The following is a 72,089-nucleotide window of genomic DNA, read 5'->3' as shown; positions in this document are numbered from 1 at the left end:
TTTGTGTTTCGCTTAGAATCTCTCCACCTTTGTTTTGAAGAGATTATATTATGTGTTGAACTCTTTTGGAACTTGCCTATAGAGGCTTTTATGTTTTCCTTGGGAGAGATTAGGATATATTGTTGTCAGCTACTTTCATACTGTACCCTAGCCGACCTAAACTTCGCGGGTCGCGACTAGTGGCTATTTACTTATGTTATATATATATCTATCTGTTATCTATCTCTTAATCTCTTTTATGCCTTGCCCGTATATCGCTTTCGACTCCGCGGTTTAACTTTTCGTTGTCGAAACGTGAGTGATACGTCTTCGCGATTTTATTTCTACTCTTTTCAGGCTTCTCGATTAATACTCCTTTCAAAATTACCTATATTTATATATTAAAAATCCACCTGAGAGTCGTACCACCGTAATATCACTGACTTATGACTCGAGCATAAGGATTTGAATATTAGGGTGTTACACCGAGCATAAAAGTATACATACATATATAAAGTAAGAAACCCAAGATAATCCCAAAAGACAAGTTACCAAAACCTATTCTCCAAAACAACCTCTAAGAGGAGTCAAACAGTATATATTTATTTAGTGGAGATAATAAGTATCTAAGCAAGTTCATAAAACCAAAATAAAGTCCCGAGAACCAAGGATCTTTGCTAATCCAGAAGTCTCCAGTATACCTCAACAAGAAGCCTCACGACCTACATCTGAAAATCACAAAATCCACATGGGTGAGAACCGGAGGTTCTCAATATGGTAACAGTACCCACATATCTAACATGTAATGTCCCGGAAAATCCCAAGGCAATCCTAGAACTTCCAACAGATAATCAAAGCTTATAAACAGACTAAACCATAAATGGCAACTGACTAAAGATCTTCAGTCTAACTAATAGTCCCCTTTCTAAATCCTGCGAACCTCCCAACCGCCATCAGTAGTTTGATATTGCAAACACAATTATATCAACAAGGAAATGCACAAATAGGAAGCAGATACGACATTTACACAATTAGTAAGTATTATGCAGTCAATTAGACATTCCAAACAATTCACATATAATGCACATGATGTACGCCTATCCTAATGGCTGATGAGTCTCATCTATCGGTTATAAAGCCAACCCGACAAGTCCTGGTAGCTAACCATTGGACTGTCCCTTTGTCGTGCATTCCCAACTCGAGTTATACTCAATCATAATCAACAATACATATTCACATCACCCACACTGGTGTTTATCCACGGGGGCGAGCTCATCCAGAACTTTCACAGTGTCTGGCCACACTTACGACATAGGGTCAGCAGAGTATCGAGTCTCCACCTGGAATATGTGGTGGCTAGCCACTGTTTTCACCCAAGAAAACTCGTATCTCAGATAGTGGAAGTGCAACATTCACATTTTATTCAATAGGCATATATGCGATCATACTCAGCCATAATTCAATAATAGCTCTGCCATAATTTGGCAATAACTCAGCCATTCGACTCATAACACAATCCATAACCAGCCAATTTATTAACAATTACAGCCCTTCGGCTCATGGCATATAAAGCACTTCCACCACCATCCTCTGTATCTCATACAATCATCTATGATCATCATTAATCATTAATTCTCCCCTTACTTCATCCACAAGTTACCACATTTCCTAGCTCCTTTCCATTGCTAGGCATATCACAAGGATTTAGGACATAAGGGTGAGAACAGAGGATTAGAAGTCTGAAATTTGGCTTTGAAAACTCAAAAATTAGCTTTGGGGTGAAAACAATATCACGCGTGCGCGTCGCCCACGCGCACGCGTGGAAGGCAGAAAAGCTATAGTGACGCGTGTGCGTCACCCATGCGTACGCATGGGAAGCAGAGAGGTGGAGTGACGCGTACGCGTCAGCCATGCATACGCATGGGCGTGCTTTGTGCTCCTCGCACATCTCCAGCACAATACACGAGCAACTCTTGGGACTGTTGGCTGGGCACTTGAATCAGTACATCGACGCGTACGCGTCGTCAGCCAGACGCACGCGTTAGGGAGTGAAAATTTGAAAGTGACGCGTGCGCGTCGGCCACACGTATGCGTGGGAGTACAATCTGCCAAAAATTTTTCTAAGTTAAAAAGTTGTAGAATTATATTTTCAAACCCCAATCTTTCGACGGACATAACTTCTTAGTTTCAAATCATTTTTCATCCGTTCTTCAAACGGCATAAACATCCCAGATTCAATTTTATTTCTAAACAAGTTTAACTCAAATCGAGGATCCGGAGACCAAGTTATACCCTATCAAAGTAGACCAAAAAACCACATTTTCATACTAAACTACAAGGTTCCATTTTCAAAAAAAAAAAAAGACACAATTTTAACCCTTTCCAAAACCAACAAAAACATGCTAAAAATCAACCTCAAGCCTCCTCAACTCATATGTTAACATTTTTATCAAATTCACAAACCACCAATCCACCATTTTAACGAATCTCAATCAAATAACTCAATTTCAAACCCAATATCATATTATATATATTTCCTCATCCCAATTTCTAACAATACCACTTCCATCAACCATCAATACACACAATCAATATCATCCTCACCATCAACATGGTTCTACCCACAATTCAATCTCAACAAATCATTAAGCATATGTCAAGACATGCATATCAATCATATATCATACCATTAATCATCAAAATTCTCTATTCACATACATAACAACATAATTCATCTCAACCAATCCACAACACTAATAGTCCAAATCCTATCTTATGGGTTTCTATCCTAAGTTTTCACACCACATTACATTTTAGATACAGGAAACCGAGACAATACCTTAGCCGCTTTCCCGCTTAACCCGGAACACCTCCAAATCACTTTTTCACAAGCTCTCAAAGTTTCAACGCCTCCAAGAACATATTTTTAGCATACAAAAGTTTATTCCAAGCTCTCCAAAACCTCAATCAAGTTTCAATATTCACATACACACTACCTAAGCCACAATTATCACATCCAAACACAACAACTCAATACCCAAACATCATAAACCAACAAATTCTACTAGGGTTGAGAATCTTACCATACCCAAGGATCAAAGTGATAAGATTAAGCCTCTCCTTCAAGTTAGTTGGATCCTATAACATCAAAGAGTCCAAAATCTCAACACTTTTTATCCAAAAATTCGAATTTAAGGGCTGAAAAAACTGAACTAAAATCATGGCTTAACTCAAGAACAGAGTCATGGGTTTTGTAGAGCTTGTCGCGGTGAATACGTGACCACAAATGGTGCGAAAATCGGAACTCCGGATCAAAAGTTATGGTGATTTGAAGATCAAGTGAGAGTTAGAACTTTGGAAGAGTGTTCTTCCCCTATTTTCCTTGAATTTCAGCGTGTTTGGGGTTTAAGGGAGGAGATAGAGTGGTGTTTTAGGGTTTTAGATTGAGCTTGGTTAGGCTAAGGGCCCAATATGGGTCTGGTTGGCCCGGTTTGGCCTGTTGGGTCCAATCTTGGACCGATTTCTTTAAAATTTCTATCAAAATTCTTATTTTAATTCCCTCTATCATATTAAGCCATAAAAATCACATTTTTAACCCTCTAGATAAAATTCTAATTTATAGGTTAATTAGTCATTAATTAACCGAATTTTACAAGCTTCGCATGGAATTTTGTAAATCATTTACATTGATCATGTGGTTGACTAATACCTACAAATTTGACTTCATAAATGACTTAGTTCACATTGCATTCAAGTTTTAAAGTGTTGTATTCATAAGCATTTGCACAAACCTTTTAATCGTTATGTGAAAAAATTTATATTAAATGAGAGCTCTACTATCTCTTTAAACAACAATAGCTCATTCTGTAACACCTTTACTATCAGAATGTCACGCTTTCGGCTTCCCCACTCTGATAGTGAGAAGTATTACGACGACATAATATACTTAATAATAAAATAGGAGTTTTTGACTCGGAACAGTATCACTGTTTTCTTAAAAAATTGGAAATACTTTTTAAATTTTTACCAACAAGCATATACATACATGTCATTATAGTCATGACTCCTATCCATTTTACAAGAATATAATAATAAAGGTGAGAAAAATCTGTAACATATGTATACAAATAGAAATAGCATATCTAAGAACTTAACAAAAATTCTACAAGCTTCCTTGTCCATCTTGAAAAGAGAAGTCTGTAGGGAGGTGAGAACATCATCCTCGCTGGTTTTTAGTAGAGGGTTTTTAAGAATTTTCATAAAAGATATTTTAAATAAAACTATTTTCAATCACAGTGATTATCAGTTCATTATCCAACTCTAAAACTCATATTTTTCTTATAAAAATTTTACGCAAAATAATATTTCATATATTTCACTGCTTACTAAGGAACCATTTCAACCAAAACTTACCACCGATCCAACCAATCACGGCCTCCGTCCCAAACACAATCAATTCACGGCCTCCGACCTAGACACAAACATATTTAGGCCTCCAGTCCAACATATAAACAATTCTCAGTTTGGTCTCAAAACAGAATCAATCACAGGCACAAACAATACAAGGGAAACACAATCAGAAAACAGTTATAACAAGTACCACAATTAACAGTTAAACAAGATTCATCAGATAGGCAAACCAAAACACTTAAGTACACCTAAACAATATCAAACAAATGCAGTATGATGCATGCTTATCCTACTGGCCATGAGCTCACGTGTCAGTTACTTTGCCAGAACTCGACACATCTGGTAGCTAACTGATGGGTGGAAAAATGTCGGTTAAGAATTTCTGAAAAATATTTTCTAAAACAGCGTTGTAAGTACAGTCTTAACCGATAAAAAGTTCACTATCAATTTCAATTGTGTCACAATTAATAATAAATAACCGGGAGTAGAATCCTAGGTCGTTTCCCTAAGAGTTGACATGAGATGCAAATTATTGGTTAGGATTTTCTTGAATATTTTTTTGAAGCTTGAGAACAAAGGAAATAAATGACTAAAATTTAAAGCAGTGAATAATTAGCAAGAATTGTAAAATAATCAAAATAAAAAGACTTGGTTAGGGGTGAGAATTGGAAATTCTATCCTTGTTGTCTTTCCCAAGTGTAATGGTAAAGGCTTATTGCTCCCACTTAGTTATCGTCTAGCGATTGAAGGAAAGTCAAGTGAGCGTCACTAACTCTAGCTCACAAGTCCTAGTCACTTCCTGGGGAAGGACTATAGTTGGTGAGAATTAAGCTAGCCAGCAATTTCCAATTACAGATTAACACTTGGGTATAACAACTCAAGGGGTTCTAATTACTCAACCCCCAACCAAGTTGGGAGCTTTACTCCATTAACATGAATGCCATTTTCATAAATACATGGTAGATGTAAATAAAAGATATGATAATTATAAGAAATTAATTAAATCAAAATTGCACTAACAATAATTAACAAGGATCAAACAAGTACTAAAAATAAACATAAAAATAATTCAATGCATTAATAAATATCAAGAGTGACAAGATCCAAATTCAAAGCAATTAAATGGAAAAGAGTGATAGAGGTATTAGAGAAGAAAACTATAAGGACAATGACTTCAATTGAAGGTAGCAGCAGCTCTCTTAAGATCCAATTCAAAGCAAAACTAAGAACATCAAAAACCCTAGAGAGAAGTAGGTGTTTCTCTCCCTAGAACTCAAAACTAATCAAAAACTAAAAATGAAAGTCCCATCCCTCATCTCAGCTCCATCCCTGCCTCTAGTCTGTATTTTTGAGCTTGAAACTAGGTCCAAGTCAGCCCAGAAAGCGCCCTTAGCGAGTTCTGTTAAGTGTAGCACGTGATGCTCTGTCACGCGTACGCATCAGCTACGCGTACGCGTCATCTAAACTCTGCGCTGGTCACGTGTATGCGTCAGTCACGCGTACGCATTACTGAATGACGCTTTTGGTCACGTGCATGCGTCAGCCATGCGTGCGCGTCGCTCCTTACTTCTCAAGTCTTTAATTCCTTGTGTTCCTTCCACTTTAATATGCCTCATCTTCATCCTTTAAGCCATTCATGCCCTATAAACCTGAAAATACTTAACAAACACATCACGGCATCGAATGGTAATAAAGGAGAATTAAAAGTTAACATTTTTAAGGCCTAGGAGGCATGTTTTCAATCATAGCATAAAATTGGGAAAGAAACTCAAAAACATGCAATTTACATGAATAAGTATGAGAATAGTTGACAAAAACCACTCAATTTAGTCCAAAATATATCGTAAAACAATGGTATATCACAAACCCGGATACCGTTCTCTTGAAAACCAGTGGGTAGTAAACCACCACGATTCCCACTAGGTGAGCGGTACACCACCACGATCCTCACAAGATTTTCAATTGAAAAAATCCGTTGGCGATAAAAAATCATGATCCCCACCTCAACTACAACCCTGGACAAGAGGAACACCACTACGATTCTTGTCAGGTGCATAAATCACAATTTCACAACCCGTGGGTGGTAAACAACCACAATTCTCACGTCCATTGTGACACTGGATAAGCGGTACACCACCATAATCCTTGCCAGGTCATAGCTCACATTCAAAACCGCAAACTTTTAAAATCTTGATCAAGAGCAAGTGAGACTAAGGCACAACCCTTGTATATTGTCCAGGTATTTCAAATATCAAAATCTCTCTTTAAAAATAATTCAAATCCATTTTCCTCTCATAAAACTCCTTTTCACCAAAATAAAAGTCTCAAATCAACTTTATTTTCAAGTTCAATAATTTTTCAAAGATCCAAAATCATCTTTCTATAATAAATTGAAATCAAATAATATGATTCTTAAACCAAATTTTCTTTTAAATAACACTTCAAGCAAAGTCTTAAAGTTTTATAAAAATTTCAACAGTATCTCCTCTTAAAATTGGAACTTTGCCACCCTTCTCGGGTCCCAACCAAATCATTTATCAAACTCTTCTCAAACATTTCTAGTATCAAATTATTTCAAAATCAAACCAATTCTAATATTAAATATTTTTCCAAAATTAACCATCTCCAATAGCAAATCATTTACAAAATTGAACCAATTTCAATATTAAATCTTTTTCAGAATCAAACCAGCTCCAATATCAAATCATTTATAAAATCAAACCACACATCTTTCAACCATTCCAATCATTTCCAATAAATCATTATCACAACTACACTAACTAACCCCACTCAAGAAAATCAACAAAATGCTAAAATTCAAACAACCAATCCAATGAACTCACAATTTTAACCAACTTTCACATAATCAATTAAGAATCACAATTTTCAGCCACCTCAACCTATCAATAACTCAATTGAGCAAAAAATTTCATTTATCCAAAATAATTCAATTCAATCCATGAGACTAACATCATCATAAAAATATAATTTTTCGGATTAATATCGACTTGTAATAATTCTTGAAAGTAAAATAAGTTTAACAAAAGCGCCCTTACCTCAATCGTGACCTAACCACACGACAAAATTCCTTAAAACCCTTAATTCGCAATAGCAGAATCAACTCAGTCCATCCTAGCAGCAACAACAATTAATCAAACATAGCATGCAAGAACCGAAACTCAACCCTAAGATATTAACGTTGCGTAAAGCTCAATAACTTATTACCGATGACGTGCGTGGCGAGGACATCTTCTGTCGGCAACAGTGGCGACAGGAAGCTCGACAGTTCAGCGGTGGTGACCAAGGCCTGGCAGCAGCAGCGTCTCCTCGTGGCTCCATGGACGGCGATACGTGTGACGGTGATGACGGAAACAGACGCGACCAACGATGATGACAGATGCAACGAAGCTGACAGCAGCAAGGCGCGATAGCGGCAATGGCTCCTCCCCCCTTCTAGTGTGTCATGTCATCTCTCTCTTTCTCTCTCTCTTCGTGCTTGGTGTCTCGGCAGCGGCGGCATCCCTCTTCGTCGGTGCCATCCTCTCTTCTTCCCCTCCCTTCTCCTTCTTCGATAGCAGCTTCACCTCTCTTCTTTTCTATTTTCCGTGTGTGAGTGTAGGAAGGGGAGTGGGTGGCAGCTGAGATAGATTAAGGGGTGTGTGTGTGTGTGTGAGAGAGAGAGAGAGAGAGAGAGAGAGATTTTAGGGTTAGGGTTTTTGAATTAAAAGGGGATAAAGGTGTAGTAATTTTAATAAGGGTATAGTAATCAGTGTTGTCAGAACCGGACCGAACCGGCCGGTCGGACCGGAAAACCGACGAACCGGTGCTATAACCGGTCCGTGTGAGCTTTTTAACCGGACAAGAAATCGACCCGGATTGAACCGGCCGGATTTGATCAAAACTGATGAACCGGCGGGTTTCATTTAACCCGGACCGGTCGAACTCTTTTTTTTTTGTGACCTACGCTTGAAACGACGTCGTTTCATTAAAAATTAAAAAAAAAAACAAAAGCTACTTCCTGAAGGTGAAACGCTCAAACCCTAGCCTCCATTGTGCATCACTCTCATTCACTCCATCCCCTGTTTCCCTTCCCACGAGAGACCACCATGAGAGCTGAGAGATAGAGAGTCTGCTTCAGCTTCAGCCACCTCGTCGCCAGTGCGGAGACCCGTTCAGCTTCAGCCAGTGCGGCACTCACCACCGCAACCACACCAGTGCGCCACTCACCACCGCCAAGAAGCACATCCATCGAAGATTCAAGTCGCCTCCTCGTCGCCTACTGCCTCCTGCTCGTCAGTCGTCAGTCGTCACCTCTGGTCTCCCTCTTCTCTGCTCGTCCCTCCATCCCTCCATCCCTCCAGGGTCCAGGTATGTATTTGTAATTTTTTAATTTTTTGAAGTTATTCAGGATATTAAATTTTCAATAATTTGGTACTGATAGTTAGAATTAATTGATTATTGTAGATTGATTATGTATGTTGGTTTCTGTTTGATTTCTGTTAGAATTTAGATTGTTGAATGTTGATTGTTCACATATGTTTGATTTCTGTATGTTGGCAGATGAAAACATGAATACTTCCACATGTTTTTCAGTTTGATCTCTCTTGTTTGATTTCTGTATGTTGATTTATTTTTTATTTCTGTTCAGTTTGTTGATTATCTTTTGTTGTTACTTGTTAGATTGTTGATTGTTGATTATCTGTTATAGTGTTATATATGTTGGTTGCTGTTGTATATTATTCTTAGTAGTTAGTGGATTGTTGTTGTGCATTATTCTTGGATATTAGTGTTATATATGTTTGCACACATAGGACACTCCTTCATCCTGTTTTCTTAAGCACTTGTTTGGCTAAGCCTTTGATTGCAGTCACATATAGCTTGAGTAAGGTGTCAGAGTTCATAGCTCCAATTAGGACTGTTAGACTCACAAGGATATAAAACAAGATTGTGATTTGGTGTGTGGAAAACAGGTGACTTGGTAGTATGTCCATAAGGAACAACTTGTAGGGAGCCATACCTATTAAGATTCAGCTCATTGTTTGCTGTGTTGCTGATGAAATAGTTCCTGTGGCTATGAATGCTCATATCAGCATGTTCTATAGGACTACAGCGGCAGGCTTGAAGTGTTTGGATCCCATCTTTTTCTTCATGAATCCTCGGCTATGTTACCACATTCACATTATGTTTATTTTCGTATTACTACTTATTTTTAGAATTTGAGACTTAATGTTTATTAAAATGTTATTGGAGATATGTTTTTTAACTGTTAATTTTTAAGTTTTTAGCTATTTTATACGTTTTACTTATGTGGGACCGGGTTAACCGGTTCAACCAATGACCCACCGGTTGAACCAATGACCCAGTGACCCAATAACTTGACCGGTTCGGTTCTGACAACTATGATAGTAATAATTTAAAACCAAAATAAATATAAAATAATTATCTTTGAAATATGATTTTATTATCAACTTGCAAATTATTTTTTAATAATTACTAATTATTGAATAGAAAAGGGAGATAATCAAATTGATTTTTCCTTTAAAATCGTAAATAATTATCATAATTAAATTTCTGAAAATTTAGAGTCTTACACATTCTCTTCTTCATCATTAAAGAATGATCATAGAAGATGGCACTTATATATTTTATTAAATTAATATCTTACATGGTAAAAAATAAATATGAATTTATTTATTTAAAAATAATTTCTTTTTAAAAAAATTATATCTTCAAAATTAATTTATAATTTATTTTAAAAGTACATAGAAAAATTTTGTATATAAATAATTAAACTCGACATATATAGACCGAATACATTAGGAACTAAAATTTATTAATTTAAAAATGATTATATATAAATAATTCAAAAAGATTGTGTTGAAATTTTTAAAAACTTTTTAGGACTATTTTGAGATTTTTTAAATTTTGAAAAAAATTTTGTACTTCATCCTAGAGACTGATTGGTCTAAAACGCATACATACATACGTAGAAAAAAAAATAAATTTATGTAACTAAAGATATTTTTATTTATTTTAAAAATAAAAAATTATTTTAATTCAATTCAAAAAATTTTCCTATAGTTTACATAACAAGAGCATATTATTTTTAGCATGGAAAAATTCCAAGTCAATGGTATAAAGTTTAGGAATTCTTGAATTTCTTAATTCTAAGATCTTTTGTAAAGTGGCGTTAGCGGATCAATTTGTATTAGATACGGTCAAAATTTCAATCCGATCGACATTAAATTCATCAAATCAGATCGAATCGGATCCAATATCTATACTTTTTATATTTAAATCCAATCAATCCACACATTTACATATCAAATCGAATATTAAATATATCTACAAAATAAAAAATATATTAAAAATGTTATTTCTATAAAAGTCAATAAAATCTCTTTTTTTTTCTCTAATAAAATTTATTTTCACTCTTATGAACTACTAAAATATTATTAAACTAACTTTTCTTAAATAACAAAAAATAAAACAATACAACAAAAATTTCTTTTCACTCTTTTATTTATTATTTGGTGTAGATATATATATTACTATTTATTTATTTTTATCATAATGCATAGTTCTTTTATCTCTTTTAACCAAAATTTACTGAATCTTTATTGAGATTGAATAGCAACTTTTTAACCAACATGAATTGCAAAATAACTTTGATTTTTTTTTAAACCAAAACCATATATCTTTATTTATAGGAGTGTCAAAGCGAATTAAACCAACCGAATTGACCCGCTAAACCCATGTTGGATTAAAATTTTAAACCCACCAAATTAAAAAAAAAAATGTTCAAAGTATGCACCAAATTTGGCAAAAGAGGGTCCACCACCAGGCCAATGTTTTTTTTAGAAGGTGATGAGTACTACAAAAATTAAAATTATAACCTCTAACCACAATTCTTTCACTTTTTTATTTTTTATCTTTTTTGTTATTAATTTTGTTTATTTTGTTTTATTTTGGACTCTCATGTATATACTTAAATTACGTGACTTAACTTATTTCTTATAATAAAAATGATTTTTTGTTTTCTATCACAAAACTCTTCTATTTTTATTTTGTCTTGTATTCTATTGTAAATATTGTTATTGTTTAAAAAATTGGTTATTTGAAATTAAGTTGAAATTGTTTTTCAATCTTTGTAATGGTTTGAAAACGAATATCATTATCCACAACTATACTGGAGTTGAAAATTTATAAAAATATTGTGAAAAATTGTGTCTTGTACTATTTTTTATTTGTATTTAAATTTTTACTTATATTTTTTATTAACTTCAACTAATTTTATTTTTTTTTCACCGATGTACCAACTCACCATAAAATAGAGTAGGCTATCATTTTAAGTCTGTATTTCTCTTGCAGGATAGGATGGACTAATATTTCAAGTCTTTTTTTTTTTTTTTTTTTTGCGAGGCTTATTTTTGGGAGGACCTTAGTGAACAGGTAGGATTACCCTCTTTACCACTTTATCTATTTATAACTGGCTATTGATTGCCTTCAAATTTTGAAAGTCCATGTAAAATAGAACAATATCGATTTTATTCTTATTAAGACCTAAATCGATAAGTGGTCTTAGTTTTTTATTATTTAAACCAATAGTCAAATCACTTTATGTAAGGCAAAAAATAAAATAGCTAATATAATTATAACATAATATTAATTATATATATATTACCCACAAAATAGAAAAAGAAAAATAAATTTTCCAAAACATAAAGGTAATCTTAATTTCTTAATTGATTAATATGCAATAATTTCATCATTTTTTACCTTTTTATGATAGAATGAATGTTTATTACTATTAGTATATCATATTCCAAAATTTTCCAGTCATTTCAAAAAGATTCGTAAGATTTAGTTGTTCATTTGTTGCTTGAGAAGGTAGGTCCCTCTATAAATTCCTGTCGGGCAAAACTTAAAGCAATTATGAATAATTTTACGTCAATTTATTGCGACGAAATTTTAGATACAGCTATTTTATTGTACACACTACAAGCTACTATATACGAGTACAAAATTTCAGAATATCGGATATTGGTTATTTATGTTTCATGAATCAGTTGGCAATTTTTGCGCAAAACAACGAGAATTGTTTTTTAGAACCACTCACAGTAGTTCATTCTGAAGTTTAGCATACTTTACAATTATATCCAAGACTTGTATTGGAATTGAAGTATAGAAAATTTGCTGAAAACCGATAAAAAAAATTGTCGTCGGATACCATTCCTTCGAAAAAAAATCTCTACAAAAAAATAATACTATCCAATTTTAGATATCAGGTGCTAATAAATAAACCATTTTGGAAATGAGGAGAGAGAACTCGAATTAATCTACAATAAATAATCTACGTTTGTGCCATTTTTTTGCGACAATAAATTCGACAATAATTTTTTATGTTAACTAACTACATTTGCGCTGCTTTTTTCCGACAGATTTATCGTCAGATTTATGTATTCGATGGTAATAAATTGCGAAAGCGCTAATTTTAGAATTTTCGTTGATTAATCTGCCAGTAAATCTGATAGAAATTACCGTCGAAAAACTCCAATAGTAATTTTGCTGGTAATAAACGCATTTCTAGTAGCGTCACTACGATAGAATCACTAAATAACAATAGTTTATTTTGCGATTTTCGGCAGTAGTAAACCGCCACAAAATCGATCCCTAGCAGCTCCCCAATCGGCGTCCTTCACCGCGCATGGATTAATTTTTGCAATGGTTCCAAAAGCCGCTGGTATAACCGTCGTTGATCAAATATTTCGCGTTGGATTGTTTGACAACTGTTTTAAACAGCTGCGATATGCCCAAATAGAAATTATTTGTTGTTTTGCGACAGACACAAACGGCCTCTATTTAATGCTGCTATTTATTTTAAAATTTTTTTTGGTGATTATGAACCGCCACTCTATGAAAACCGCGCAATTTTTTAATTTATTTTCGTTGGTTTATAACCGCCGCTAGATCCCGGTTTAAACTGCCGGAAAAAATGTTATATTTTGTAACATAACTCGTCGCTATTTTTCTTTAAGTATTTTACGTATATTTTTTTGTGCTTTTAGGAGTTATTTTTTAATATTAAAAATCTTATTATTTTTTCTCTAAAATCTAAATTGATGACGAAAACTCATGAAAATATAACTACGAAACAAATTAATATATTTATATCAATATCAATAAAGTATATCTCTAAGTAAGAACTGCACAGTCAACTTAAAAAAATGTATACTTCAAATAAAATAATATCAAATCCAAATATCTATTTCCCGTTATGTCCCACCAAGGAATTCATCCTTGCAGTGATGTCTGGTGGCAGTTCCCCACCTTGCCATTGAATTAGATATCTTAGAACACTCTCCATTATCTACCTCTTTATCTTCTATGCTGCTACTTCATCCTCTACTGCCTTCTTTTTCAATTTCTCAGCTACCACCTTTGCCTATAGTTCAAATAATACCCTTTGGGCCTCCTTAGTTTAAGCTCCATCCCCAGGCTAATGCGAATTCGGATTGAAGAGTTGACTAGGAGTCGGTCCAAAACTTACACCGCGCATTCTAACCGAGTGCTCTTTTCTGAGAGTTTGGGTAAGCGAATCATTTTGAGACAACACTCTAAAGGATTCATCATGCTGCTTAATCTCCACAATTTTTTTCTATAGATATAAATAAGCAAACATAAGCAGTTAATAACTAGAGCATATTCAACAAAATTTTATAATTAAAATCAATGAGAAACAACATAAAGAATCTCAACGTAGTAGTTACACCATTGCCCCAAGCTTCTTCATGGATATAGGAGCCATCACTTCGTTTGTGCACTAGGTTCCATAACTCTTTTCTATTGACTTTCCTCCCTTGTAGTTCCGACTGTAACCATATAGTTTATACCATCACCATATTCCATCCAAATAAATAAAACATAGTCAAAAAGAAAATTCAAAGTGAATTTAAACGTAAATTATCTCTTCTTCTCTTCGCCTCGCCAAGCCTTTTGAATCGCTTGTGTGAATGTATAGTTGTTTCGATCAATACACAACATTTTTCCTACACTTCTCCTATCATGCCATCAAAAATAAGAGTGATTAGACATCGATTTTGTCCAAATCAATGTAACATAAATAGTATTATTATTTTACAAATTCAAAATATGTTACCTGTGTGTCAAGTTTATTGCGATAAACAAGGAGCCATCTTCAATGCTTTTTATTAATTTTCGGCAGATATTCCTCAATATTTTGTTCATTGAGTTGTAATACTCATGATACAACCTGCTCCTTGTATCCTTCCAGGACTTCCCTATATTTTTTAAAATTGTACTCTTGATACTTCCAATACTATCTTCATCAAAGTGAAAATTTTGATACAATGATAAATTCAAAATTGTTAAATGAAATTGATTTAACTTAACAATACTATAAATTTTTACCTTTATACAATCGTTATAAACTTTGTCTTTGGTGCTAATATTTTTTCAACTTTTTTCACAGATGGAAAAATTATTATAATCAGTACCTAGCAATCCAAGAACAGCACGCAATAGACCAGCCCATCTCCAATTGGTTGCAATTCCTTGTTGAACTTCAGTATGATCTTTCTACCATTATGCTGCTCCATAGCTTTCCTCACACTTAAAAGAGCTTACTTGCTTACGCCATTAGAAACTATAAAGAATAGAATCTTATTTATATAACTGTTGTGGCCAAGATGCAAGAAAAATAAAAAAATAGAGTCTACATAATTTTGAATATAAAGGATTCAAGATTTGTTATCGATTATATCACCATTTCAAAATTCGGTATTCTTGTGTCCTTTGCGCCTTTGAACATCAGATGCAGCAAAAAGGTTGTCAATATGTTATTCAAATGAATCTATCTCATTTACCTCTGGGTCCAAGTCTTCATCACCTGACTCTAAGTTTTGAACACCGTTTATGCAGGTATGTGGATCAAGTCTTGGTTCACTACGGGGTGGACGGAATGGGCAAAAAGATGTAGCTGTGGGGACACCACCATCATTTGGTAGGAGAATTAGGTAGTCATCGTGATGGGCTGATGAAGCTGTAGGAGCTCTTGTTTGAGGCTGCTGACATGTTGTTTCTAATTTTGATATTTTTGTGAAGTGATCATTCCTGGGCATCTTAAATTCGTAGAATAAAAATGCAACCATAAATTACAAAATAGAGGAAAGCAAGAAACATATATCAATATTTTCAACAAGAAACTAAACATGGATAGAATTTTGCACAACAATAATAATAATCAAATCTAAGGAAAAACAGACAATTTATCACCAAAAACAAAAAAAAAAATTCTCTCACAAAATACAAAATATAGTTAGAGAAAATATGATCAAAAGCAAAAATGGAAATAAATAGATAACAACATCAGAAAGTAGCACTCAAATCTATTCATCATCACTCAACTTGGAAAAAGCAAGATCTATATGTGCAATTTGTAACTTTATTTTCAAATTTGAATGTGCATCCATCAGAAAGTTCCAGTGGTACCCCTAACACAATTAGAACGAATAATACCTTGCAAAATTCTTATTCTAATCACAATGGTACCAACCTATTTAGATCAATGCTTATCAAAGACATGTATGCACACTATAATAAAAGGATAAACTTCTCTTTACTGAATTAAATTGAAGTTTATTCTCACATACTAGATTCTTTCATTCTCTATCATTATATAGGGTTAGCATGTCTCTAAACTCATCATGTACTTATAGGGATTATTTTGCATATGTATTATTATTTCACCTTTGCAATATATATAGACATATACATCACAATAAAGGTAGCATACTAACATGAATAAAATAATTTTATAGTTGCAAGTGGAATGATAGAAAGGTAAAGTTATTTTTTATCCTTTAACTCTATTAGACTTTCTTCAATTTTACTTAATACACATAGCACAATAACACACAATAATACACAGAGCAAATGCATTGCCAATAAAACACAGAGCACACATAATCCATAAAATCCAATAAAACACTTCATATTTGCTTTTTTAATAACCAATTGAAAAATTGAAACCCACAACATAAAATCAAGGTCACCATTGAAGATGAATTCCTAATTTTGCACTTGAATATAGAATATATTTCACTATATCAATTTAGAAACAATAATTAAAAAAAATCTAGAATAAACAGAATCAAATTAAATTCGAAAACATTAATCAAAATCACTAACTAGTTGTAGGGGACTTCGCAAACAAAAATGATGGGGCTAGATTGTGCTGGAGGGAAGACGCGGCCAACAAAAGGCGTTGAAACGACTGCTAGAGCTGCGAACGAAAAGCACTGCAATGACTGCGAGAGCTGCAAATGGAAGGCAAAATGCTTACTGCGACAGAAGATGCTATGACGATGGCTGGGGGGATTGAGGTTGGCAATGTGGTGACTTAGCATCGAGAGTTTACAATGATGGAGAAGGGTTGAGGAAGCGCGACGTTGGAGTGTTTTTAATAATGGGGTGTGCAATGTGTAGTAGTGTTAGTGTTTAAATAATAATAATAATAATAATAATAATAATAATAATAATAATAATAATATGAGTAAACCACCCATTCTTAGTTCCCAAATTATAATCACGCTAACAAAAGTGACCTTTACTTTTATTAACGACAAATATATTCTTGAAATATTTTAAAATGTAACAAAAATATCCAACATTAAATATATATTTTCAAATAGTGCTTTAAATATTGGATTTTAATACAATTTTTTTTAAGCATCATTAAAAAAAAACATTTTTATCTTTAAAATTTGACTATTGTAACGATAAGTAAAATTCTCTTTTTACATTTTTTTTTATCAATGACTAAGAATGATAAATTAAAAGCTTTCAAATAATAAAAATAAGTGGTCAAAAGTATTGATTTAATAGTGAATTTCATCAAATGAATTGATTAAATATCATTTATCATTTTCCCCCTTCTTTTCTTAATTTACTCTCTTTTCTGAAGAGTAAATGTGATGATCCTGTATTTACTAGTACTAATAATACCAAGAAAGAGCCAAGTCATTCAATGTGCCAATTAAAAAATATACTGAGCTCCAATATAAAGTAATCAGTGTGTCAATTAAACATACTATTTAACAACTTTTAAGGGTGTTTCAATATGTCCAGTGAAAGAAATGGTAGACTAAAATCCTTTAATGTGACATCATAAAATTTTCTATCAAACTAAATATTTATCTAGTCAAAATAAATGCAAAAATCAAGTCAAACTATCCTAAACAACATGAATCAAAAGACTTCAACTAAACTTTTGCACTACCTTCCCATATCACTAAGAACCACTCATTCTTCTTCTCAGAAAATATTCCAACATAAGGTCCCTCATTCTCTTTTAGTGTTTTATTGAGGTCATAAGATAGCATGGAAGCATTGTGGCCAGTAGAAACAATCTTATAAGAACTATTACAGTAACAACGTCTTCTTCCTCCATCATTGAATTTGAAAATATCTCCCCTGGTTGTTTTGTTATCTCTTGAATCTTGTCTGAGATCAACTTGAAAGTTTCATCGTAGCCAAACAAGTCCAATCTAGCAAGAGTTATAGTGGCTAGTGGCAACATGGTCGGGTAAGCTTAACACAATAGAAGTCTTATTTTACTTACGTTCCCAAAATCATGCAAGGTCACTTTATATAAGAAGGAATTTCTCCCGAGATGCATTATCAAGTTCAACAATAAGACTTTACACAGTGTGCCTGCACAATGTAAAAAATACATATCCAAAAATTGTAATTACTAGAGATTAGAAGTGAGCATCTCACTTAAAACAAAGACACATTTCATTCAACATCAACAAGTGTTTCACTTTGGAGCAAGGTTGGTTCTTATATATGCAATATATACACTGCCATTTTTTTTACCCTATGTGCCTAAAAGTTATGCTTTCAAATCTCATTACATATCTCTTCCCCATTTCAGATCTCACTTCAAATCTCCTTCTGCCTGATTCTCTATTCAACATATACAAGCTCTTGCAAACCTGAATATCTCAATTTTTTATTTATTTAAATTAACATATACACCTTGTTATTTATTTATTTTGGATTGATCACTAAATTTCCAATTTTGGTAGAATGGAATGAATCTTATTCAGACGAAAATTTTGATTTTTCACTTCACTATTTCTTAACTTCATGTTAGCATATCAATACATACTTTCTTTTATGCTATTGCATAAATGCAATTTTTTATTATTTGATTCTTTTTTGTGTACAAACTAAGCTATTTTAGACATGACTAGTTCACTCTTTTATATCCAGATAATAGATTTTTGTTGGATATAAAAGGATGCAAGAATTCTACATTACTAGACATGCATATTCAATTACCATTATGTTTATAAAAAAAGTAGTTTTACAAAAATGATAGTAATTAATAGTATGTTTCCACGCTTGAATATCTTCTAGCAGAATGATCAGCAAGCACCTTCTCAAAAGCTCCTTCGCCTCCACTCTATGAGCAGAAGTCATGGTCAACTCTGAGATTGGTGTGCTTGTTTTTTATTTTCATTTATCTGTAAGTGTTTTATTTTTCAGTCAATAAATATGATGTGCAAGTGTTTTAATGATTTTCTTAAGATGACATTATTCCCTTACTATTTTAGGTGACCAAAACTTAATGCAGGATGTCATGGCATAGTACTCTAGGTATATTCCCTAACTATTTTTTAGTATAATGAGTTTAGAACCTGTAAGTTGTTTGCCTAATTTTTTTTATAGCTATTATATCGATGTACTGAGATATTGATAATTAACATATACTGAAATTTTGGTGTTGACTATGATAGAGTTAGAAAACTTTTTAAGTGTTCATAAATCCAAAATTTACCAGCAACTCCTCAAGTATTTGCTGTATTAATCTCTTGTATGTACTTGTTATGAACCTAAATCCAAATTTGTCACTATACTTTCATCCCTACTGACCTAATTCTTACAATTTTAAGAGACTCTAAAGAGACTCTAAGAATGAAATATCTTTGGGTGTTTCTTTTGTTTAATGGATAATAAACCAATAAAATTACTATTGTAATTCAAAAAAGATGCAAAACTTTAAAGCTGTTGGGCATATGAAAGAAAACCTTCATAATTGCACTAGGCACATGACCAACAGCATCAACTATGTGAATGTGTATAGGGAAGGCACTTAGCTATAATTGTATACATGACTTCCTGAATCATAAGTCTCTTGCAAATGATGTTGCGTGCTCTAGTGAAGAGAATAGAGATGCTTCAACCATCTCCTTGGCAAAGTAGATACTAGTGCAGCAAAGAAAGAATTCCCGCATCTCCTATTTTCCTAATAAGCTCCATAATAAAAACAATAAGCAAAATAGAGAGCAGGGTACACATCAATCAATATATATTCATTAGTAGCAATAGTAGCATTAAAAGAGTAAAATAAGGATACTTCATAGACTATACATATACTAGTAGTGTACATATCTTTCATAGACTATATATAGACTAAGTGACCACGATAACAAAGTTCTATCTTTTAATTAGACTATACATAGATTAGTAGTGTACATATCTTTCAATTTCGATTGTATACATTCATAAATCTGCAGCCTCTTTGCAATTATCGAGAGCATCATTTGTGGATTCTTCTAAATTCCCATCCCCTGTCGATTGCAAACTTTCGACGTCACACTTAGACAACCTAGTCAAACTTGGTTGGGGAGAAAGATTGGCCTCACATTGTTCATTGTCTTCACCCATGTTAAATAAATCTCTTAGCTTCACATGGATTACTACACTCCACTCCTTATCAACTTCATTATCTACATAGTATACAAGACAAGCCTCAGATGCAAGTATGTATGGTTTGTCATCTTCTCATTCACCAATGTGAATCAAATTAGAGAAGTTGATACAGATGTGGCCTAAAACATCTTGTTTTACGCCTCTATCATATGTGGTGTCTATCTAGAGACATCTACATAACATGACTGTGAATTGACCACTGTAATTCAACTCAATGATGTCTACTAATATTTCATAATATAAGATGCCACTAACACCAATATTACTGTCACATTTGTTTGCAGAACTTCTAGTATCAAAAGTGACATAAACCCTGCTAGTTTGGGTTTTCATCCCATCCTCTCTCAAGAGGGTTCTAACCTTAAATCCATTGACGTTGTATGCCTTAAAGCATCTAGCTTGGATACTGAGGCCACATGCAAGCCACTGCAATTCGTCCGAATGCCCAATCACACTTGCACATGCCATCGCACACTCGCACGTCTCGATCACGACACGTCCTCCTGGTCCCGTGAATGCTAAGGCATCTCTGTCCCATGAACGCTGCTTTCTTCCCCATCCTATTAGTGTCGCTGTCGTCCTTCCTAGGTTTGTGATATTTCCTTTTAACGTCTATTTTTTAAATCTTGTAAACTTCTCTGTTTGCGGTTTTTGCTTGTCATTGTGCATTTGTGCTTGTCTAGCTAATTAAACTTCTCTGTTAATTTTGTAATTTGTGCTTGTGTTGTTAATTTCTTTGTTAATAATATTTTGTCTTGTTATTTTCTCTGTTAATCTTCTCGTTAATTAATTAATCATGTTCCAGTTCTGTTCTTGTTATTTTCTCTATTAATCTTCTAGTAAATTAAGATTCTTCTTTGTGTTAGTTATGTTTTGGTTCTGTTATTAAGATTTTATTTATTTATTTATTCTCCTTTTGCAGTGTTCAAATTGTTATTAATCTTCTATTTGTTCTATTTTTTTCCAACTTTTGCAGTATTAAAATTTTTTTTGTTAGTTGTTTTTGGATACTAATTTAAAGGTTAACAATGTTAGTTTCATATTTTGAGGTAAAATATCTTTTGTAACGTGTATTTTGCTAACATATGAATAAATTGATTAATTGAAAAAATTAAAATAAATTAATTGTTCTTTGTTATCACAGGATGTCCAAAATAGTGAGCTAGAATTTACCAATGATACTTCTTCGACCTTGGAAGACTTATTTTTCATTATTTATGCATGATGGACTATTATTTCAGTATTTTATATTGGTGAAGCAAAAGTTTTTTTTTCTTATTTAAAAAATCTCAAATCCAATTCAATCCAATTGAATTGAATTGTCTAAAAAAAATCATCCAATCCAAACAGTACCACATATAAAATAAGTGTTGGGATCAGATAAGTTTTTACCTCAAAATCGATCCAAACTACACTGTGAACACCCCCTAATTATATGTAGCTCAATTTTACTGAGAACACTTTAATTTTAACCAAAATCAAGCTCAAGTTCTATATGAAAAACATGTTGTACAAAAATATGCATATAAAACTCATATAAGCTAAAGAACTAGTTTTATGCATTTTTATATGCTTCGTGTAAACGTTAATTTTGACTAAATCTCCGCAGTTGTCCTTGAGATTTATGGCTTTCACTATTTTAGTTTTTCAAATTCAAAATTCACTATACTTATCTCCGAGATCCAGTTTCAGGCACCATATTGGTCCCTAGACCATTTCCAGCGTTGAGTTAACAAACAAAATGTCGAGCTAGCTCTGACTTGCCACGCTAGGCACAGGGCTAAATGATGTTTGTTCATTTTGACTATTAAACAAGGTAAAAATGAGGTCATTTTGGAGAATGAGGGGAGATAAAATGGTTTGCACATCATATAAACTCTTCTTCATTTTCTTGTTTTGCCTTGTTTAAGTGCCAAAACGAAATAACACTGTTTAACCCTGTATCTAGGGTGGTAAGTCAAAGCTAGTTCAACACTTTGTTTGCTGACTCAGTACTAGAAAGGGTCTAGAGATTAATATGGTTCCAGAGTTGAATTTCGGAGACCAGTATAATGATTTTTTTAATTTGAAAGACTAAAATGGTGAAAGTTGTGAATCTAAGGGACTACTTTGGAGATTTAGTCGACTTTTAGAAAAAGTTTATCTTTTTAATATCCAATGAATTATTAAGAATTAATTATTTTTTGAGACTTCATGACACTAAAAAAATTTACCTTTAATTTAATTACTTCATCTAATACTTATATTCGATACTACTCATTGCTCACAATGTTATTAATTAATCGAAAATATTTGGTAATAAAAATATTTAACCAAAATTTATCTTATTTAGCATTCATTAATTATTATAATAATTAGTGAATGCTAAATAAGACAAGTTTTTTCAGTTTTTTTGGGACAATTTACCTAAATAAATAAAATAGGTGAAAGCTTTACTCAAATACACAAAACAGATATTCCTTACCTGATTGTGCAGTTTGACACTTCTATGTAAACCGTGGAAAGCTACTACGGTTTACAATTTTAACATAAACCGTGGCAACCTACCACGGATTATGAATTGTGTGGTTTGTGTGTAAACCGTGGCAAGCTCCCACGGTTTATGAAGAGAGAATGCGAAGCATAAACCGTGGCAAGCTCCCACGGTTTATGAAGGAGAAAATTTGATCACAGTGTGCAGTCTAAATGATATGTTATCTGCTATGTATTTGATAGTTTAAGCGGTTTGAGATTCTATGATATACATTATTTCCGTCACAGTTATCATGCGCAGTCTAAATGATACCACATTGATGCAATCAAACATCTAAAATAAACGGATTTTATTCATATGAAATTAATGCAGAAAATCAACATGGTGACATTCATAGACTTAACCAACCATACACAACTCAACTGAATAGTTAATAAAACAACTAAAACAACAAGGTAATGAGATCTACGCATCCCCCCCGGTAGTATGTCTTCGCTGGTCACAGTTCCTCCGCATATGCCCAGCCTGACGGCATAGCCCACAGCGCTTCGGCTGGTTCTCCAGAGACTGATCCATACTACCACGGATCCTGGTTGCCCTTGGATGACCTTCCTTTGCACGCCTCATGTTAGGATCAGGAATGATGGTTGGCCCAGCATATGGAGGCCATAGGCCTTCCGGGATAGGCGGAACAAAACCCTGCTTGTAAACGTTGAAAACTTCACTCATACGATAGACCTCGTGAACATATGACGCCCAATTAAGGCGGGAGTAGGCGCAACATGCAATGGCGTGGCAACAAGGATAATGCAGCGCTTGAAAGTGGCCACAGTCGCATCTATGATCTTTAAGGAAAACTCTATAGCTACCCAGCGAGAAGCGCCCGATTGGTGTTGTCTCAGCCACGGTGTACTCCGATTGATTCCTGTCGTATAACGTGACAGTGAAGCACATTGAGTCTCTTAGATTTCGATCAATTGCCTTGGCCAATGCCTGGCAAAATTCATTACCAGATCTGAGTTGTGCCTCTGCTGTTTGTCCCCGTACCACAAAAAGCTGAGCAAGCCTCCCGTAAGTTGACTGAACCAACGATGTGACCGGGAGGTTTCGAGTTCCCTTTAGCACCGAGTTCACACATTCACTGATGGTTGTCATGTGCCCGAACCGTCTACCACTATCCTCATGTTGGGTCCATTTGTTGTACTCCATCCGATTGGCCCATTCACACATTGCTGGATTCTCAGTCCGCATGATGTCAAACCAGTAATAAAACTCTGCTTCAGTCTTTGCGTAGGCAGCATTCACTAACATCCTCCTTGAATCTTTACCTTTGAAAGTTAGGACAAAATTTGCTGCCACATGCTGAATACAGTACGCTCGGAAAGCATGTGGAGGCAGCCACCCAGTCTCAGGTGCCTCAAGCGCTGCCTTGATCCCGTTATGCCTATCAGAGATTACAAGGATACCCTCCTGAGGAGTCACATGCTCTCGTAGGTTGGACAAGAAGAATGACCACGACTCTGCATTTTCTCCTTCCACAAGGGCAAATGCAATGGGAAGGATGTTGGAGTTCCCATCCTGCGCTATCGCCAACAGCAGTGTCCCTCCATACTTGCCATACAAGTGGGTACCGTCAATACTGACGAGGGGCTTGCAATGACAGAATGCCTCGATACAGGGTGGGAATGTCCAGAATAATCGGTGAAAGTACACCGTCGACTCATCAACCTCACCACGAAGCCGAACAGGAGAGGTCTTCAACACGGTTATTGTTCCGGCCATTGTTGACTGTACTTCTAGCATCCAACGTGGCAACTCCGCGTACGACTCTTCCGAATCTCCATATATTTGTGCCACTGCCTTCTGCTTCGCCATCGAAACCTTCCTATAACTAGGCCTGAAACCATAATCGGCTTCTGTAGCTTGTTGTAGTACCTTTACCGTAACTGCAGCATCTGCCCTAACCAACGGAAGAATTCTCGCACAGATAACGTGGTAATCCAGCTGACGGTGATCACTGAAAATAGAGGTTGCCAAGTATGTGTGTGGCCCGTTGTACCTTCTAACCTCCCAAGTGCCCTTTCGTGCATGCAGCGCAACGCGAATCAACCAAGTACAACCCTTGCCGAATTGCTTGCATTTTTCATGATACTTCAGATGATCTGATTCGATGACTCTGTACTTAACACCTCGCCGGATGCTATAGTCCTTCACACTCAACACATCCTCATCTTTATTCTGGAAAGATTGCCCAATCTGAAATTCTGTAGAAGAGCCCCCGACCGTGTTACCACCATCCTCCTGTTGACCAAGAACCTCCAAGTTTAGTGTGGAGGGTACTGTTGAGAAGCAGAACTTGAAGGACCATGCTGCGCATGTAGATTGGCACATGTGTCATCGTCGCTGTCCCCGATGATATCGACAGGCTCCTGGTCAGAGTCATCGTCACACATTGCATTCTCTACTCTATCAGGTTCACCAAAGCCTTCCATATAAGGTAACTGGCAACCACCGGTGCCCACGACATCAGGCTGCTCAAAGATTCCTTCATTCTCCAACTGTACAGAACCAACAACCACCGTTCGCTCTAAATCAGGCGCGAACGTAGGGGAACCCACTGGCGGAAGATACGGTCTGACCGCAGGCATCGAACTAGACGCACCTCCCGCGGCAGTCGAGCTATGAAATGGAGCTGATGCCCCAAAACTATCGACACCAACCTCCAACTGCGCAAACAACTCGTGAATTCGAATCTCTGGAAAACTCCTAACACAAAAGAACAGAACCCTAATATCTTCATCAGCCGCTAGCACAAAGGTATCATACTGAACACCCGTCGAGACAACTGCGATGGAAATCTTGTAGAATAGCTTCTTCACCCACTTCGTACCAAAGACACCAAGCTTCTGCAAGATGCTGTTCTTTAGATCTGACAAAGTGCTTGACAAACTGATGAACACACTCAATGGTTCTTTGTCTGTGAACTTCACACCATGGCTTTTGCTTTTTTTAATTTTCCCAGAGCAATGCACTAAGGCAAGAACACTCTCCTCCTCACTTGCCATTGTGATAATGATCTCTTGTGCAAGTAGAATGTCACCCACATATATATAGAATTTTGGTGTTCCTAAACCGTTGTAACCTACAACGGTTTACGATCAAATTTTCTCCTTCATAAACCGTGGGAGCTTGCCACGGTTTATGCTTCGCATTCTCTCTTCATAAATCGTGGGAGCTTGCCACGGTTTACACACAAACCACACAATTCATAATCTGTGGTAGGTTGCCACGGTTTATGTTAAAATTGTAAACCGTGGTAACTTTCCACGGTTTACATAGAAGTGTCAAATTGTACCATCAGGTAAGGAATATCTGTTTTGTGTATTTGAGTAAAACTTTCACCTATTTTATTTATTTGGGTAAATTGTCCGTTTTTTTGTCTCCCTAGCATTATTGGAATTTAATCAATGATCTTGAGTTTCACTATTACAGAATTTTTTTTAATTACAAGACTCTTTCCTTCATTGTGAGATTTCAAATAGACTGGGTTGAATTATTAGCTAGTTCCTGATAATATGATCAAATGTTGGTAGGAATTTTGTCAAATTAGGTTTAATTAGGCATCAAATTTCTGGTAATATGATCATATGCCAGTTTGATCAGTATTTAAAAAATAAAAAATAAAAAAAACAATTATATATATTAATGACTGGAGAGATTGTTGGCTATTTGGATTTCATAATTAAAGTGTGTATAGGTTGGAGGCATTTTTGTGAGAGTTGCTTGTTAAGGAGCATGCAATGTATACAAAGTGGAAGCTAGCTAGGTTTGTTGGAATAATCATTTGAGAATCCGCCACTAAAAAAATGATAAAACAAGTGGACCTCAAATCTAGTACGATGTTTACAGCATCAACCTAGTGATCAATAAACAAATTAATGATGACATACTAAAGCTAATGCTTTAGTTGTATAGTTCTTAATTTACTAAATATAAGGGAGGGTCCAGCGACACAACATCGATTTTTTAAAAGTATATATATATATATATATATATATATATATATATATATATATATATATATATATATATATATATATATATATATATATATATATATATATGTATGCGTGTGTGTGTACCGCCTAAAGTCTAACTTCATGAAATATATAATATAACTAAATAATACAGCTAAATTATTAGAGCAAGGAATAGATCCTCTTCTATATCTCAGTGGTAGTCTCATACATACCCCACACTAGAATCACTAAAGAGGGTGAGCGGGGGAAAACATATATATAATTTGTTTTAATTAGTGTTTGAAAACTGTTTTTAGGACTTAAATATAGAGTTAGTAAATATAAAAATTTGTTTGATAACTAGAATAAGTTTAAGAATACAATTTTTCTATTTTAGGTTATTTTTTCTTTTGAACAATTAAAAATACTACCAAAAGTTTTGAATTTAGCAATAATTTTTTTAGTGACGGATCTAATTTGATATTAGTTTAGTGACTATAATTGAAAATCAGTCGTTATTTATAATTTAGTGAGCAAGATTTTAGAAATAACCACCAAAATCAATCACTAAATTAATTACTATTTCGATAATTTTTTGTTAGATAATACAAATGAAAATACAAAAAGAAAAATTATTTTCGTTTTGGTCTTCGATATGTAGTCACTCTATCTATATTGAGTCATATATGGCATTCTCGTCTTGGGGAAATTAAGTTAATTACAATAAGTGCCTCTTCATGAATAGAGGGATTCCGGAAAATCCTTACTTTTTTTAGCCAAAGTAAAACAATCTTAAGGGGAAGTGACAAGTGAGATTACCCAAATTTAATCATATTTTATCAAACAGATTTGCCCCTCTCAATTAATTATTAATAAAATTTTCTTATGCCATTGACGATTTGTCTATGCGCTTTGTAATCTATCACTTTTATTTTTCCCCTTTTATTCATTATGAACCTTTTTATATTATTCTCTTACCTGCTAAGACAAGTTTGCCTAATCAGCTTTAAGAAGGTGTTTTCTTTTTCTTTTCTTAATATTTTTTATCTATTATATTAAAGATTAATTTATTATAAATTAAATTCTATTTAAATATAATAATAAATTACTATATATACAAAATAAAATTTAAAGTCTCCATCAATACTTATTTAAACGAACTAATATCACTAGACTAAACTCAAATTGATTTTCAACTTGAAAAAACTAATTAGACATAATTGGCGCTTTCTTGTCCTTGATTTCTTCTAACCAAGGGCAAACTTTAAGCATACCTAAATGTTATATCATTAATTAATTCAGCATACCTAAATGTTATGTACATTCAAAGGTGAGTGGTTTGATTGAAGAGTTTCCTCTTTTAGTGGGACAAATAACCTAATTGCAACGGAAACAACAAGCTAGTTAATGACGTATTATGACCTTGAGAGAAATTTTGATTAATTAGATTTAGAAGTCTTCAAAAAGCAGATGAAATTAATTAATTATTACTAATTTTATTAATTGGATTATTTAGAAATCCTCCGATCCTAAAGATAATAATAATAATAATAATAATAATAATAATAATAATAATAATAATAGAAAACCAATTGTTAATTAACCGATATTAATTTTAATTATGAAACTTATTTTTCTGAAGATATAAAATTTAAATTTTATGCTACACAACATATTTTTTAAAAAACTAGCTGATATTAATTGAAAAACTAAATTTTTTAATATTACTCTAATAATAATAATAATAATAATAATAATAATAATAATTTATTATTATTATTATTATTATTATTATTATTATTATTATTATTATTATTATTATTATTATTATTATTTTTACTAAGATTTTGAAGTCTTCAAAAATCAGATGAGATTAATTAATAATTGATTATTATTATTATTATTAATTTTTATTAATTGGATTATTCGGAAATCTTCCTACCCTAAAACAAATAATAATAATAATAATAATAATAATAATAATAATAATAATAATAATAATAATAATAGTAGTTTAATTTTGTAGGAATTAATTAATACATTGTCTGCCATTAGATTTTTCCTTTTTTCGTCATTTCCCTTCACAGTTGAAATGACAGCACTATACTGCCTATAGAAGCCAGTATCATCAATCAAATTGACCAGGTTAACGGTCAGCAGTTAGTATTGATTGAACAAAAGAAAACCTAATAAAAAATAAAATAAAAAATCAACAAATAAAGAAAAATAAATAAAATTGTCAGAATGAAACAGAAACTTACTATGATTAATCATTCTTTCCCCACACAAAAAACACAATTTGAGGAGACAGTGAAGCAGTAAAAGGTGACAACTTGGAAACAAAAAAAGAAGGAACAAGTTAAGAAAAAGACTACTAGTCTAATTTAGTTAGTGGACATGGAACCACAATTAATGAACATAATTATGTGACCACAACAGTCCATAATAATGCAAATAATGTAGTAGACAAAGAACATGTACGGAAATATATTGACCTATCTATCTGCACATCTTCAAACAACTATTTGGGGCATTCAATTGCTTCCACAAGTGAAATAATTAATTCAATTTGAACAATATCATGAAAATTAAAGATTGGTTTTAATTTGATAGCACCGTCCTTCTTTTAGGCCCTAATTTAGAGACTCATTGAAAGTATACTAAGTCACTAGTTTTAGTTTTTTTTTTTTTTTTTGGTGACTAGTCAGTAGTCACTAGTTTTAGTTTAGTCTTTAGTAATCTGTTATAAATATTAAGCAATAACGTTTATTTAAATTTGGGAAATTTGTTAGACATATTAAATCTTTTAGAAACTAAATTGTTAGTATTTTTTTAAAAGAAGTAAACCGATAGTTTACTCATAAAAGTAAATTTTAAAATATTTAGTAAAAAAAATAAAAATTTATCTTATTTAATATTTAATTTTTTAAAAATAATTAATAAATACTAAATAAGATAGATTATGAATTTTTTTTTCTCCGAAGTATTAGAAATTAGGTCTTAATTGTAAGAATGATTGAAGGCTTAATAGTAATCTGGAAATTAGGCTTGACATAGATGATGATGATGGTGATAGAGTTGGTGGTTTAGGTTCCTTTAATTTTCTCATCACATGGAACATTAGAAGAAGAACCTCTTCTACGTTCATTGATTTCATTTCATATTCATTCATTCACTCTCACCATCACTTTTCAGGTACTCTCACTAGTAGTCTACTTACCAGTACCACACACTGTTCTTCCTTAAAAGCAGATTCATCATCATAATTCATAGCCCCAAACACAAGCTAATAAAGATCTCAATCAGTCAATCTCTCTCTCTCTTTAACCTTTTGTTTCTGCCACAACAAAACAACATACACACACAAACAACAACAATAACAGTCTATATGGAATAATATTTTTACGGAAATATGTAAGATATTTTTTCAGTATTCTAATAATTTTAGTCGTAGATCTTAATTATATATATTTTATAATTAAGATTAATAACTAAAATTACCGAAACACCGTATTTTGAATAATATAATAAGTTAAAAGTCAAATTAAAAAAGAAAACTAAAATAAAGGGAAAAAATAAAAACAAAAGTAAACCCTAAACATGCTGACCTAGCTAGTATCACTGAGATCAAGGGATGAAAGAGAGGGATCAAGAGGTTTTATCATAAAATTTGCTTCTTTTTTTTTTTTTTTGATAATTGAAAAATGCTTGAACTGTTCGAATTAGAGAGAAAAACAAAGAGCAGATGATAATTTAGATAGAAGGCAAGCCTTTTAGAAGAGGCTTCAACGAAGGCGCGCTTCACAGCAAAGATCAGAGTACATTACATTACACGATAAATCAAACAGATATAGAGGCCTTATTGGGTTGCACCTGGAGGCGGAAGCTGATGATGATGATGGTGGTGATGATGATGATGATGATTTAAAAGCGGCATCAACGGCATAGCCATTGACAGAGTTTGTTGTTGCTGCTGGTGTTGGTGTTGGTGTTGTTGGTGGTGGTTATGTTGCTGAGGTGGACGCTTGCGCTTCTTCTTCTCATAACTGATTCCTCTGGCTTTGGACTGAAGATCTCGAACTTCGCGAAGGTAAAGTCTAACGGCCCTTGCACCGAACGGGTTGGCTTCAGGCTTCCCTCCGTTCTCCTCAAAAGCTGCCCTAAGACGGCCGATGAGAGCATCAAGACTTCCCCAAGCTTGCCTCAGTGGGCATGGACATGGCGCCGGCGGGTTTGGGTGCCCGTAAAATGGACAGATTGGTGTGTGAACCTTTGTCTTTCCAAATTGGTCCAAGTACCTGAAATATTCATATCATATCAAATCAAATCAATTCAACACTAGCCCTCCCTCTCTATATATATCTTTTCTAGTCATATAATATCAAACTTTTATAATCATAATCTAGCAAAGCAAGTATCAAAGTTTTGAATCTTGTCTTTTGCATGTAACAAGACGATAAATTTTTTAATAGAATTTTGATTCGCAACAAATTAATTATTAATTTGTCGATTTGGGATACCGTGGAAACCAAAACTTTTATAATCATAAAATTTATTATTAATTTTTTGTTATTTCATTCTTAATCATCTAGTGTCTTTTTTTATTTTACTGGTAAGTTTTTTTTTAATATTCATAGTACATATGATAAAACCATAGAAAAACTGAAATTAGCCAAATTCGAGGAATTATTTTTAATAAAAGAAGTAAAATTAAGGGAAAGCTATGAACTAAGAAGGTTCGTTTTTTGGTTTTCAAGACTTAGAAATTGTATGTTGTCTATTGAACTGATTTTAGGAACTTTTGTACCATTCCTTGGTCAAAAACTTATATTTCAATCATGTATGTAAATTTCTTCTTTTTCTTGTCTCTCTCCAAAGTCCAAAATTCCAAACACGTTAAACAAAAAAATCATAAAAATTGCAGAGTGGGGGGAGAGGTGCATGGTTAATTAAGAAGGAGAAGAGGGTGTTAATATTAATATATATAATAATATACCTTAGAAATTCAAGAACATGTGCACCGCTGCACCTAGAAAGGGACAAAGGGGGTCGGTGATTCTTCAGATACTGGCCAAACGTGTTCCAGTCACGCCTCTTCTGATTCTCATACCTGCTGCTGCTTGTGCTCGTCGTGGTGGTGGTTGTGCTGGAAGAGCCACCGCCGGAAGGGGAAGAACCACCACCACTAACAACTATGCTGCTGCTATTGTTGTTGTTGTTGCTGATAATGTTTCTGTTTATGTTGTTGGTGTTATTGTCAGAGTTACATGACTCCATGAACTCCTGAATTGATGAATCCATAATATCCAACAACAGGGAGGGTCTAATTTCTTTGTTTTTTGACTTTTTGTCTATTGAATTTGATGCAATAATACTACTTAACCTGGGTTCATTGTTCTTGGTCTTTTATTTTGTGTTCTAGGGTTCCTATTTAAGACAAGACAGTGACCAGAGTGAGGTGAGGGAAGAGGGGAGGGGTATAGAAGCAGAAAAGTAAGTGAGAGAGAAAGAGAGAGATGTAAAATGAGTGGAGATAAGATGAGATCAAAGGTTACTATACTTATAATTAGGGTAACAGTGGGGGAGCAGTATATAGTTTCAATGTTTACTCTCGTATACAATTTTTTTTAGATTAATTTTGATGTATTTATAGTGTAATATTCAGACGGATAATTATATCTTCATTCAATTAATGTAAAAGATAATTATTTTTATTAATATAATATTATAATTAAATATACTAATGAAATTAAATTACTTTTTTATTATTGTTACGGTAAATAATAAAAACACTGTTTTTTCTTTTAGTAATTAGTGACACTTAGACTCTCAACGATGGAAGCAAGACTACATAAGATCTGATCTAATACCAAGTACATAAAATATAACTAGTTATGAAACTTATGATAGAAAAATATTTTATTAGAGATATAATTATTTATATATTATTTTATTAATTTAAATAAAAAAATAATTTTATGATATAATATTAAATTTTTTATAATTAAAAAAATCTAATATTTAATTTTTATTCAATTTTAAAAGAAAAAAAAAAGAATTTTTAGTATAAGGTAAAAACAAAAAGAAAAACAAAACTGATGTAAAATTCACATAAATTCAAAAAAAAAGTTTTTGAAAAAAAAATGTATTAGAGATATAATTATTTATGTATTTTTTTATTGAATTAATTTTTTTATAAAAGTAATTTCATGACATCTTTTAAGACAAGAACTAATTAAAAAATTTAAATCAGTTTTAATAGAAAAAATAAAATATAAATGAGAGAAAAAAATAAAACTCTAAATTGGTTCTATCAATTTTTGTACGGGGCAAATTAGACTAGTCTTAAGAAAAATATTGACAAATTATGTTTTAATATTTTAGAATATTAGTAAAATTAATCTCTTATTTTTTTAAAAATTTCAAATAATTTAATCTCTTAACAATAATAGTATTTTTACAAAAAATTAAAGCTTGATTTGTTATTTTTTTAAAATATTAAAGATTAATTTGTATTTTCATTTTATTAAAGACCATTTTTGTTCAATATTATAAAAAAAATAAAAATTAATTTGTTAATTTTAATTTTAGAGTATATATCCAAACCGATTCTTAAGAAATTTTGTGTCGGACATTTTTGTCTCAAAGAAAAATTTATTACATTGAATTTTTTGAACTTTATAAAAATAAGACATATAAGTTATTCCGTCACATTTTTAAAGACATATTTATCCAAATAAAAATAACAAATTTAGACTAAGATATGGACTTATATGTATCTTATTTTTGTAAAGTTCAAGAACCTCAATTTAATAAAAGTTTTTTATGAACAAAAATGTATAATGCAAAATTTCTTAAGAACCTATTTGAATGTATAATCTTAATTTTATTAAAAATAATTTATCTAATAAAAAAATTATTAACAACGAATTTTGGACAATGCTAAAAAGATATATACTTTTCTCATTATTGGATGGATATGAGTTTTGCGTGAAGTAAATTTTGCACTCTTAGAATATATTTAAATTAAAGTTAAAATATAATAATAGAAAAATACATACATACAAGTGTAAATAGTTACTTTTTTTTATTCGTTTAATAAGTATTAAAATTTAAATTTTTTCTTATATACATACTAATTCATTAATTAAATTACAATAAATTCTTAAATAAAATCAAATTTATTACGGATAAATTATTAATCTGTCGAAAAAGAAATACATACATGTATCTAAAACTAAAAATAAATACAAGAAATATGATGCTAGACACGCATTTTTGTGATATTTTTTTACAATCTCGTTACGTTACTAACAGCATTTCTGCAAATATCTACCAACTCTTATTTATAACTGTATTTAATGAAAGTGTCTTTGTGAATGTGTCTAATAAAAATATTTTTTTTATAATTGTGTTTAATAGAAGTGTCTTTATATATATATTTTTTAGATGTGTCTCTTTATATATGTATTTAAAATATAATAATTAATCATTGTTGATAATAAGTTGACAGATAATATATTAGTACCCTATATTTTTCTATTTTTTTATTCCAAAACAATTATCAAATATAACCTTTCATAATATTGAAATAATATATCGATTTATTAAGTGTGTATATATAATACAAAACAATATATTATATATACACACCAACATTTTAAAGTGGATATATAATTAAAATTTTGTTTTAATATTTTTAAAATAGTCATGTTTTAGTCATTTTAATCGTTTGTATTAATTGATTGATATATAGGATTTTTATTTTATTTTGGAAGAGAGAGAAAATGAGGAGAAAAAAGTGGAATAGACCTCCAAATGGTGAAGCAAAGGACTATTTTATTTTTATGATGCGTTTGAGGATTTGATTAGATTGATGGAAGGGTGACTGCCATGGACTGTTGCTCTCCATTTGCAGTGTGTAGTGTAAAAATTGAGCAATACTAGAAAGCTACTAATAATAGCTATATAAGAACTCATGGGTCAGTCTTGTTTTTACCCTTTATTTCCTTTTGTTTATTTTTTATTTTTTGTTTTTATTTTTTTTATTTTTTTAAACCATGAGATATTGCTCCAAAGGGATTTTGGATTTAGTTTTGGTTTTCCCTTAAAAGGGTGGTGCAGACTCAAACTTTCATCGCCAGTTATATTAATGGTTACGTTAATATTCCTTCTTAAGTTGGTAGGTGGACATGGAAAAAGGGAAATGGTAGGGCTTTTGATGGAAATTTAGAAGGAAGAATTAAGAAGTGGTACAGTGCACTGTTAAGGGTAAAAAAATAATTTCTGGTAATTGCATTATATATTAATTCCTGATTCTTGACACTATTGTTTGAATGACAGTTCCTTTCAAATTTACCATAATGCCCCTGCAAATTTTTTTCTTTTAAAAGAGAAAAGTTAAATTGATGCATTCAGGTTTTGTCTACATCTTTATCATATTCGATATGAATCAAAGATAGAAAAATGAAATTATCACGATTCGTGAGAAATTTTTTTTTTTTGAAAAGAATAAGCAGAAATGGGCCTGTAGGATTCTCCTCAGAGTAATAAAAGATTAGGAAAATTTTTAAATGTTTCTAAAACTTGTCGAGTAATTTAAATGGTTGATTTTAATCAATATATTATATATTTTTTATAATTAAAATTAACAATTAAAATTATTAGATTATAAATATTTTAAAAATATTTAAAATTCTTTTTAATATTGCTAGATAAATAAATCATTACTCAATTAAATTTGTAATCAAATGTCTTGATAAAAAATAAAAAAAAATGAAATACACTTAAATTTCTTTTTTTTTCTTCTTCATGTTCTTTTATGTTCTTTTTTTTTCTTTCTTTTTTCTCTTATTCTTATTCTTCTTCCTCTTCAATCTTCTTCTTTTGTAGGTAATTTGCTGGTTTATTTTTTTATTTTTCTCCTTTTTTTACATTTTTTTATTTTTCTTTTTCTCCCTTACTCCTTTCTTCTTTTTCCTTTTCTTCATGTTCAGTTTTATATTTTTTTCTGTATTGTTCTAAGACATTTTTTTATGTCCTTTTTTAATTTCTGTGGTTGATTACCAAAAAATGGTGTTGATTTTAAAAAAAAATAATTTTTAGAGCCTTAGATAAAAAAGATACATACATATTCTCCTAACATTTTTCATTATCTGCATGCCAACTAGAAAAAGAAAAAAAAGTATAACAAAGGGTTTAGTTTATTTCATGATTTTTTGGAATAAAGATCATTTTTGTTTATTAATAATAATGATAAAATACAGAAAATATTATCGGAGTATGTAATGACATCCTAGATCTAAAAATAAATTAATTAAGAAAATCAAACTCCAAAAATAGAAAAAAAATTATTTATTTATTTTTGACTGATTACAAAGAGAAATTTAAACTACAATAAATCCAAATAACAACGAAAAAAGTTAATTACTGACTTAAGGCTCGTTTGATAAAATTTTTACGAAAATAGTTTATTAAACCTCACTTTTGAGAGATATAGCTTTTAAAATTGTAGTATATATATGTTTGCTGAATAAAAAAAAATTAATAACTACAAGCAACAATAATTTTATTTAATTAAAAAACATAAAAAACTTTAAAAAGATCATAATAAATATAAACATAAGAATAAATTTAAATATTTATTAATTTAAAAATATTATTTTAAGTATTTTAAAAGTATCTTTAACTTTTTAAAATTATAAATACAAACACATAATTTTATAAATTTATCCAATAAAAAAGGGGATATTTTTGCTTAATATAAACACAAATACTGTAAAAAAATTACCAAACCAAGCTTCAAACTAACCATGCAATATAGATAATAATTCTTTGTATCAAGGTCAAGATGAAAGAGAGCTTATTGATATCAACCAACAACAGCTAGATTTGTCAACAACGGATTCTATTATTTGCATCGTTGTTCTTATTTGCATATTTTTGCCATGGCAAAAATATTACTTGCGATGGGCGGGGGTTTTGTGAAATTTCTACAGGGATGGGAAATTGATATTATTCAAGAATATTCATATGTATCTATTTTTTGCATAGGAAGGAATTAAATGGGACTTGTGACGAAAATAAAATAGAAATAAGAGATATTTTTTTAAACACAAGAAAGGAATATACATCTGCTTTATGGATACTTATTGTCAATTTTAGGATACAATATTACTTTTTGACCATGTTTGATGTGTGTATTCTGAAATGTAACTAATTAATTAATGATACTACATACTACATACATTATTACATGGTGAATGCTATCCTACCATCTCTAAAATAACATGTAAGTTATCCTCTCTGATGTGTCATATTTTAATTGGGTGTTTATTTTAACCTGAGTTACCTCCTCCACTCTTTCGTCGTCGTTGCGCCTCCCAAGCATCACCGTCTCATTGGTATTTCGTTTTCCCTTCTCAAATCATTTTTTTAGAAAAGATACTCCAACTCTCTCTAATTGCGTTTACTCATCCCCACTCCTTCGTCGTCTTTATTACGCCTCCCAAGCATCACGGTCTCGATGGGTATCTTATCTTATCTTCCCAAATCATTCTTCCAGAAAAGGTACTCCAACTCTCTCTAATTGCATTTACTCTTCCCCATTGTACTCTTTCATCGTCGTCTTACGCCTCCCAAGCATCACCGTCTCATTGGGTGTCTTATTTTCTCTGCCCAAATTATTCTTCCAGAAGAAAAGGTATTCCAACTCTCTCTAATTGCGTTTACTCCTTTCCACTCTTTTGTCGTCATTGTTGTGTCTCCTAAATATCACTTTCTTATTGGCCGTCACCGTCTTCCAAGATATTATTAACTCTCATGAGATTAAGGTAACTCAGGTTAAAACAAACACCTAATTAAAGTATGACATATTAAAGAGGGTAACTTACATGTTACTTTAAAGAGGGTAGGATAGCATTCACTTTATTACATATAATAATTGATTTCAATTTTCACACTACACTAAATATAAATTATATATATATATATATATATATATATATATATATATATAATGAATTAATAGTCAAATTAATTTTTAAAAGATAAGATATTCTTTAAATTTATATTTAAAATTTTTTTTCAATCAAATTGGTCCTTTAAAATTACTAATTAATTATATTTGTCTTCTGATCACTTCACTAATAGTTTTTTTTAAAGAATGATGTAGTAAAATGTTAAATGATAATATATATAATACCTGATATGTCTAATTAGATATTAACCAAATATGTTTTATGAAATTTTATTAATTTAGTCATTTTTTTCAATCATAAAAATCCTATTCACAATGTGATCTAGTGACTAAATTGATAGATTTCGTAAACATATTTAATCAACATCGAATTGAATATGTTATGTATCATGTATGCTATTAGTTAATATTTTACATCATTAATCGTTGACGAAAATTATGAGTAAAATAACTAAAAGACAAATATAATTAATTCGTAATATTTAAAAGATTAATTTAATTAAAATAACTTTTCAAAAATAAATTTAAATAATATCTAATTTTTCAAAAACTAATTTCACTATTTACAGAAATCACCCGCGACCTATATAATTATGAAAAAAAAATATATACGTAGGGATAATGACTTGTTAGGGTGGCGTGTTTTTCTGAACGTTTTGATTCACGAATCATTTGACTTTATGAAAATTAAAAGTTAGTTTTTATAATTTACAGTGAAGAAAATATTGCTTAATTTAAATAATTTATTAATTATGTCACTTTAACGAAAAAACTAAACTAATCAGATTTACAAATATAAATGTTTTGCTTACTGAACCCCCAGTCAATCATTTATTCATTCTCTGAAAAATTAAACTACAAATTCGCACTCACACATATACAAGCAAGTAAAGGCAAGGGATTTCTATTGCTAATTTTAAATTTAATTTTATTTTGGATCTTATGAAATAATATATTAATATTTATAAAATCATATTTTATAAATAATTATTTAAAATTAAAAATAAAATTTATTATTTTAATATTTAATTTTAATTAAATTTATATTAAAATTTTATATTATTTTTAATTTCTATCAACATAATTATATATATAATAAAATTTATTTTTTTAATCAAAATAATATTTTTTTAAGATAAGACCAATTTTATTTTTTTTATTAATTTGATATAAATTTTAATTTTAAATTAATTTTTTTTCCAAAAAAAATATTTCATTAATAAAATGAAATGAAAGGTCACTAGGAACTACACAGGGGGCAATTTTGGAAAAGATCCAACAAAGACTATGGATAAAATTGAATTATATTGATTAAGTAACTTTTCTAATTCTTCAGAAGTTTCTTTTTCCTCTCTCTCACAAAGAACACCATGCCCGGTTCATCTTCTTCATCTTCTTCATCTCCTCTACATGGATCGGTGAGCCGCTTCAACACATATCCAAGGTGTCCTCCGCTCTTTATTAAAGACCAATTCATTCCATGCTTTCCAGATCTGCCAGCACAAGTTCACTGCTAGCTCTATATCACTTGAATAGTTGTGACTTCTAAGTCTGGTTGCTTATATGACTCTAACCATCGCTTCCATGGTTCCGTTTATTGTGCAGGAACTTCAAGCTCCGCGAGCCTCCATGCTTCCACTGAGTCCGGACAGTAAAAAATGCAATGACCCACTAATTCTTCTTCCATTTGGTAATGAATACACATCGGGTTAGAAGAAGCGATTTTGGAATGCAACTTTTGGTTAACTAGTAAGCCTTCATGAGTCATCTTTCAGATAAAATTTTTTACTCTAGGTTGGTTGTTCATCTTCCATATGTTCATCCAAAACTCTTGTTGCTTGCATCGATAAAAAAGACACGCTGCTGGAGGGTGGTAGAAGAAGAATGCTACTTGGTAACCTGACGCTACAAAATATCCACCGTTGTTGGTTCGCATCCAGGTTAGTTTATCGTCTCCTTCACATATAGGAGTATTGATGATTGCTTCAGTGATTTCTGGTTGAAAAAATTTTGCTATTTTATCCTAGTCCCAAGTTTTGTTAGGCAAAATTAGTTCTGAGACCCACTGAGGGGTTCGATCAGTGTTTTGATTAGAAATAGGCATGATTGCAGTGTAGTCATTGACCCATGAATCTGTATGAATATTCATCATATTTTTCCTACTAATTTTTTAAATTAGTCCTTTTTCCAGGACTTTTCTGCCTTCGAAGACACTCCTCCAGCCCCATGATGGGTTATTCCCTGTCTCTGCTCTCAGAAAATTTGTGAACTCGTAGTATTTGCTCCTATAGACTTTATTAAGTAGAGAATTCAACTTAGTAAGTAGCCTCCAGCCTTGTTTTGCAAGCATTGTAAGGTTGAAAGCCTTTAGGTCTTTGAAATTTAGTCCTCCTTAGTTTCTAGGTCTACATGTAATCTACCAACTTATCCATTGAATCTTTCTCTCTCTATTTTTTTGTCCCTACCAAAACTATAAGATAGTGTGCTGTAACTCCTCTAATAAAGTTTCAGGAAATCGAAAATAACTCAGAGTATAGATGGGAATTGCAGTAGCTACTGCCTTTATCAAAATCTCTCGACCGCTAGGAGAAAGTAGGGCTCGTTTCTATTGTTGGAGTTTTTGGCAGACCTTGTCTTTAGTATAATTGAAAGTAGCTCTCTTGGACCTCTGAATAACTAACGGTAACCCCAAATACTTATTTTGATTTCCAACATGCGGAACCATAAGAAGATTATTCAATTGGTCTCGGGTTTGAAGCGGTCTATTTTTGCTGAAGAAAATAGATAACTTGTCTAGATTAACCACTTGGCCACTTATACCCTCGTAGGTCTGTAAGATACTTAGTAAGCCTCGGAAGTCTCCTTCTGTAGCTTTGCTAAATAAAATTGAATCATCTGCAAAAGATAGATGGGTAACTCTGGGGCATCTGTGATTCAGTCTCAAACCAGAAAGATCTTGTCTCTGTTTTTCTCTGTGGAGCAGATGGGAGAGACTCTCTGCACAAAATAGAAATAGATAGGGAGAAAGAGGGTCACCTTGATGCAACCCTCTACATGGTTTAAAATAACCATGTGGTTGACCATCCACAGTAACAAAGTAAGATACCGTCGTCACACATTCCTTTATCCAGTCCAGCCATTTATCGCAAAAATCCAACTTTTTCATCATCGCCCAAACAAAAGACCATTCAACTCTATCATAAGTCTTACTCATATCAAGCTTTAGAGCTAAGTCACAGTCACCATATCTCTTATTTTTTCAGGAAATGCATAAATTCGTGAGCAATAAGAACATTATCACTAATCAGCCTCCCTTTAACAAAGGCACTTTGATTGTCACTAATCACTCTATTCATGACTGTTTGCATTCGGTGTACTAAAATCTTAGAGATAATTTTGTAAAACACACTACTAAGACTTATAGGCCGAATACGCTTCATAGAGCTCACATTATCAGCTTTGGGAATAAGGCAGATATGAGTGTGATTAAAAGCTTTCAAAATTTTACCTCCAAAGAAAAAACTTCGGACCACTCTGATCACATCATCCTTAATTATCCCCCAAAAGTATTGAAAGAATTTAGCTGTAAATCCGTCATCCCCAGGAGCTGAAAAGGTATTGATAGAAAAAACTGCTGACTTGATTTTCGCATCCAAAACTGGCCGAATCAACCTTTTGTTTGTGGCTGCATCAATTTTCAGAGGCACATGTTGAATCTCCTTCTCCAGATCAGCCGGGTTGTTAGAGGCAAAAAGATTCACAAAGTAATCCTCTGCGATTTGAGCAATTCCATCCGGGTCTGTTGCTAAATTTCCTTCTTCATCCTCCATAACACACACCTTATTCCTCTTTGATCTTGATTTGAATTTAGAGTGGAAGAATTTAGTATTTCTATCTCCCCAATTCAGCCATTGAACCCTGAATTTTTCTCTCCAATACCTTTTCTCATCCTCCACAGCTTCTTCAAGTTCTTCTTCCAATATCCGAATCTCTGTGGGATTAACATGGCTTCCTTTTTCGTATTCAGCAACCAACCGTTCCTTAATGTATGAAATTTGGACTTGGGAGTTAGTGGGGGAGTTCCTTTGCCAGTCCACCAGCCGATACCTACAGTTTTTTAGCTTTCCAGCCAACTTAAACATTGGAGATCCAGAGATTTCTATTTTCCATGCTTCCTTGATTAAAGCCACCATCTCCTCCTTTTCACACCATCTTTCTTGGAAGCAGAATCTTCTTTTAAATATCCTTTGTTGTCGATCGTCACATAACAAAATAGATTTGTGGTTTGACCCAATGCAATCTAAATGCGTCACGAATGCATTCGGTCAAGCCACTCTCCACTCATTAGTGACTAGCACCCTATCTAGTCTCTCCCGTATCAGGTTACCTCAAAATTGATGGTTGCTCCAAGTGAATTTTCCTCCTTCGAAGCCCATATCCACCAACTCACCCTCATTGATAAAGTCATTAAATTCTTGAATTGAGGATTCTGCCTTATTTCGACCACCTTCCTTTTCATGATGGAATCTGATTGCATTAAAGTCCCTTATCACAATCATCTTTTCGTCCCCAATCTAAACTCTTTGCAGTATTCTTTCGAATTGTTCTCTTCTTCTTGTTTCTTCTGTGGCTAAATAAACTCCAATTGCCTCCCATTATTGATTAGATTCCACATGGTGACACTTAAAGTGAATAAAGAAACTTTCTTGCTCAATAACTTGCAAATTAATACCTTCCTTCTATGCGACTGCCATGCCTCCTGCCTGACCTATCGGATCCACCGTGAAACAATTTGTAAAACATGCCCTCTTAACAACCCTCTCCACTGTCAAAGCATTGTTTTTAGTTTCACATAGAAATAATGCTTCGGGAGAATGGGATATTGTGATCCCTTGGATGTTGTGAACTTTCAGGGGGTTTCCCAAACCCGACAGTTCCACATCAGCATCTTCATCCCTCTTTGGGTGCCATATGTTGGGTGGCACCTTCTCCTATGCTTGCTGATGTATCCACTACTTGACACTGTCTCTTCCTATTCGTCATGTCTTGCAACCCCATATTGCTCCTCTTGGATCCTAAGACCGATTTGAGGGTTGGTTTCCTTCGGGATAACTTTTTTAACTTCAGCTTGCTGCCTCCATTACCCTCCTCACTTCGACTTGTTGCTTTGAAAGTGAATAAACTGTTAGAATTTCCAGCTTCTATCAAATTCTCCTCCCTTCCCTTGTTCTGTTTTCTTCTTTCCAGCCTTGGGTCACTCTCTCCCACTTCCTCTTGTTCTCCTCCCCCTTCTAGGATTTGGTTTTTTGGTTTGAAACGTACCTCAACTCCACTATTTTGTGAATTACCTTCTTGAACTAATAAGCTAGCAAATACACGTATTAGATTTACTGATTTAGGCTTCCTTGACGTTTGTCTCCTCTCCTCCTCCTTTTTAGGTTTGTTGGGATTTTGGTTCTCCTTTGGATTTTCTATTTTTCTCCCCACTTGTTCAACTCTCAGTCACGAACTCCATTGTTCCTCCTTTGACTGTCCAACCGCTGTATCCTCTAAATTCTGCTGGCAATTTCTCACTTCATGACCAATAAAACCACAATAATAACAAAAGTTACCGATACATTCGTATTTCAGGTTCACCTCTATTACTTTCTGATTATTGCCTGAAATTTTAATGGATCTTTTTAGTGATTTTGTGATGTCCAGCATCACTTTCGTCTTCAGCAATCGATCCTCCTTACCCCCTTATTGAAAAAACATCTGTCTCTAACACGCTCCTAAGTGTTTCTCCTACTTTGCTGCTCAGGTTTCTTATTTTGCATTTTTCTTGTAATCCCCATAGTTGAACCCAAGTTGGAACCATTGCAAACTTCTTATCTTTAATCTCCAAGTCTTCATTCCACCTTTGTAGATTCAAAATGTAGTTTTTGAAAAGTCAAAGTGCACCTCTTTCAATCCTGATCAAGTCCGTTTCATTGTCGAAGAAGAATTGGAACAAGTCACCCCCTCCCCTCCCATGATCCATAATTTTAAAACCTATCGGTTGGCTCCAGATCGCATATAAAGCTGCCTCAATAGTCTTTGGACTAATTTTTTGATTTGAAAACAACCTGCATACAAGATTCCTCGAGCATGTTCCTATCCCATCCTTTATATCCTCATCATTGAACAGAATGATTGTTTCTTCATCTATCACAGTAGTATTGATAGCATGAATTTGATCAACAGCATGTGCTGCTATTGTTCCTTAGTAGTCTTCTATGAGACGGCCTCACAATTAAGGATTCTCTTAAAAATCTCTAACAAAGCAGAATACACAAACAAACCCTAGAAAACAGGACACATTTTAAAAAAAGTATTAACACTAAATATAATAATAAAATATAAAGTTTAAACAGATATAATAATAATAATAATAATAATAATAATAATAATAATAATAATAATAATAATAATAATAATAATAATAATATAGTTCAGCAATAATAATATTAATAAATAATTATAAAGTATTAATAAAGTAAACAAATGATAAATAACATAAAAATCAAAAAATCAAAACGGCAGTAATTCGCGCTGAGCCAACAAGATATAATATTAATAATAATAATAGTAATTATAACGCAATCAGAACAACAATAATCCACTGGACCGAGAAAATAAAAGATAAATAATAAATATAATAATAACTTTAACCGAATCCCACATGGAAATAGACAACAGATAAAATAATTAGATGCGAGAAAATAAAACATTAATAGGATATAAATAATTATAGTAATATAATAGCTTATTAGAATCTTGAGTAATAAGATTGAAAAACTTGCAGATGAATATTAGAGAATGAGAGAAGAAGGTAAATTTGATAGATTGAATATGATAGAATGAATATTAGGAAAAATTCTGTTTTTTTAAAGAGTAAAGTTATTATATATAGCATATACAGAAGTCATTCCTGATTAGGGTAGAAAGATTAATCTACCTTCTAACTAATCATAATAGAATAGAAAATTAATTCACTACTCTAACACCCCCCTCAAAATGAGGTACTTGATCTGTCATGTACTCTCAGTTTGATTCTAAATTTCTGAAATGCTGGCAATGAGAGAGGTTTAGTAAGAGTATCTGCTATCTGATCTGTTGAAGGTATATGCATGACAAAAAATTCTCTGCGGTTGACTAGATTTCTGATAAAGTGTAAGTCTAGCTCCAAGTGCTTGCACCTGCTATGAAGGACAGGATTAACAGCTAGAAGGCAAGTGGACTGGTTATCGCAGTAGATGGTAGGTGAAATTTTTTGAGGAATGTGCAGCTCCTCGAGCAACTGTTGAAGAGACATAATTTCAGTTTGTGCAGCAGCTATAGATCTATATTCTGCTTCAGTACTGCTTCTGCTGAGTTTGGTTTGTTTATTACTTTTTCAGGAGACTAGATTGTTGCCAAGATACACACAAAAGTCTGTAATAGATTTTCTGTCATCTAAGTCACCATGTTTGACACTTCATAAGTGCTTGAAATTCAAGGTCCATGGCTTGTTTCCAATGTGGAGAGGCTAGAGTTTGAGCTACAGTCTTAGGGATGTTGTGTATCAAATCAGTGGTTGTAGGTTTGGAAGTAGTTGTGGTAGCTAAAGTTCTAGGTTTAGTAATTCCAGATTTTGATCGAGTTACCATGGCATGAGTGTTATTGGGTAGGGATGGAGTCAGAGAGATAGGGGGTAAGACAAAGTCAATGTCTCCAATTGGTATAGATGAATCTGATGTACTAGAAGCTGAATGTGGAGTTGTGTTGCTAGATAAAGTGTTTGATGTAGATGTAGGAGTGGATGGACAAGTATTAGGTTGTTCTAAACGAGGGGGTTGACCAAGAGATTGATGGGACGATGTACTAGTTGAAGGGGAAAGAGGGAAGGAGGCTATATTAGTCGGTGGAGTAATATAAAAAATAGGATTCTCAGCCAATGCTACAGATTCAGACTTATTAGAAGAGGAATCAGACTTAGAAAACATAATACTATAGGGAAACACAGATTCATTAAAATTAACATGTCTTGCTAGGTATATTTTTCCATTTTTTGCCATACACCTATAGCCTTTGTGATTAGCATCATACCTTAAAAACAAACATTGTTCTGATTTATATGCAAACTTTACCTTATTATATGGTCTTAAGAAAGGGTAACATGCACAACAAAAAATTTTTAAAAAATTATAGTCTGGTTTTTTATTAAACAACATCTCAAAAGGACTTTTAGCTTGTAATACCTTCGTAGGGAGTCTATTGATGATACAAGCTGCACTAATGAAGGCATCTTCCCAGAAAGTCATGGGTAAGGAAGCTGTGGCAAGTAAAGAGAGGCCCATCTCTGTGATGTGCCTATGTTTTCTTTCCACACTACCTTGTTGATGATGCGTGTAACCACAAGACTGTCTGTGCAAAATGCCTTCTGATGCCAAGAATAAAGTAAAATCTTTTGAAAGAAATTTCATACCTTTATCCGATTGTATTGCTTTGATTTTGTGACCACTTTGCTTCTCCATAAAAGCTTTATAAGTTTGAAATGCAACGAATGCTTGTGATTTGTTAGTCAGCAAATAAAGACAAGTATATTTTGTATATGCATCAACAAAACATATATAGTATCGAAATCCATTTCTAGAGTTCATGGGGGCGGGTCCCCAAATGTCTACAAAAACAAGTTGTAAGGGTTGGGTATAGGAAGTTTCAAAAGCAGGAAAATGTAAGCGATGCATCTTTGCCATAGAACATATTTCACATACATGTTGAAATTTAGTAGCAGAACCAGAAAAATTATAAGTTTGATTAAGAACAGTAAGAACAGTCTGAATAGCATTATGGCCTAACCTCTTGTGCCATAATTGCACATCTTTATTTTTATTTGTCGGAAAATTAAAGGCCGAATCCAAACATGAGTCTAATACATGTGAATTACTAAAATCAGAAAGAGGCACAGTGTTGATTACAATGGATTTAGTTTGAGGCTGCTGAAGAGTAGCATTATTACAAACAATTTTAGATTTAGTAGTCAAAGATCTTGGGATCCTAAGGTTATCTAAGGTATAAATCCCATTCCTAGCATTGCCTTGTAGGAGTAGGTTCTTGGTATCCTGGTCACGAATTAAGCAAACATCAGGCCAGAATTCAAAATAAATATGGTTATCAAAGGCAAATTTTGAAACACTTAATAGATTCTGCGTAATTTGAGGAACATGAAGAAGATTATTCAGACAAGAAGCAATGTTAGTGGAAGGATCAAAAAGAATCGAGGAACCTGAAGAAGAGATCGGTATACCTGCCCCATTACCTACATAAAGCTGGTCTGAATTAAGATTCGTGGAAGAGGCAGTGAGTAAATTGTTGGAGTCTGGGGTAATGTGGTGACTTGCTCCTGAATCCGGGAACCAAGAAGCTTCACTAACGGATGATGGTGTAGAAATATAAGCTCTTGGTTGATGAAAGGTGGAAGACGAAAGTGGTGGCTGGGAATTTCCATATGGTATCTGAAGTTGATTAGAGGAATTAGCCATATTTGGTTGAAAAGATGTATCAAATCAATGATAACAGTTCCAAACCACATGGCCAGAACGACCGCATAGTTGACATTGGGGTCTTTGATTCGTGAATCCAAACCTCCCACCTCCTCGAAAGCCTCTTCCACTTCTACCTCTTCTCGCTCCTCCTCCTCTGTTGAAGTTGAAGGGTTGAGTGAAGTTGGCAATCGGCATAGCTATTCCAGGATTCTTGTGTCTGTCAAGCATATTTTCAAATGCCAAAAGGAAAGATTCAGCCTCTACAACCTTGAAGGAGCCCAATCTTGACATTACCGAAGCGTTGTAGACAGTGTACTCATCTGAGAGACCATCAAGAATAGCTTGAATATGGACATCCTCATAAACTTGATAGCCAATTGCAAATAGAGAATCTACTAGTTTTCGAATATGAGTAAGATAATCAGGTACGGTGCCCGTCTTCTTCACGGACTTGAGCTGCGATTTGAGGCTCTAAACGTGAGCTGAGGATGCGGCGGTGAAGTAATCATCAATCTTTTCCCAAACTAGATGAAACCTGGTGAGATGTATGACCTTGCTTTTGAAGTTAGTGGTCATGGATGCCATGATCCAAGTAGTGAGGGTTAGGTCTCGGAGACGCCATTTCTTGAAGTCTGCCAATTCGGTAGCGGTTTTCTTTGCCTCATCTGTAGCAAATTGAAGAGGAATCTTCGCTGGGTTTAAGTGATCTTCCAAATCGAGACTCTGGATGGTGAGTAACGCGAGATACCTCCAGGTTGAATAGTTGTCTTCATTCAATTTGTCAGCTATGACAGTGTGTGGTTTTTTGGTGGTGGAGTCGTTGAGCTCGATTTCCATGGTGAAACGAAAAAAGAAAATTTCAAGAACCTAAACTCTTGATACCATATTAGAATCTTGAGTAACAAGATTGAAGAACTTGCAGATGAATATTAGAGAATAAGAGAAGAAGGTAAATTTGATAGATTGAATATGATAGAATGAATATTAGGAAAAATTCTGTTTCTTCAAAGAGTAAAGTTATTATATATAGCATATATATAAGTCATCCCTGATTAGGGTAGAAAGACTAATCTACCCTCTAACTAATCATAATAGAATAGAAAATTAATTCACTACTCTAACAGCCAAAAAAATTTATTTAGAAAAAAATATATCTACCTAAAAACTTTAATATTCTCACCTCTTTTTTTTCTTTTTTTTTCTCTCTTTCCATTCTGAGTTCTTTCTGTAGCATTTTTACTATCAGAAGGTCACACTTTCAGCTGCATTATTCTAATAGAGCAAATACTATGACGACTTTCATACATATATAATATTAAAATCAAAATTTTTACTTCAAAATTGTATTGCTGTTTTTTTTTAAATAAAAATATTTTTTCTTTCTCACGCATACATACATATAAATTATCATAATACTATTACATCCACAATTCGAATAATTATACAAGCACACACACACACACACACACACACACACACACACATATATATATATATATATATATATATATATATATATAATAAATTACTATAATAAATCAAGTGGCTTCCAAAATAACCCAAATTCCCCCAAACAAAAATGGCTTCCTGAATGTCCTAAGATACATTTTTATATAAATCGAATATGCTAGATTCGAAATGATTTACATGCATACACAAATTGAATCTTATTATTTCGATTTAGTGTGTGTCTTTAGTTCGAAGCTATTTGTTTCGATTTATAGCCTATGTACATTTACATGCAATTTAAATCTAGCATATTCGATTAGTTTCTTTAATCGAATTTAATATATTCGATTTATATAGAAATGTATCTTGAGACATTCAGGAAGCCATTTTCGTTTTGGAAGATCTGGGTAATTTTGGGAGCCACTTAGTTTATTATAGTCATTTATCCTATATATATATATATATATATATATATATATATATATATATATATATATATATATCTCACAAGAATCATAACTCCTATCCTACTTTACAAAAATATAAATCTCAATAACAAGGCGAGGGAAAAGACTTCTATAATAATACAACCATAAAACGTAAAAATCACGTCGTAAGCTTCCTCATCCGCTTCTTGAAATAGAAGTCTATAGGGGTGAGAACATCGTCCTTGTAGGTTCTCAATAGAGGATTTAAGAATTGTCATAAGAGGATACGTATAAATAAAAGAATAGACTTCAAACGTAGTGATTATCGTTAGTCTTATGAATCTTTTCAAAAACCAACAGTTACTTACTCAAAACCAAAATTCATGCTTCCATTATAAAATCTTAAAAGTCACTTAAACTGTAACACTCTACCACACAAAACTTTATGCTTAAGTTCGTAAATCAGAAGTGGTGAGGTATTACAACCTCTAAAAGTGAAATGCGTACATAGGCACATATGAAAAGAAATTTAACTAGGAGCTTTGAAAAAAACGTTGAACAAAACAAACAAAAAACTCATCGCATCGAAACGGTTAAGCGTAAAGAGGGATACATAACATCGTATAGTAAAGATAATGTACATATATATACATGAAATTCCAAAAAGATATAAGTAGCAAGTTCTTAACTCGACCTGCGAAGTAAAGGCCGACCAGAGGGTAATTATATATACATATAACCCAAAATATTTTCAAAAGATGAAGTAAAATCCTGTTTCTCCAAATCAACCTCTAGGAGGGACAAAATACAAATATACACGAGATGGAGGACCTATATACATATATACATATACAAGGTACAAAATACAAAGTCCAAAAGTAGATCTTCGCTTTAGCAGAGTCTCCAGTATACTCAACGAGGTACCTCACGTCCTACATTTGAAAAATAACAATATATGTCTGGAATGAGAATCGGGGGTTCTCAGTATGAAAAATGTGCCCGTATAGATAATAAATAATATCCCGGAAAGTCAGAGGCACTCCAAACCTCCAGCAACCTATAATCGTATCTTAAAGTTTTCACTAAACCAAAATTAAAGTGAATATGTCTAAGGGATCTAATATAATCTAACTCTTCGTTTCCTTTCTCAGTAGAAGTAGGCTTAATCATGCTATCCACAACAGCAATCCCCCTAAAGCATTGGAATGATGCCTTTTTATCTGCTACCTATGTCATTAATAGGTTGCCATCTACTGTTCTCTCCAATAAACTTCCAAATGAAATGCTTAATAAATGTGTTCCAGATTACAAATTTTAAAGGTTTATGATTGTGGATGTTATCCTCTACTTACACCCTACAATTATGCTAAATTCTCTTATGAATCAGACTTTGTGTCTTTTTGGGATATGCTCTCTCTCATAAAGGTTATAAATGTTTGAATTCAGAAGGGAAGAATTTTATAACTAGAATTTTTACTGGATGAGCAATTGTTTCCGTACAATTCTATGTTTTCTACTAACATTACATCAACTACAAAGAAATTCACAACATCAACTATTCTACCTATTCCTCTCATTACTTTACCAACAATCAATTCATTTGATAATCCATCTCTACACCATCTTTTTCATCCTCCACTTTACAACCATTATTACAAACTGAAACACCTAACTTACAATTCATTAATACCTCCAACGCTAATTTAGATACGTCACCACAATCTGAAATTTCACCTATACCAATCTCTAGTATTGAAATTCATTTACCCCTATAGAATCCAACTCTAATACTAATATTCATCATATGGCAATTCAATCTAAGACTGGATCCTTTGGGTTCAAAATTTTTCAAACAAGCATAAAACCACCACCATACTTAGTCAATAAAGTGTCTACATTAGTCAAACAGGCTCTAATAACAACCCACTAGACACAGGAAATGAAAGAAGAATTGGCAGCTCTGCATAGGAATCAAACATGGATAGTAGTTGATCCTCCTTATAGAAGCATTATGATTGGATGTCGCTGGGTATATGCAATCTTGAAGCATCCCAATGGCACTATTCTTGAATACAAAGCAAGATTAGTTATCAAAGAATTTCATCAAAAAGAGAGAATTGATTATGATCAAGTATTTACACTAGTGATAAAATTAGCAACAATCAGAATTATTCTCACCATTGCTATTACAAGATCATGGCCAATTTGTCAATTCGATTTCAACAATGCTTTTCTTAATGGTGAACTTCAAGAGACTGTCTATATGCAACAACCACCTGCCTTTCCTCAAGGTTCTTCAAATTTTAGCTCAATAAATCTATTTATGACTTAAAACAAGTTCCAAGAGCTTGGTTTACTAAACTGGCATCTATCTTATCACATTTTGGATTCAAAAACACAAAGTCATATCCCTCTCTCTTCACTCGAATTACTGCAGCTTCAACTATTTATGCTTTAGTTTATGTAGATGACATTTTTGTTACCTCTAATGATAATACAGAAATTACAACTCTTATACATCAATTACACTCTCTTTTCACACTTATGGACTTAGATGAATTCAATTATTTTCTAGGAATAGAAACTACTAAAACTGTTTCAGGCTTATATATCCTATCTCAATCTAAATACATTAGAGATCTTCTCACTCAAGCTCACATGCAAGAAGCACGTCCAATGCCAACTCCTATGATCACTTCTACTAAACTATCTATTCATGGTAGTGATATTTATGAGAATCTCACTAACTACCGTTCCATTGTAGGAGCTCTATAATATGCTACTTTGACACGGACGGATATAGCATATGTTGTGAACAAAGTTTCACATTACATGCACAATCCCTTATTGTCCCATTGGAAGTGTGTCAAATGCATATTGAGATATTTAGCAGGTACTAGTGATTAAAAAATTCTATTTCAACCCTGTACTGACTTAAAATTGTTTGCTTTTGCAGATTCGGATTAGGAATCTTATTTAGATGATAGATGATCTACCACTGATTTTCGCATTTATTTGGGAACCAATCTTGTATCTTAGGCTAGAAGAAAGCAATATTCGGTGAGTAAATCAAGTACAGAGGCTGAATTTCAAAATATTGTAGTAGCTGAAATTGATTTGAAATGGATCTTAAATCTTCTTTCTGAACTTAATATCAAATGATCTAATACACTAGTGATTTATAATGATAACATCAGTGTAGTTATGCTTACAGCTAATCATATTCTACATAATAAGACAAAGCAATTTGATTTGGACCTTCATTCAGTTAGAGAAAAGATCAACAGATAGCAACTAGTAGTTATGATAGACGATCTGATTTAGATGATAGACGATCTAACACTGATTTTCGCATTTATTTGGAAACCGATCTTGTAATTTAAGCTAGCAAAAAATAATATTCAGTGAGTAAATCAAGTACAGAGGCTGAATTTCAAAGCATTGCAGTAGCTAAAATTGATTTGAAATGGATCTTAAATCTTCTTTTTGAACTGAATATCAAATAGTCCAATACACCAGTGATTTATAGTGATAACATCAGTGCAGTTATGCTTACAGCTAATCATATTCTACGCAATAAAACAAAACACTTTAATTTGGACTTTCATTCAGTTAGAAAAAAAAAATCAACAAACAACAACTAGTAGTTATCCACATCCCTACTACAGACTAAGTGGCAAATTTATTAACCAAGCCTCTCTCCTCTCCTAAGTTTAATAGGTTCAAATTCAAATTCAGGATCTTGTCCAAACTGACCATAAATTTGCAGGAGGTATTGAGTATAGAAAGTATAAGGGATGTAACTTAGTGTGCAAGAAATTCAAAAATGAAAAATGTACACTACAATTCTGTTAATCTGTTAGTTTCGGTTTCTATTAGTATTAGTCTTCTGTTAGGAACATTGTTGTATATAATAATATCCATCTCTTGTGTAAAGTTAAGTTCTGTTTGAAAAAATCATTCAATATATTTTTACTCTCTACATCTCCTCTTCCTTCTTAATTAGCAGAAAATTAATTCTGTTCTAATTTTTACAGCAATCTATTCTTCTATTCCTTGATTTCTGGTACCTATCAGATCAAATAATTTTTTATTTTCCTACGTAGTACATTCAAGTGGGGCAATCAATCTACTGAATAATTCAATTCCAGAGAGTGAAATATTTGTCTCTCAATAATATTTTTTAATTGTTGCTTTGCTGTCCATGACAAATCTCGTACCATGGGTTTAGACAGCTTTGTATTTAATAACATTTTTTTATATATATAAGTTTGCAAAATTCGTCCAATCTAAAAGTGTTATTGGTTACGCGCGTCCCCCTCTGAATGTTCAAATCACAAGAGTCCCGAAATATATATTTAATTTTATATTCCTATCTTTTAAATAGAAAATGTATGTACATCCGTAAAATTGAAGTCATTATTTTCAAAATTACATGTGAGAAAAAAAAAAGCGAATCTAATAAGTGCCTTGAATTTCAAACACATGAATAAATAATGTAGTAAATTAATAAACACACCCCTCAAATTAAAGCTTTAATTAGTGGGTGGACCATTCTAGCTAGTTGGAGCTAAGAAAAATATATTTAGGGTATCTTCATATTAAATGTGTATTAGCTTTCAAAGTAATTAAATGTAGCTTTCAAAGCACACTTGACAATTCATGAAAGTGACTCTCACATCATAAAATTTATAAACAATTCAATCATATAGCATTTTCACTTAGGCGTGTTATATTCAATTATTCACTTACTTTGAAATCAAACTTCATGCAGTAAGAAACTGAGAATCTAGCTATTGTAACTAGCTAGGTCAGCTTAGATTGTATTATGGCTCTCGCAAAATTAGTGCTACATTCACTGCTATTTAGAGTGGTAGTGTGGTACCAAACCAATCACTTACCACCACGGAGAAGGTATTAACGGGGCATTATTATTTTATTTGTAATATAGAAAAATAATATTTATAGTATTTTTGTATATATATATATATTTTATGATATAAAAATATTTTTTTATCTTTTTTTTATTAATTATCTAACATTCATATATACTAGCTAAAAACTGAGTTATTATTTATTATGGTATATTTGATAAAAAGGTACATATATATATATATATATATATATATATATATATATATTCATATATAAATTTGTATATATTTTCACATATTACATAATTCGTCTATAATATTTTTTATCTATTTTTAAGTTATCTTGTTATTGCAAGAAGGGAATAAAAATGGAATAAAATATTTTAATGACATAAAATTTATCTGTAATAAAATTGTTTTATTTTAAGCAACAGATTTATATATTACGCACTCAAATTTTATTATCATCTAAGTTCAATTAAGTAAGTCTAACACCAATAAAAATTAGTCTCATTAAAAGAACATGTAACACGCGCCCGAAATCTCAAACAAATGTTACTTCTTGTCTCGCGCTCTAATATGAAGAACCATTCACATCTTCTACTCAAAACTGCAACAAAGAAATTTGAAATCTCCCTCAAAATCTCTCAAAAATTTTTCAAATTTTCTACAAAAACTACAGAAAAATTCAATTCTGCGTTTGAGATCATTAACAAAAATTATAGAAAAAGAACAACAAAACTTTCTCAAGGTACTGGCGAAACTACTTGTTCATTATGCTCAATTTTCTACTTTGCATTTCAACTAATTTGGTTTAGGGTTTAGTAGATCGAATTCGTTCATTTAGTAAATCGAGTTTCTCTAATTCAATTTTTTCTTATTTTTCTCTGTAACTAGGGCATCATAAATAATTTTGGTTTATTTCTTAGTTTATTTGAGGTTCATTTGGATGCAGAAATGAATTCTATGTGTTTTTGTAGATGATTGAGTTTTTTTGACTGCTTGTTTAAATCTGAACTAATTTCAGTTCATTTGTGAATTAACTGAGGTTTACTTGATACTGCTGTTAAGTATTAACCAAATTTTTTATTCCTTAATTTTCTCTGGTGCCATCATTAAATAATTTCAGTTCATTTGGATCTAAAAATGAATTCAATGTGTTTTGTTGATGATTGAGTCTTTTTGACTGCTTGTTCAAATCTGAACTAATTTCGGTTCATTTATGAATTAACTGGAGTTTACTTGATATTGCTGTTAAGTATTGACCAAATTTTTAATTTTTTTAATTTTTTCTAGTACCATCATTAAATAATTTTGGTTCCTATCTTAGTTTATTTGAGATTCATTTGGATCCAAAAATGAATTCAATGTGTTTTTGTTAATGATTGAATCTTTTTTACTCCTTGTTTCAATCTAAACTAATTTCGGTTCATTTATAAATTAATTGAGGTTCGCTTGATACTGTTATTAAATATTGAACAAATTTTTTATTTCTTATAGGTAAGTATCATTAAACATAGTTAATTCTCTACTTCTAAATTAATACATATTAATAAATTTTTTTCAATTTAGGGACAAGTTGATGTTTTCAGCCATGAATATGGTCCAACCATTCTCTTAGACAAGATAAATAAATTGAAAGACAAAGTTATTGAGGAATCTGAAGGCATAAGAATTTCAAAGCCATCTGCTGCCCTCTCAAATCCTTTCTGTAAATTATCATATGAAAATATAGAAAGTAAATAGGTTTAATCTTTTAAATTGTAATGAATTTCTATTGATATTTTTTAACACTATTTTGTAAAGAATTATAAAGAGGCAAACACTTCTTTGATTCTTTGTAAATATTAATATATATATTTAAAAATCTTTTTTTAAATTTCTTTTGGTTTATTTGTTGAAAATGTATGAATTGTATTGAGATCACATTAATTTGAATGAATCTAGATTCACACTGAATAGATTGAATGTATTTATCAAACTTTAACGGCGGCAAAAATTCAAATGAATTAAAATTTAGACACAAATGAACTGAAATTTATTCTAATAAACAGCTAAATTGTTTACCACAACACAATTGCAGAAACTAATTTAAAAAACTAAAAAGTGACTATTTAATAAAACATAATACAAATCAGAAATTAACCCTTATTTTCATCAAGTGTCTTGAAAGTCATCTCAACTTTTGGGATAAATTGTTCATCGACAATACATCTGGACTACAAATTAACCGAAATATAATTATAACAACACCATTATGTAATAATAAATGAACTAAAAATTGTGGATCATATAAATTCAGAAACTTTTGCATTCTATCCAAATTCAAATTCATAAACAACACGAATTTTAGCAAAAAAGAATAAAATTATTCATTATCGCTTTATTCAATTGTCTTAAATTCCATTTTATTCCATTCAATTTGTCTTAAAAGTTATCTCAAACTTTGGGACAAATTGTTCATCAACAACATACATGGACTACAAATAAACAGAAATGTGTTTATAACAACACCATTGTGTAATAACAAATGAACCAAAAATTGTACATTCTATAAATTCAGAAATTCATGCATTCTATCCAAATTTAAATTCATAAACAACACTGATTTTAACAAAGAAGAATGAAATTATTCATTATTATTTTATTCAATTGCATTAGATTCTATTCCATTCTATTCAATTTAAAATTGTTGAAGAATGAAATTAGATAAAATTAAAAACGATCCAAACCTCGTCCACTTGATTCGATTCAGAAGAATAATCTAAATCGCCCTTATTCAATTTATTTAAACTTGAATCATTCATCGTTTTAGAATATGCAAAACGTAAATGATTTTAATTATACTATTCAATTTCAAAAATAAAAACAAATGCATATCAAAATTCTCAAGCGAAAGAAAATAGAATTTGTGGAGAACACAAAGAAATCGAAAAAAATAAAATTTTGAAGAAAAAAAGATAATAATTAAACATAAACACAAAGAATATTTACGTTGAAAAAGAACGAATAAAAAAATTTACATTAAAAATCTGTTTTAAATAACGCGTAACTTTAAATCACTTGATTAGATTTAATTAGTAAATCATTTGAATGGATAGCATTTTTGTTTAAGCAAACATATCCGTCTTATCGGACATAAAATATGGGGAAATTACTATGAAAGAGACTAATATATAATTTTACAAGTAAATCTAATTCATAGAAGTTTTCATAACATTTTTACAAATAAACATTATTTGAGTTTGGGATAAGGGTGATACGGTCATTCCTCAGCAAGAGTGAGAATGGTCTTTTCATGCATGAAACAGCTGTGACAAGGTCATTTTTTTCTACAGCTCAATCAATAATATGATGAATCTATGACTCTTTCATAAAGCAGCCATGCATGGTACAAGAATAATGCATTCTTCTATCCATACACATTGATGCATGTCCAATAATAAAAGGTGTTTTTTATTGTTAAAAAACAATAAAAAATTACTTGAAGCTAATTATTTTTAAGTGAAAACCAATCTATAAATAGAATATTTTTCATGACCGAATATAAATTAATTTTTCAGAATAAAATATTTTTTTATAATTAAAATTTATGAAAAAATTTAAAAATATTTTAATTTAATTTAATTTTACTTTAAAACGTTTTGAAATAAATTTTATTTATATTCTTGTCATTAATTTTTACAATAAACATTTTTTTTCAATTTTATTCTGTCAAATAGATGAAAAAAATTAAAATTTTACGTAAAATCAAAATAATAAATTAAATATGTAAACAATAAAATTATAATAAATTGTAAAATTGTGTTATTTAATATAAATATTATAAAATCGATTGACTCATTTAAACAATAATATAAAAAAAATTAAAAAATAAACCGAGATTATAGCTATCATATCGTAAATAATAACTGCGATATACACATTCACCTCCATCCTCGTCACTATCCTACTTCCACTGCCCTCACCACCACTATAGATGTTACCAACAACAAAAACAAATTGAAAACGACAATTAACAAATAAACACATGGCGGGGTTTCCGATTCTTCTTGCGGGATAGATAGGAGATTTGTGGGTTGAAATTCTGTTTGTTGTAGTTGTTGATCTTGTTCTTGTTGGGTTGTGGTATTTGCATTTTGAGGGGATTTAGATGGGTAGTATGTGAGGATTTGAATCACTCATAACATGCATTGTTTTGAGTTATTGAGAGAGGAAGAGAGAGTGAATGGGAGGGCTCGTTCACTGTGAAGTGTGAAGATTTATTTTATTGTAGTTTGGGTGGAAGAATGGCTTTTTTTTTTTCATTTAAATAAAAAAATTTATTTATCCATTTAAATTAATATTCATTTGTATATTTAGTTTTATTTTTGCAGTAAAAGACTGCAAAAGTTGGTAGTGAAAATAGATAAACAAATTGTCTCATATTTTTTAATTACTACCAGTGAAAATAGAAAAAAGATGAATCTTTTTCCTTTTTTTACCATTTTCGTTAGCAGTGGTTGAAAAAATGTGGGAGAAAAAAATTAATCTATTTTTGCTAATAGTATGTTTAAAAATAAAAATTAAATCTGTTTCATTTTTGCTGACACAGTCACCAAAAATTATAGAAGAGTAGTTAACCACGACATACAATGCAATGGTAATAATATTTTTTAAAAAATATAAACTAGTAAATAATTAATTTATTTTAATTATTTAAAAAATAAAATTGAATATAGAGGTATTTTAACAATTTTAGGTAACTTAAAAGACAAAAATATATTTTATTTTTATTATAATTATTTTCATATCTTTTTCCATCTCTATTATTTAAGAGTAGGATAACGTATGTTTTCTATCATTTAAATTTGGTGATTATTTCAGCGCAACATACCGGTATGAAAAAAATTTAAACAAATAAAAATAGGATATATGAAATATATTATCTACATTAACATTTAATTTTTTAAAAAAATATACATTATATCATTATTTTTACGAAAACATCTTTATAATTTAATAAAAATAAAAAATATTTTTATTTAATTTTATAAAAAGACATAAATATCCTTACTTTTTTTAAGACAAAAATACTCTTTTAAATCAATAAAATTTTAAAATTCAATCAATCTTAATTTTATATTTTCAAATTTCAAATAATTTGAATAATAAAACAAAAACATATTTGAGAATAAAAAAAATCAAAAATTGTTCTTCGTCTAAGTTTCTGATGGTAAAAAAGAAGAAACCCTCTCTTTGAACACCATCTCTAAAAAGAAAAATCAAACATTCTTCTTCATCTTCTCAAGGTTTTCCTGTATTATTCTTCTCTCCTCTTCCTATCTCTCTCCCAGGAACTCTCTCTCTCATCTCTCACACTGTGGCATCGCACTCAATCTCTCTCCGTGTTGTCACCGTCTCGCATTCAGAGGAGGAATTGGAAGCAGTTGAAGTACTTAATCAAACTCTTGCCATCATTGGTTTTCTTTGATGACAAGAGTTTGATTAAATACTTCAAGCACATCCAGTTTGACTTCTTCCAGTTTCTTCTCCTCTCCTTCATCCTCCTCCATGTGTTTCATTACTTCAACAGCCCCTCTCAAACGCACAATTTCCAATTCCAATGCTTCTTTTTCATCAAGTTGTCTTTATAGTTCACGAATTCTTCTATCCAGTTTTTCCTTTTCCCTATGTAATATTCAACTCCCAAATGGCACAGTGAATAAATTGGACACACGTAACTGGATTAACAATAGTAGACATCCAAATGTATATAAAATGAGAAAGGGAACAACCTTCTGTTGTTCAATCTTACGCATCATTTTCTCAACAGCCATGTTTTGCTAGCCTTGTTTTGCTCCATTATAGCCTTGGTTTCTACTGCAAAATAGTATTTCAATTTCTGTATTATATCCTTGTCATAATGTAACCTCCTGTTTGTAAATTGATAATCAGTTAACAATTTCATGATCCATTTTCACAGAGAAGCCTACTTTTAGACTTTGAAACTCAAATAGAAAGTCTTCTGGTCACTGTTTTCAAGAATTATAAAAAAATATATATAAAATCAAGTAAACTAACCAGCCAAATAAATAAAAATAAAGATCATGCAAACTATAAATAAACGAAATATAGGATGCAGCTTCAACATGAGAACTCTATTTTGTGTTCAAAAATTGGTGGGCACTAGGGAAACTTTCAAGCAAATATATCAGCAAGAGAAGCTCTCTTAACATTTAAAATAATGGTATAACTTCAATATATTTAGAGTTATATATACAAAAGGAGTGTGAAGATAACATAGGTGACAATCTACTAGAAAATCAAAGATAATGCTACCATTTTATGCTATCAACCATGGACTAAGGTCTTAAACATTCTTGAACAGATGCACTTATTAGATTCTTAACCTTGTAACCAAAGCATGTTTTCATTATGTTAAAGTCAACAAGAACAAGCCTTAGAGACAATGAATGCGCAAGCATCCAGTCCTAATTTGGAACTAGCAAGTCGACTATATTCAACAATAAGTGATATTAGAATGCTTGTCTTAACCTCTTTACTAAACTAATTTATAAATCAACTTCAAAATTCCACCAAAACTATACAAGGCAAGAGAAGCCCTCATCTAAGAACATTCCAAACCAAAAAGCAACTCACAAATCGATCGAAGGGCTCTCTATCCTTGAAGATGATGAAGGTTGGCACGGCCTCAAACCTCAATCCTGTAAGTTTGATCGCAGTGTACTTCTCAGAATCAATCTTGACTACCTGTATCTTGTCCTTAAGGTGAGTGCTCACTTCATCAAGAATGGGAACCATGAATTGACATGGACCGCACCTAGTATAAAACCATGCCATAACTCAAGTCACTAACTAGTAGTAAGGAAAGGAGGAGATAAAGAGATCACCTCCTCAACATCCATGTCTATTTCAAGTCATTTCAATGCTTTAACAATAACTTCCAACTTCACCCAATTCAAGTAAATATCAGAATCATCTATCAACATACATATATACTGAAGTGGAGATCCAAGGTGATTATGGGTACTTACATCTTCTTCACTAATCTATGGTATACTTTAGAACAGTTTAGCATTCAAAAGCAAAGTAAAGAATACAAATTATTTGAGTAAGACAGCAACAAATTCAAGGTCCAGTGATGATAATCAGTAACAAATTCTCAGTGATGATTTTCAGCCACAAAAACCTAGTTCAGTAATATTTTCAGCAACACATTCAACTTTCGGCAACAAAATCAGAGTGCAGTGATAATTACAGCAACAAAACTGTAAAAGAAAGAACAGGGGAATTTGTTGGAATTCACCAAATCGAGAAGCAGCTTCTGGTTAAGCGAAGGAAGCTGACGGCGGGGAGGAAGCTGACGGCGGGGAGGAAGCTGACGGTGAGGAGGAAGTTGACGGCGACAATGACGACCAGCCTGGGACCTGCTGCTTCTGCCGCCGGCGACGACGAGCGCCACAAAGGCGCGCGACTGAGTGCAAGACAATGATGAGACAGAGAGCGACAACGACCAGTCCCGGGACCTGTTGCTTCCGCCGGCGATGACGAGAGCGACTGAATGCGAGCAGTCAAACTGGATGTGCAGGAAAAAGAGGAGGAATTGGAAGCTATAGAGTCACTCAATCAAACTCTTGATACAAGAGTTTGATTGAGTAACTCATAGCTTCCAATTCCTCCTCTGAATGCGAGAGGGTGACGACACGGAGAGCGACGACGACCTTGAGTGCCAGACCGGAGACAGAGAGAGACAAGAGAGGGAGAGAGCTTTTGTGGGTCGCCACAGTGAGAGAGGGATAGGAAGAGGAGAGAAGAACAGAGGGCAACTTGAGAATATGAAGAATGTTTGATTAGGGTTTCTTCTTTTTTACCATCAGAAACCTAGATGAAAAACAATCTTTTGCGTTTTTTTCTTTGTCGGATATGTTTTTGTTGTTATTTAAATTATTTGAAATTTAAAAGGATTTTGGTATAAAATTAATTTGAGATATAATTAATTATAGTCAATTAATTTAAAAACATGCTAGCTACATAAAAAAATAAAACACTTTTTTATTATTTTTATTTTTTAGAATTTTAAAATTAAAAACAAAAAAATTAAATTAGCTTATGCTATAATTAATTCTTTAAAAACTTTTAATTTAAAAATATAAAATTAAGATCGGTTGAATTTTAAAATGTGACTGATTTAAAAAAATATTTTTGTTAAATAAAACAAGTAAGGATATTTATGTTTTTTATATAAATAAAAAAATATTTTTTATTTCTATTAAACTATAAAAATATTTTCGTAATAATAATGATATAATGTATATTTTTTTTAAAAAAATATATGTTAATGTAAATAATAGATTCTACGTGTCCTATTTTTATTTGTATAAATTTTTATTGTATCAAAATAATCATCTTTAAATTTTCATTAAGTTTTAAAATTATTTGAAACGAGAAATTTTAGATAATAATTAATATTATTTTTTTATTTTAAATTTAAACCAATACTAACCAACTATTTTGTATATTTTTTTGGTGATATTATATGTACAAATATTTTTGTAATTATGTCTAATTTCAACAAAAAAAAATACGCATATGTGTCACTATTTTTCTTTTTTTTTTATTATTTTAGTATCAAATTTTTTGTTGGAGAGTATAAAAACTTATTGACATAGTACAAAAATTTTTATACATGATACATAAAATTTTATATATAGCACAAATTTATGACAAATTTTTATACATAGTATAGAGATTTTTATCCATAATACAAAAATTATTGCACATAATACATAAATTTTTGCTCCGAATATATGTTATTAGTTGGGTGAGTCAATTGTGGTCTTTTAAAAATTTTTGTGCTGAACATCAAATATTTCTATGTTGTTCATAAAAAATTTCTATGTTATGCACCAAAATTTTGTATTATATGTATTTTGTTGGTTAGGTGTCAATAACTCAATATTTTAGACATGTAATCCTTCAAAAATTTATGTGCTATGTATTAAAATTTTTGTATTGTGCACCAAATTTTTCGTGATATATACCAAATTTTCTGTGTTGTATGTATTTTGTTGGTTGAGTGTCAATATCTGGGTATATGGTCCTTTAAAAATTTGTGTTGTGCACCAAAATTTTTATGTCGTGCATCAATATTTCCATGATGTGAATCAAAATTTATGTGCTCTAATTTTCTCAATATATATAAAAAACGAAGAAGATGAAGAAAAAAGAGGACAAGAAATCAAATAATGACGACGATAACGATGTCGTTGTTGAAGAAGAAGAAATGTGTGTATAACAAGCGGACTTAGTTTAAAAATCACTTTACTGTCTAGCCATTTTGATATTTTTTTTTTATCCTAAAAGCGTTGATCCCTAATAAGTAGAGGAATCTTAATATAAGGAGCTTGAAAATAAAATGTGTTAAATTATATTAATAAATACACACGAATGTAAACTATTGATAAATATAGGTACAAATTGTATTGATCTTATTCATGTGTAAATTTTAAAAAATACGGACAAAAATTATAATGTGTTGATTCATATAAGTGTAAGTTGTATTTTATAATGGGTGTAAAATCTTATAAATGTTAATTCAAAGGTAAATATAAAATGTTAACATACATTTTAGGAGAAATTTCATAAAATACTCATTATATATTATTAAGTTTACGGTAAAAATGTGTTATATGGTATTTTTCTATTGCAATTAAATTGAAATCTTATCCTTCAAAATCAAAGATTTCTTCTTCCTCCTCTTATTTATTTTTTTCCTCTTCCATTTAGATTATTACTAATTACTAATTTAACAACTAAAATTATTATATGATATTTTTTCGTTACAATTAAAATTAAAAGATATTATATATTATTAATTTGACAATTAAAATATACCACAATAATGTATTATTTTATTATAATTGAAATAAAATATTTTTTTTTAAAATTAAAAAATTATCTCTCTCTTCTCCACGCACTTTATTTCTCTTGGTTTTTGAACCAATATGCTACAGTTTTTAAAACTTATTACTAAAATAACACTTGTTCCGTGGATTACCTGAAACGTTAATTTGGGTCTCAACGTGAGGTCCAGATCTCTTTGTGTGGCAGCGCCGGACTTGATATGCCAAGGTGCCGCCTGTCCGAGTTCCTCATGAGGAGGTGGGGGTGGTACCTGCAAGAGACTCCGATACTTAAGTTAGCAAGGATTTTATGTAGGTTTTTAGTAGAGTAGAATTTGAATATACCTGAAGGGTGTCAGTGTATTTATAGTAGAATAGATAACCACATTTTGGAGTAGTTCCACCTTGTTGGTGGATAACCGTTTCCTTTACCTTGGAAGTTGTTGAGATCTTCTTTTGTGTTCCAACTTCATGTAGAATGTTGCCCTTTGTTTTTCTTTATTTATGTCAATGAGAATCATGGCTTCTGTGCCATGTGCATGTCAAAGGGAGATTTTTTAGTGGTAGTTTGAGTCGTTCCATACGCTTATAGTATTTGTGTAAGTTTTGAAAAGTCTGTCAGTAGAAGCTAGCTTGTAATATCTTTTTGCCGGTGACCTACCCCCAGATGAATTCGACAGATATCAATTTGAGTTTCGTCTAGAATCTCATATATTTAAAGTCGGGACGCACTTTGATAGAGATTTTGAGATCCCTCTTTTATAGAGAATATTACAAACTAAGGTGTAGTGCTGAGCTTCTTTCATTAATCTCCTCGCCTTCCTTTATTCTTGAGGAAGGATATCAAACTTGATATATTCAACAGTTGGAGTAATCCATCCCTAGATTGTGAGGATGTCCGTCTTGTTGACTTCTTTTGACATTGAAGGTGACTGTAGTGTTTGTTAGATCAGGATTTTATTATTGTCTTTGACTTTGTACTGGCTAACTTGAAGATTTACTATTGAAGTAGACTGAAGTAGACGGGCACAACTAGGTAGGAGATGAGCTTTACTCTTGTCACAAGAATTTTATGAATTCTTCGAAAGTTTGTTCACATTCTGGGTTTACGACGCCATGCCTCTTTCATAGTAGAGCTTTTCCCTCTTGTTTTCTTGCTACTTCTTGATTTTGTGTTAGATCTAAGTATTAATGGTTCACTGAATCCTACTATAGCCTCTGTTGGATAAGACATGTTAAGCGATTTCTTTCTCCAGCACCCTTCTACCGTTGAAGTATATTCTTTGTAGGATAATGTGTTTTTTTTTCGTTATATACTTCCTCTTAACAGGTTGACTTTCTTTTGATTTTTTCCTTCCTCTTGATGACTTTGATGCCTCTTTCATGAAAGTGATTATCCACAAGGAAGACTTGCATTCATGTTGTCTTCAATTTCACTGTCATTGTTTCGTTGTGAGATTGCATTTTTTTGTGCTAGCAAATCCGTCAAACAAAGTTCTTTTACAAGACCTTTTTTGTAGATTCTGTCATTAAGTCTTTAATTAGACTAGTTGTTTCTTCTGTTGGAGTAGTAGGACTCTTGTTTACTCTTTTCCTTCTCACATATTTTTTCTTGCCAATTGAGTTTTCTGTTAGTTGAATATTATTTTCTTCGATTGGCTTTTGAGTTTTGATTTGCTTTCTACAATGACTTTAGGATGGTATTTTCTTCTCCTTTGTTTTGGTTATGGTGTGTTTTCTTCCTTGATGCCATCCATTTTGATTGGTGTGCAAAGAAAATCAAATTTTACAATAGAATTATTATTATTTTTTATTGGCACTGATGACGTGGAGGAAAATTGAAACGCAACTTGAGCGGGAGATCCCGGATTCGAGTAGAGTGAGTCGGTCCTTAAACATTTATGATTTCTTTGCGTTTCTTTAGAGTTGTTCAACCTGAAGAATTGAGAACCTCCGAGACCATGGAGAAGGCTTAGGAGCGTCAAGGGCTGAGATGCCGTTGTTGAGGGGTCGAGGAACTAGCTCTTCCTCTTTCCCGAATCCTCAATCGTGGACGTCATCTCGGAGCCAACAGTGTTAGCTTCCTTCTCAATGGCTCCGTTAAAAGGAGACGAATAGATCAGGAAGCTTGATTGCATGTGACGCAGTTTGATGGCGTCGAAGAGAAGGGCGACCATCTTGCAGACATCACTGAAAGATGTGCAACCAATGAATCCCATGAGAATTTTCAGTGTTATTCACTACTCTGTTTTAATTAATCTGTGAATCCAATGAAAAAAAGCTAAATTCATCAATCCATTGTCTGATTGGGTTGCATTCAAATTAGTTGATGTCGCATTTTCTGGCATAAGTTAAGAATAATAGGGGTGGCAACGGAGTGGGTAGGGGCGGATTTTTGCTCTACCCGACCCCGCCCTGTCGTACAACAACCTGCATAGAACCCGCCCTACTTCTACCCACAGATAGTAAAACGTTGAACCCTAACCGGTCCCTGCGGGTACCCGCCCTGCCCCGCCCCTATAATTATTAAAATCCAATAAATAAAATTAAATTTCAAAATTTATATAACCATCATCACATACATAACATAAATTAAAGTAAAAATTTAAATATGATACAATATTATTAATCATTTACTAATTATTTTACATATATTATATATATAGCGGGGCGGGTAGGGGCAAGTATTATCTAAACCCGACCCCGCCCTGCTCTCTCAAGAACCCACCCCACAAAAAATCCGCTCCGGGCAGGTAGGAGAGGGGTGGATACCCGCGGATTCGGGTGGTATTGCCATCCTTAAGAAGAAATGTTTCATTGTTTTTACCAATGATGTTTTCTATTCCTTCTTTAATTACTGACCAATATGAGACATTTTATTTATTTATTTATTTATTTTTCATAAATTAGAACATGCAACTGCTCCATTACCATGAGTGGGTATCGTGATTCTTTTCGAGGTTGTAAGTCAGCACAAATGTCATTGTCCATCCTACTCCACGAGAAAATTGGGATCAGCCTTGTTCCCTTTCCCCAGCCCCCTTTTTTATTTTTATGACGATGATGAATTTGCAGTTTCTAATCCACCATGGTTGGTGTCTATGAGTGCATTATCTTCGTCTCTGCCGTTTGGTATATTTAATCCAATTTAGCTGTAGAAGAAGAATCATCATCCCTATTTGATATCTTCTGTCCATTGGGAGAAGTTTTTACGGGATTTCTGGTATCCATAGAAATTGTATTCCAACTTCTTTTTAATATGCTTGCATCTTATTCATGTCGAGTGGTAGTCTGACCATCTTGTTAATCATCCGCCATTATCAAGGGTTGAGCTCCAAGTCTCTGACAATGGCGCCAATGTTCCGTGAGTTACCTAAAATGTTGATTTGGGCTTAAACGTGAGGTCTAGATCCCTTTGTGTGGCAGTGTCCGACTTGATATGCCAAGGTGCCTCCGACTTGATATGCCAAGGTGCCGTCTGTCTGAGTTCCTCGTGAGGAGGTAGGGGTGGTACTTACAAGAGACTCCGATACTTAAGTTAGCAAAGGTTTTAGGCATATTTTTAGTAGAATAGAACGTGAATATATCTGAGGAGTGTCAGTATATTTATAGTAGAATAGATAACCACCCCTTTTGGAGTAATTCCACATTTGTTGGTGGATAACCGTTCCCTTTATCTTGGAAGTTGTTGAGATTTTTCTTCTAGATAAATAGGAGATATCTTAAGAGTCAGTTACTTATTTAGATACGTGGGACCGAACTCATGTTGCTGTGTCCAACCTCTATAAAATTAGGTAGGAGTAGATCAAACAGTATCTATATATTGGGTTTTATTCGTTTTGAGTCTACCAGTGCATGAACACCACTCTTTTCAAACAATTTATTCAAATACTACCATTTTGCTATAGTAACACTTTTTTTTATCCTAACTAAAAAGCGCCTATTCAAAAGGTGCTTTTAATAAAAAAAATGTTAACCTATAAAGTGCTCACTATATAAGAGTAACTAAATTAGAACACAAATTTTATATCTCTTTTTTTTCCTCATTTGATAAAATTTTTAATATTTATTACAAAAATATTAAATATTATTAATTTTCAATTTTATAATATTATTATGAATAAAAATACTAATTATTAAAAGTATCATTAATATAAAGACATTTAACCATTTAATCTATAAAGTTCCTTTTACTAATGGTCATTTGCATAAATTCAATTGAAGCCCACAAAAATATAGAACTATAAATTCTTCATTCAGGATTGGGGTTCAGCAAGTAATTGATCAAAGGTGTAACACCCTAATAATAACTTTTAATATGTAAAGCTTTATTCTATTCTGATATAGATAAGTTTCACCTAATTTATGACTTTCAATTAGTTTATTATCATATTAATGTTTTTAAAATGAGATAATTATCGTATAGCATTATAGAGATTATAAAACACACCAAATTTTTTATTTTAAACAAAAGGAGCTCAATACATTGAAGTAGAGCATGTAGGAACAAAGAGCACAATAAAATACGAGACATTAAACACAAATAAAAAAGTATAATCCATTGTCATCTCTGACGTTGCCACCAACAACTAAACAGATCAACACCACTCTATATCCTGTAATTCAAAAACGGCTTAGTCTTAATTTCTTAAACACCTGACTTTGAACTCTAGAATATTTTGCTATTCTGTTCCAACCAAATATTTTAAATAACTACAAAGAAACCTATCAGCCACTTCTTTTGCTTAGACTTACAACCTGGTACTCCAATCCAACTCTCAAAAAACTCTTTAACAGTCTCCGGCATGGTCTGAGCTCTATCAGCACATGTCAGTCAAGCGCACCACACCTGCCACGTAAATTCACAGCCAAAAAATAAATGATTCACAAATTCTATATCCTTGTTACACAAAACACAGATATTATCATTATGATTAATAATTCCGAGTCTACTTAGTCTCTCTTTTGTGTTGACCCTGCCTACTAAAATGAACCATGAAAAAAGTTCAACTCTTGGAGGGACCAAGCCTCTCCATATGGTACTAGTGAAGCTGTAACTTTTGATGTCCTCCGGGAAAGTCTCTTTCTACAGCACCTGCACAAATGAGTTAGTGAAAAAAAATACCTTTTTTGTCAAATTTCCATATAACTTTATCCTTTCTATCAACCGATAATTTTACAATTCGTATCCTGTCATGAAGTTGGTTGAGCAATTCTAACTCCCATTGAAATAGTTCTCCCCTCCATTCGAAGTTCCATGCCCACTCTAACCCATCCCATAACCCATAGTCCCCTATTACAGATCCTTGTTGGTTTGAAATAGAGAAAAGTCTTGGAAAACTATCTTTTAAAGAGCCACTTTGTAACCAACTGGTGTGAAATTTATAACCCACAAACTAACTGGCAAGTGCATCGGGTCATACCAAGTAGTACCTTAAGTGAATGAGGGTCGATCCTATGAGGATTGATGGACTAAGCAATAATGATTGAGTGATTTACTTAGTTAGACAAGCAAAAAAGAGTGTTTGTGTCTTAATTGCATTAAACAGTAAATTCAGGAAATCAGAAAGCAAGCAGTAAACGGGTTGTGAAATATATGAGTAAAACAGTTAAGGTTTCAGAGATGTTTATCTTCTGGATTAACTTTTCTTACCAACTATTTTAATCATGCAAGATTCAATTCATGGTGAATTATATGTGACTAAACCCTAATTCCTTAGACCTTTTTAGTCTCCTCTAACCTTCATCAACTGCCAATTCCTTGGTCACTTGATTCGGGTTAGAGGGTTAAGTTTAATTCTAGTTTATATGCCACCGAAACCCTAATTATCCAAATATAAGAGGATTATATGTCACGTATCCCATTAAGTCCAGATAATTATTGATTTATGAGTTTGTTTTCAAGTTGTTGTTCAGGTAAATTAGTTTTCCAAGATTTACAAGAACTTAAATAGAATAAGGGTCATACTTCCATTCCACCCAGATTCATAAGATGAAGAACGAAAACAAATTCTTAAAATTGAAATCAATAAATGAATTAAAATAGAAAAGTAATAGTATCAATCCATACAATAAACAGAGCTCCTAACCTTAACAGTGGAGGTTTAGTTGCTTATGGCTCAGAGAGAAAACAAGGATTCTGAAAAACTCTCAATTGCAGAATGAGGTCCGAGAGAAGAGAAGAGCCCGAAGGGCTGATTCTTTTCCTTTTTATATCTAATCCTAATTAATGTAAAATATATTTTCTAAAACTAAATAATATCTTTATCTATTTATAAATATATTAAAGTTTTAATCAAAATTAAATAACATCTTCGTTGCTTGCTTCAATTGGCGTTGGGACCACTTGGTTCTCTTAGGCTGGCGCCTAACTTCACAAATGTGAAGTTAAACTTGGATGAGGCAGCATGCAAAAAGGGGCTTTAACTTGCATCTGGCGCCTAACTTGGGAAATTCCAAGTTAGGCGCCACCTTGGTAGCGAGCATATGGAGCTTTAGTTCTTCTTCTGGCGCCTAACTTGGGAAAGGCCAAGTTAGGCGCCAGTATGGCCGCGTATGCTGGAGAAGAAGTGTATACTATTGCACATCGTTGGAAAGCTCTAAAAGTTGGCTTTTCAATGCCACTGAAATTACGTCAATTGGACCTCTGTAGCTCAAGTTATGTCCGTTAAATCCATCCGAATGCCACCTGAAATAAACATAATTGTACACAACTCAAAGTAGCATTCAAAGTGACTAAAAATTATATAAATCTTGATTAAATTTACAAATTTGAATGCAAATTCACTAGAAAAAGATAGGAGAGATGCTCACGCATCAAAACACCAAACTTGAATTGTTGCTTGTCCTCAAGGAACCAAAACTATTGCAACTTAGGATGTGAATTTTCATGAGAAGTGAGTACTCAATTAAGCTCCTGTCGCTTCTTAAAGTGGAGTTTATATACTGCGATTCTGAATAGGTTGGGCATCTCACTACCCTTTGAATAAGAGGAATGTCACTGTCATTTGGAATTAGAATCTGGATAATATTATGAATTCTCTGGCCTTTTTACCTTGGGTTAATCCTTGAACACAGCAAAATTTCTTTTATTCTCTTTTCTTTGGTGCTTTCTACCTTGAGCCTAGCCATGACTTTAAATGCTTTGTCTCAAGCTTTACTTGACACAAAAATACCACAAGCACTTAACTAGGAAACTCTTTTAGTTCTGATTTTTCTTTCAGTTACTCCCAGATAGTGGTGCACAAAGCCTTTGGCATACTCTGTTAAATGCACTTGATCTCAACTCTTAGTGCTCTGCCTCAAGGATTGCTTGACACATTGAAAGAGCAAAATCGTCGGTTAGGAATTTTACACAAATAATCTCGTTGCAAGTATAGTTCCAAACCGACAAGTAATGCTCAATCAAAATTTAATTTTGTTTGCCACGAGTGCAAACCAATAAAAATACCGAGAGTATTAGATCTTGGGTCATCTTTCAAAGGAATTGCAGTGACGTATGCACATTATTGGTTATGGTATCCAATGGGTGGTTTGCAAATAAGGGGACAAGAAATTAAATGGCAAGAAAATAAAGCAAACAACTAAATAAAGCAAGTAATAAAGAGAGATATTCATGGCAAATATTGAGAATATAGGCTTTCTATCCTAGTCATCAATCATAATACAATAATTAACAAGAGCTAATCCTATTTAGTCATCTCCAATATTGGAATAAGGTATAATGTTATCTTCACATGAGAGAAAGTCAAATAAGACTAGTTAATCTCAATCCAAAAGTCCTAATCAACTCACTAATTAAATTAGCAAGAGATTAGAGTCAATGAAAATAATATTAACTAACAACTCTAGATCACCAATCTAAATTGGATATTGATGACTCAAGAGCACCTAATTTCTCTTTCCAAGTCAATAATGCTCAAAAACTATTCTAAGATCCAACCAAGCATTTTGTCAAACACTTGGAAGGTATAAAAGGAAAGCATGGTAAAATCGCAAGAATAATAAAATCTACCACTACCCAATGCAAGAAATTAACACTAACAACTCAAGAAAGCAATAAAAGACATGAAAACATAAATTGTATTAAAGAAAATCCAAATCCAACAAGAGTTCATCAACATAAAAGAGGCATAAAAAGGGAAATTAACACTATAAACTAAGAGAATGAAGATGTAGGAACAAGAAATTGTAAAGAAATCAAGATGAAAACAAGAATTAAACCT

At 32.2% G+C, this 72,089-nt stretch overlaps 4 protein-coding genes across 4 annotated transcripts; 1 reads left to right on the top strand and 3 right to left on the bottom strand.

The window, feature by feature from the left end:
• Nucleotides 1-23,128: 23,128 nt before the first annotated feature.
• On the bottom strand, nucleotides 23,129-25,728 carry LOC130962654 (uncharacterized). The gene is made up of 2 exons (XM_057888842.1): nucleotides 25,053-25,728; nucleotides 23,129-25,002 (listed from the first exon to the last, which is right to left on the bottom strand). Exons 1-2 carry the CDS (start codon nucleotides 25,726-25,728, stop codon nucleotides 23,129-23,131), a joined length of 2,550 nt encoding a protein of 849 aa, XP_057744825.1.
• A 4,635-nt stretch (nucleotides 25,729-30,363) lies between these two features.
• Nucleotides 30,364-32,197, bottom strand: LOC130961830 (protein LIGHT-DEPENDENT SHORT HYPOCOTYLS 4-like). The gene is made up of 2 exons (XM_057887851.1): nucleotides 31,679-32,197; nucleotides 30,364-30,980 (listed from the first exon to the last, which is right to left on the bottom strand). Exons 1-2 carry the CDS (start codon nucleotides 31,981-31,983, stop codon nucleotides 30,542-30,544), a joined length of 744 nt encoding a protein of 247 aa, XP_057743834.1. The 5' UTR covers nucleotides 31,984-32,197; the 3' UTR covers nucleotides 30,364-30,541.
• Nucleotides 32,198-51,024: 18,827 nt separating this feature from the next.
• LOC130962653 (uncharacterized mitochondrial protein AtMg00820-like) lies at nucleotides 51,025-52,052 on the top strand. Its single transcript, XM_057888841.1, has 2 exons — nucleotides 51,025-51,376; nucleotides 52,042-52,052. The coding sequence occupies exons 1-2, from the start codon at nucleotides 51,025-51,027 to the stop codon at nucleotides 52,050-52,052; spliced, it is 363 nt and encodes a 120-aa protein (XP_057744824.1).
• A 7,105-nt stretch (nucleotides 52,053-59,157) lies between these two features.
• Nucleotides 59,158-61,588, bottom strand: LOC130960496 (thioredoxin M-type, chloroplastic-like; the record flags this gene model as incomplete). The annotated part of the gene is made up of 3 exons (XM_057885910.1): nucleotides 59,158-59,818; nucleotides 60,602-60,782; nucleotides 61,269-61,588. Coding segments are annotated over 3 exons (516 nt in total), but the record flags the coding sequence as incomplete, so codon positions are not given.
• Between the last annotated feature and the right edge of the window lie 10,501 nt (nucleotides 61,589-72,089).

This window comes from Arachis stenosperma, chromosome 2, assembly GCF_014773155.1.
Source record: "Arachis stenosperma cultivar V10309 chromosome 2, arast.V10309.gnm1.PFL2, whole genome shotgun sequence".
Taxonomy (NCBI): Eukaryota; Viridiplantae; Streptophyta; class Magnoliopsida; order Fabales; family Fabaceae; genus Arachis; species Arachis stenosperma.
This window is presented reverse-complemented; position numbering and strand designations above follow the sequence as displayed.

Excerpts from the sequence above, each read along its gene's own strand:
- LOC130962654 (XM_057888842.1), bottom strand. The coding sequence starts at position 25,728 with ATGGCAAGTGAGGAGGAGAGTGTTCTTGCCTTAGTGCATTGCTCTGGG. Across the intron at positions 25,003-25,052 it reads GGACAGCGACGATGACACAT|TACCCTCCACACTAAACTTG; the intron begins GTGCCAATCTAC and ends GCTTCTCAACAG.
- LOC130961830 (XM_057887851.1), bottom strand. The coding sequence starts at position 31,983 with ATGGATTCATCAATTCAGGAGTTCATGGAGTCATGTAACTCTGACAAT. Across the intron at positions 30,981-31,678 it reads CATGTTCTTGAATTTCTAAG|GTACTTGGACCAATTTGGAA; the intron begins GTATATTATTAT and ends TGAATATTTCAG.
- LOC130962653 (XM_057888841.1), top strand. The coding sequence starts at position 51,025 with ATGAAAGAAGAATTGGCAGCTCTGCATAGGAATCAAACATGGATAGTA.